Raw genomic sequence first — 72,089 nt, 5'->3', positions numbered from 1 at the left:
AAATAACAAGAGAAGGGTAGCTGGTTTGATTACTTTAGTTAAGTTATGATTTTCTATTTCTGTCTTTAAAATGTACTGGTGGTCTTGTGTAAAAAGAAGAATCCTCAAAAGTCCCAAAAACTGAATTATGTTTCTTTAAGTCACAGTAAGAATGTTGCATTGCAAAATAAAGGCATGTTTGTAGAAATATTTCTCCATCTACTTTTTTGTTTCTCAGTGGGTTCTCTGCACTGCTTACAGCGCTTCACAGGAAAACTCAAAACAACAAGAGGACCACGGTTATTATGCACTCCCATTAGATAATCCAAACGCTGGGACATGTGGAGAGAGCCGGCTGAACTACACAAAGAGGTTAGTCTGGAGAGAAATGTTTACAAAACAGAAATACTTTCTATCATAAAATAACTGAAAAGTACCAAACATCAGAAATTGATGAAAAGGAGCTGTTTCAAAGCTGAGGATTTTGATGTTCAAAGTGAAAAGAAAGTGCCTTTAAGGTGAAAGCGTTCATATTTTCCAATGTAGATGAATTTGTTTTGAAATTCTTCTGACTTCCTTTGATATCAACAAGTTCTGTCTTGGAAAGGCTTGAAATTAGACATTGCCTCATGTGCAGATGCTACCTGCACTTATTTTATTCTTCAAGCTCATTTCTGAAGAGTCTGTCAGTCTAAGTGAATGGATTTCTTTTCTAGTGCTGTGGCAACAAACTGCCATTTATCAGATATGTATTTTTAAATTAACTCACCCTAGTTAGAATCTTCTTTTGCCATGCTTCTTAAAAAAAACTTTGTGCAAAAAAGAAAAGAAAGAAGAAAGAAATTCATTAACCTCCTATACTCCTATAGATGGTGGACACTGGAAGTGAAGGGAGCCATCAAGCTGAAGAAGGAGTCCTATCAAGGTTGGTTTGCCTGTGAGACTCTGGAGGCAGCTGATGGGTACTGGCAGGCCAAGCAGAACACAGTTTGGGAACTGGCTGAAGCAAAAACTCAGGTATGGGTGGAGTTCTGTGAGGTCATGGGAAAAGACTTTCAGACAGCCTCAAAGCAATTCTGGGAAACCGTCAGGCGGCTCAGGAGAGGAAGGCGGCGCTCTACTCACACAGAACATAGTGCGGGTGGGTTGCTGATGACTTAAACAGAGGCTATAAAGTGGTGTAAGGAATACTTCAAGGACCTCCTTAATCCCACAGACATGCCTTCTGTAGCATGCAAGCAAAGTCTGGGGATGAGAGGGATGACTCGCAAATCACTGGGGGTGAGGTCACTGAGATGGTTAAACAACTTCTTGATGGCAGGGCCCCTGGGGTGGACAAGCTTCGTCCTGAGTTCCTGAAAGCTCTGGATGTTGTGAGGCTGTCTTGGTTGACACATCTCTACAATGTTGCATGGAGATCTAGCGCAGTGCCGCTGGATTGGCAGACTGAGGTGGTGGACCCCATCTTTAAGAAGGGGGACTGGAGGGATTCTTCCAACTACCGGAGGATCACACTCCTCAGCCCCAACCACGTCCCTCAAGGTATCCCATGGGAGGTGCTGTAGTATGTGGTGTCTGGCCCGTTGTTGCGGGCCTTTCAGTCCCTGTATAACTGTAGTGAGAGTTTGGTCCGTATTGCCGGCGATAAATCAGACTTGTTTCCTGTGGGTGTTGGACTCTGCCAGGTCTGCCCATTTTTCACCGATTCTGTTCATAATTTTTATGGACAGAATTTCTCGGCGTAGCCAAGTGGCGGAAGGCTTCCACCTCGGTGGCCTCAGAATCTCATCTCTGCTTTTTGCGGGTGATGTGGTCCTATTGGCTTCGTCGGGTGGTGGCCTCCAGCTCGCACTGGAATCGTTTGCAGCCGAGTGTGAATGGAAAATGAGGTGGCTGTAAAACTTGATAGTTTGATACAGATTGATGAGTGAATGCGGCTTGCTTCTGACCAATGCCAGTTATACTGAGGTGAGTTGTTGAGGATATCTTGAACTTTCCTGCCAGTAAGTGCCATTGTTTTGTTAGCTGCTCTTAGCCAGTGTAACTGAAACTTTCTTTGAGGTGGATATTATGTTGCCAACTCTGGCAATGAGTGAATAAACTCTGATATGATGTAAGAATGTAATCAAAATGTTTATAAGAGACTAACTTTAACAGACATAATATCACCAGCTGTTGTTGTTAAAGCCAGCTCATCGTCAGCTGTCTGTAGAGAGGAGGGCTGAGTGTCTAAGTGGCTGATATTAACTAACTGGGACGATATCGAGAATAAATAAGCATGTTTATGCATCTTTTCTTATGTTAGAGCCCTAACTTCAGTTTAGGAGATGGTTTTATGTTTAGGTGAGGAGGAAAAGGGTGAGGTGGAGATGAGGGATGACCGAGCAGAAGAGGAAAAGAAAGAGAAGATGAGAAGGAGATGGACAAAAAAAAAAGAAGAAACCTTAAACAGCTATATATTGAAAGAACTATTTATGATGTGTAAATTAAAAATTTAAGGTGGTGTTTTTAAAGCTAAATTTCGGTGTTTAAATGTTCATCAGATTTTCCTTTTCTTTCAGAATTCTCAGGAATTTTCAATAAATTTCTACTGGGGCATAGATGGTTAACCAATTCAACTAGCCAAGGAATATAAAAAAAAAAAACATGTGCTAAAGTGTTGAATTTCTTGACAGATAACTTGATCCAAAAGTCCTTACAGTAAAATTGAGTTAACACATTTTACTGTGGGGAACTGAAGTGCTTCACATCCATGGACTTGGCAATGTAACTACAGTTTGTATCCAACAAAGCTACTCAGGGAAATCCAGTGTTTAAATCTAACATTTGAACTGTGCACAATTAATTATGTAGGCTGAGTACAACTACACACACAGCAGAGAGAAAAAGCAAGAGAGAGACTTATCAAACTGAGTGTGTGCTAATTTTATGATTTGACCCAGTCTAACATCCATGCACACAAGGTTCTCTTTTTGGTCTATAAACCTACTCTTATCATTTCTGCATGTGTGTATATGCATGCATGTGTATCTATTTATATGTCAGAGTCATCCAGTTTAAATCACTGTAACAAAGAGCAAAGAAAAAGTTCAGTCTGCTGTATAATTCAGTCTTTCTGGTTGTGTTTCATCAGAAAAAAAAACACCATAGATGTTTGGTGGTTGCTGCTTAAACAGCACATGGAACAATGTTTTAAACTTAACTGTAATGTTCTCTGTATAGTGTGTACATAACATTAACTATTTATCTGTGTTAACATGGTATAATAAGCAAACACTTAAATTAAATAACATGAAGGCTTGTGCAATAATTGTGTTTAAAGGGTCTAAAGAGCTTGAAAAAGGGACTTTTTAGGCTTCTCACCTCTCATCCAAGAGGAGAGTCCCAGGTATTTAAACCCTAGTGGGAGTTGTCCCCTTTGGGGTCATTGACCCATTACTGATCATGCGCATTATCACATGAGCCAAGGTGTGAAAAAAGACGTGGGTCATTACCACCAGGCGTTTTGGGCAAAACCACTGTGAGTCTTTGCCTCATCTTATCATGTGACCTACTGAGGTAACCTAACACAAGGTGTGAGTGGAGGCACCTGGAAAGGGCTTCTTTGACTCCTTTTAAGCCATCTGTTTTCCCAGTCCAGTGAACATTGCATCCTCAAAAGAGTGTCCTTTATCCTTCAGGGGCAGATGTACAGCTGACTCTTGTCCTATCGAGACAGCTCTTCTGTTGTGCCATGCGTTTATAGAATGGCTGTTTGGTTTCTCCAATGTAGAGCACTCCTCACTGCACTACACAGCATACACTGTGCTGCTTAGCTTGTGTTTGTGAGTTTTGTGCTTGAGATGAATCAATATTTATCTTAGGGTGTGGCTGGGTCTGAAGTACCGCTGGGATGTCAAGCTTGGAGAAACTTCTCCTGAGTTTCTCTGACAAACATGGTAACATAAGGGAGGCCAGTGCTGTTCCATTTGTGACTCTCTTTCTCCCTCGTTGGTGTCTGACCTTCTTTCCGGTACATCTTCGCTGATTTGATGAAAGCCCAGTTGGGATAACCACATGTGGTTATCCACATGTGGTTATCCCAACTGGATCATCAAATTTTATATGTACCCAGCAGTTGATTGCCAAATGCGAAGCAGGTGTAGGAAGGAGAGAAACATGGGGAAACTCCACCCAGGGGCGAAACCCAGTGAGAGGAGCCAGCCCAGCAACTCTACCTGAGACTAACATCAAAAAGGATTAGAGAGTGATTCCCAAAGTGTGGACCGTGAAGGTACTGCAGGTATCCTAGGTGTCCTCCTACTATGCACTAGCATGCATAGTTACATATTTATACAAATGTATTTATTTATATAAACATTGAAAAACTGGTAATAGGAGGTGGTCAGATTGTGATATTAGTCATTACTCTGACCTAAATTTACTGTTCTTGTATTGCTATAGTGAAGTTCCTGTCCTAGTGACAAGTGGGTCATATATTGGCATTAGCACTTCACCTATAACTGAGCGGTATTAGCAGTTTATAGCCAACAGCCTGTGTTGTTTATGTTTTTTTTTAATCAAATTTATCAAGGAAATCCATCACTTTTTCTTGTATTTTGATAAGAGTGATGACAGGCTTCAAGCCAGGTAAATTTTATAGGCCGGTGCTATCGGCAATATGAATTTGACTGGCCAGAATACAGCAACTTCTTCCTCAACCCATTTAATAAAATCTAAAATAATATTTTCTTCAAAAATAACATCAGGGAAAATGAGAATATTTAAAGCTGATGAAATTTTGCAAAATTTTCAGATAAAAACTTTGATGTGATATCAGCAGAAAGTCCAGAAACAAAAAACAAGTTATTTAGTTTTGCTCTTATTCCATTTCTTACTTACTTTCCATGAACAAACAAATTGCCGGTGATTTAAACCTTTGCCTCTTATAAAGTTCATGTTCTGTCTTCAGGACTTTGCTGTGCAGTTTCCTGGTGTGTGACGCAGTGATGCACTGTCAGCTCACCTGTGCAGGTCTTCCTCTGCATCTTCTCCTGCATCCATCCCACCAATCTGCTCATTTCCCCACCTGCGATGTGCGGGAAAAAGACACAGGTGGGTTTACCTCCGATGTCAGCGAACGGGTCCTTTGCCTGCCACCTGTTTTGAAAATCCCTGTTTTCCAAGTCCAGTTTTCATTTGGCCATTTTTGGGGGTCAGGCTAGCTTAAATGTTGCTGTAAAAACTGCTGACCGATGTTTTTATCTGCTGACTGCCGATCATTGTGTCATTGGCAACACGGAAAACGGGTTAGTGCACAGGTCTTGACCTGCACGGCAGCTGTTGCGGTGTATAGTGGGATTTGTAGTATGAGTGGTCGGGAGCACTATTTACCAGCTGGCCATTAATAATAACTGTATGTAATTATATACCTCGAGTTTGACGCCTGTGCAGTAGTGGAACAGAATTCTTTATTGCAAAAATACTAATAAAAGAATGTAAAAATCCTGTAATGTACATAATATTTGGCAGTACTTACGTAAACATACACATGTATAACCGATAACACGTGACCACAGATAATGAGGACAACCTACTGTATGGAGGTTTGTGGCTGTTCAGACAAGTAAGGAAGTGCAGTTGTAGTTTACAGGCTACAGATGCTATTTCCTGAGCTATGCATCTCTACAGCATATCATTAGGCAGTGCCTGTAACACTTGACACTCTTCTAGTTAGTATACTGCTGCCTGCTATCACAGACCCACTCGCCTACACAGCCACCTCCTCCTCTTAGCAATTTGAATTCATGAATTTTGAATGTTTTCAATGATTTTTAATATGTATTTAATATCATGTATCTCAGGATCATGTGAGCTCAAGGACAGTCAGTGTCATACCTGCACAGATTTATTCCAGAGTATCACAAAGAATCACCACGCCACCAACTGTAATAGATCTTGTTGCTGACTGAACTAACTTTGAAGCCTGTTCCAGTTAATGATCTCATTTAGATGTGTGGAGATACAAAACACAATAAAGAACTGTAGCCTTTAGATTCTACAGCTGCTCATTATCTTAAAAGCTATTAACCTAATTGAGAAACAACTTGTAATAGCCCGATAACAATTATACAAGTACAACGTTCACTGCATTTAATTGTGGTAAAGCTACCACAAGAAGTTAATTCCCTGAAGCTTTCCAAGAAGGGTGTGGATGTGTGGGTGTTCAATTTACAATATTTTTCCTCACCAAAAACAGAAACAAATACACACCACGAAAAGAGCATTTATAACACCTGTGGAAAAATAAATAAATAAATAAAAACAAGGTTTTTAACCACAGCTGCTATTTTGTTCAAATGTAGGATGACTGGTTTCTTTGTTGCATCAAGAGAAAGAAGTTGTTACATAAGAGAGACTTAGGTGATGGAGCTCATTTCCATGTATCTGTTCTCTGCGCTTCAATCCAGGCATTTTAAATGGCAAAGAACTGAGAAAAGAGTGACAGAAGTTAAACTGCAGTGACCTTTATCAGGTCAAAATGTGGTTTCACAGAGAAACCAAATATTTAAAATATTTAGCCTTTTTAAACATTTAACACTAGTTAAACACTCATTTCAACTACCAAGTCAAGCTGAGAAAAGTGCCTTTTTATTTTAAATGAAAATAACTTTGCACACATTCTCACTCTTTTACAGTGACCCACAGAGTTGCCGTCACAGCAGAGCTCTATTTTAACATTATTCTGACCAGTTTAACTTCTTATAAGTTATAAATACTTCCAAATCAATCAGCACAAAGCACATTTCACTTATGAAGCCAAGGGCCTGGCAAAAGAACTCTAGGCAGCAGCATTTTACCCACGCACCATGAAATAAACTTAATGCACACACACACACACACAAAATGCTGTTTCTGTAACAGTTGTTTGCCATTTGTCATTTCAGCACAGTTGGTACATCAGGTGCAATTATTAGATGATCACTAAAAAATGCACAAATGAATCTCTTTATATTTGTGAGATCACCTGACAGATTCATACCACTTTGATCTGTCCACTTTTTACTGTGCATTGTCAGTGTGCACTGTCACCATGCCACAAATTCCTCTGTGGGAACCCATATATGTGTGTCCCAGCTGTCCCTATTTGAATTTTAGTTAATTAGCCACTAGGAGAGTTGTAAACGAGTGGGGACACCATTGATTAAAGTGGTATTTTGATGAAGAGAGCGTCTTCAAAGGGAGTTGCACTTTAAGCATTAGCAGAATAATTAACACCCTGCCTGAGTAATAGGCCCCATGGACAGGCAGAGAGAGGACACACACATAAATTTACCAAGAAATGCAAAAGACACAAACTGCTTACCATACATGAGGAAGAACAACAGATTTTGCGATAATCTTGTTGGATAAACTGATTTTTCATTTGTGTTTTGCAATGTGTGTTGATATATTTAAAAAAAAAAAAAAGATTTTCATCTACAATATCATTATATTGTAATAGCAGCACCTTGATACACAGACCAACACATACTGTAAATATATACAGTGCTAACTCACCGCCGAGGGTGTTGGGTATTGGAAAGTAATCAAGAAAACACTTCTTTATGTGGAGCCTGCAGGGAAAGTTGTCTCTCCCCTTCACTCATCTCTCTTTTAATTTCATCCATCATTTGTCACTGTTTGTCATATAACTGAAAAACAACTGTGAGCCCTAAAATGTCTCATTCATCTTTCTCTCTTCTGTATTTGATCTGAGACTTTTTTTTTTCCTCTTTCTTTTTCATCCACTTTGAATCAGGCTCCTATTTCTACTACCATCATATTTTTTCCTCATTTTTGACTTTCTTTCTTTCATTTCTCTGTTTGTCGGTCCATCCCCACCTCATAAACTCAATATTTCTTAGATAATTTCTGCACTATGCTTCAAGGATAAACTGATTAGCTTCGTGTGTTAATAATCACAAACTTTCATACAACTTTTATTTTCTCCAAAAACACTATCTGTTGAGTGAATAGCATCCTCTGTCCTCACACCCTCGACTGAGATGAGGACCAACTGAGATTAATTAGAAAATGAAGGAAATCTGGGGAAAACTTTTATTTGGTCATTTTATTGTATTTCAACAGTTTTTACTGATGATCTCAGTGACTGACTTTTACCTTCTCTTTTTTCTGACTGTTTTATGTGTTCTCAGATAATAAAAAAATTTACTGCATAATTCAAAACATCTGTACTTGCACTGAAATTCTTCACTTTTCTCTTTTACTACATCACTTTTACAGGAAGCGGTGTACCTCCTCCTTCCTGAAATCACTTTTGGAGGTTTAAATTTAGATTTTAATATGTAAAACTAGAATTTTCTGCAAATTGATCAGTAACTTTTTTTTTTTTTTATTCCATTGATTTCATTGGTTGCATTCTACTTTATTGACAGATGTAATAACCGGTATATTAATGTGTAGTGAACTAACATACGTTTTTACCAGACAGTTTGATGCTTTGTCAGATGTGATGGTAGCCTAGTCACACTGACCACCTCATGGGCGTAATGAACAGCTGTGTAAAACAACAATATCTGCTGCTCTTAATGTTGAGAAAGGCAGATGAGGTCGAAGTAGTGAAGTATGCCTGAAATTGACTTATGAAAATGGTGCCGAGTGCTTGGTCTTAAGGGAATTTCTCTGTAGTCATTGTATGGTCTTTACCTTACAATATAAAGCACCTTGAAGTGACTGTTGTGATTTGGCTCTATATAAATAATATTGAATTGAATTCTTAGCTTTGTTGTTTTGTTTTTTCCAGAGCCACTCATTTCACTGCTTGAAGACTGGGCTGGAATTGGTTTTTACACAGACACACACTGCACCAGGAGCACTAGTGCTTCCCTTTGTTCTCTAATTTGGGTAGGAAGTTTTTTCATACCCATCTTTTAGCTTGATTTTTCTTGCTTTTATTTGGCAGCACTCGTCAGCCTTGTTTGCCTTTGTAGTTCTCAGTCATTTCAGCTTTTTCCTGGTTGTTAACCATATTAGTACATGCTCTCCTAAAACATCTGTTTTTTGTTTGTTTTTCTTTTGTTACTTATTTACAACAGTTTATTCTGAACTTGGATGCTACACAGATTTCTGACATATTTGTTCTGTGCTTCTGTTGTGTAATTTAGTATTAAATTGTTGACGATTCTCACAAGATTTTGTGCAACAAATTTGCTTCAGGTCAAATTATAAGCAGCATATGGCACATTTTTGCTGTTAACTGTAATGTATACAGTGCTCTGAAGTAAAGTAAATAATATTGATTTTCTCAATATAGTGCTGCCTATCAAGGAGTGTATTAGATACTGTGTTGATGAGCAACTTTGAAGAGGGCCAAATTGTGATGACTCTAAAAGCATCTGCACAACAGCAAGGCAGGTCTAATTTTCTCAGTATGCAGTCAAAGAAAGGACAAACAGTGGCATGTGTGAGCAAAGCCTGTCGTCCGTGGTCCCATCTTGGAGGAGTAACTGTAGCACATGTCTGAAAACCTTAATGCTGGCTGTAATAATATGGTGTGAGAGTACAAAGTGCACCACAGTTCGCCACCTGAGCGTCAAAACTGGACAATTCATGAATCATGTTTTTCATCCAGGACGTTACTTTCACACGTACCACCAACCTTTAATATAGCTGCAAACCTTGTGATTCACAAACCTTCCAGCACTCTTACCTCATTATGAGGTATTTGTTATGGCCGGTGCATAAAGGCAGCAATGTTCAAGACACTTCATTATATTCCAAACATGTTTACAAAACAGCAATATATGACAGCCAGCACCTCCATACCTGTAACCTGTCAGTGCCATCGCAATCTTATCGGTAGAAAAGATTTTTCTTACTGGTCAAGGGTAAGATAGTGTTCCTGTATTTAGCCTATTTGTAATGTTTGTAGTTGGCAAGTTGCTCAAAATGCTTTAGTTACATAACAAGAATAATGTTATAAACCTTGCACCCACTGTGCTTCTGTTTTTCTTGTGTAGAGTGACAATAACAACTTGAGCAGGAGAAAAAAACAGCATCCTGTTTGATCACAGGATTACTGAAGTCTCTGCCATCAGAGCTCTACTCTCATCCCAAGGCTTAGCCTACATGAAACTAAAGGACAGAGATAACGTAAATGTGAATTAGGTGCCAGTATTTTCTCACCTTGCTTCCAACGAACTCATGTTCAGCTGGACTCTGGCTATCATATGGGAATTTCTGTTTGTACTGTAGTGTAGTTGAGACTGACAGCAAAGGAGAGCAGGGATGACAAGCAAGGTCACGAGCTAAGTTCCAACCTATTACTTCTAGAGTGTGTGTCTGAGCCCGGTGAGAAGCCAGGGTGCCCAGAGGTAGATAAACAGATTTCTGTGGTTGTTGAAGGAACGTGGTTTGTACTGGAGTCATGTGGGGTTAGAGTTGACTCACCGGGAGACAGGCGAAAATATCACTACCTCCCACACTGTCTTCTACAACAGGTTCAGCTGTCAGCTCTGTGCTCTCTGTCTGCTAACGGGTTTTGGATAAACAAAAAGTGCTCATTTTCAATTGCACTCCCCTATACATGAAATAATTTTAGTTTGTGATTAAAGAAGTTGTGCATTGTTCCTCAGTTCCTCAGTATTTATGCAGTAGGACAGTTGGCACCCCAGAAATAACGCCCATTTGACCTTCACCCTTAGAAGTTTCCCAAAGGACTCCGTGCTATCCTCCTCAACTTACCCAGCTGTCATTTCATTGTCACTTTGGTTGCTGATGCTGACCCTCTGTCTGTCAGCATCTATCAAATGAACGAAGCTAAAACAGCATACTAAGAAATTCACTTGGTAAATAAATAAAATATTGTATGAAAAAATGACAAGTGTCATGACACTGCTCTTTGTCAGTATAAATTTAAACTGCAATATTCAGTGTTTTTTTTTTTTTTTTTACACACTAAAATAACTATGAATAAATAAATATTTATATTTTTCATCAGTCAACTCTGCCTGACCCCTGTGTGAGCTTTGCTGTGTCTTTGAAGGTGAGGCATGCAGTCAGGGTGCTTTAATAAGAACATCCCTACTGCAGATTAGCAAGAAATGAAAAGTAAATTAAAAATATATTCAATTAGAAACAGTGCTTATACTGTTAGAAACCAGATCTGCATTTTTAAAAAGTACTTACAGTGTTTTCTGTCTGCTTTTGTAAGTATGTGTAAGTGAATAGGAATATGTTGAACAGTTATGATTCCCATATTTTCCACCTTAGTTTAGCATGTTGACATGCTAATAAATAATAATAGTTTAAGGCTTAGTAATTTTAGTCAGTATTGAGGATAAGTTTCTGATTATTGAAGACATTGATAAAACTGCCTCAAAAGTCTGAATTATCATCAGGAAAGCAGCACCAAAGGATGGGGCAAACTCATCAAAATTAACCCTGTTTTGACCACAAAAATGCTTATTTTTGGTATGAAAATTCATGACGTTAGCTCTTTGCAAGCATTTCCAAAGACAATAAGCTAGCACAAGCCTAGCAGCAAAGAACCCAGGACTCTAAATGATGTTAAAGCTGAGCATATGCCGACCCCAGCCAAGCAGCCAAAGGCTGATTTTCAACAGCTAAAAAAAATGATGGGCAATCAGGCTTGTAGCACTGCAGCCTCAATTTCTACCCATGACTGTTTCAAGGCCACAAAGTTTTGAGGTGCTCTTTGGACCTTTTTTTAAAGTTGCTGTATACCTTGTGCTAATACCCTAACACTAAAAGAAAGGTTTTGTGTCTGTCCTCAGTTGGGTAGAGATTTGACTTAATCAGTGGGATTGTAGCCTAAAATTATTGTTAACTGGGCATTACGTGACAGTGTATCTCAGACCATAATGTAACAATTAGTGTAACAAATTATTTTCTAAGGTTATTAATGAAGTAAGATAACATATCCCTAAAAAAAAAAAAATAAGAAAGTAACAAGTAATACAACTTCTTTTCTTTTTTCTTCTTTTCAGTAACCCCAAGACCTGGAAACTCACAACTGCAGGGGATTACCAACTGTTTCAATATAAAATTCTTATAAACCAACATATTTAAGTATGGATTAACTGACCTAAGAACCAGCATTGCATGGTGAAAAATTCCTTCTTCACACTTTTGATTAAGTGTGCATTTTATTTCCACCAAACTTTATAATTAAAACATTCTTGATGTAGTTCACTCAAACAAACACAAATAAGTGGTTTGAAAACAAATTTCTGGGAGTTTGTTTCAATGAGTGCAGAAGTTTTCAAATCAGTGCAATCAAGTTGTACAAGTCACTTACAGATGAATTTACCTCACTGAACAAAGAGTAATGCAATGTATTTTTTTTTCATTTAGACAGTGAGTTTTATAATATATATAGCTGGAAGTTATAAAAGAATTGTTTTAAAATATAAGATGTGTGTTTAATCACATGAGCCTGAGTTATTTTTATTATAAATTATAACATGCTGAAATTGTCAGAGAGCTTAAGCGCAGATTCTAGAGAAATTTGCTGTCTGTGATAAAGTCTGAAAGGACCTTACTTTCAAAAGAACCAGCTGTTGACAGAGATTAATTTCCAAAGTTGAAATGTTAGGATGTAAGGTCCAGCTATCATTCTTAATATTAAAGTACATGTTAAGGTTAACTTCTGAATGCACACCGAATGTCTGGTGTACTTAGAGCCTTGTTTGATCAGATATATATATTCCTATCAGGGCACTGCTCATTGTTACCTTTTCCTTAACAGAGCTTGAAAGATAATTCGGTGCACCTCTGTGGACATCCTCTTTCTGTTGCAGGTATAAAATATTCCAACTACGGGGCAAAGTGCTATATGTCAGGTATTTCTATTTCTAACTGTGAAGTGAAAATTGTGAAGCTGCAAACAGAATGTACAAACCCCAAAGAAAGCATGTTGTGTTTGTCTGATTGGTCTGATTTCCAGACGTTAGTTACAGACCATTCTCATTTTACGGGAGACATTGAGCTTGTAAAGATTTCAGCTGGCTTCATATTTCCAATTTATTATCCAAAGAGATTCCAATACACACATTTCTTACAGAGTGTGAGCTTTAACTGCATGAAAGGCACATCAAACTGTACTTCGGTGTCTTGCTCTTGTACATTTGAAACTTTCTTAAGAGAAACTCTAAAGAGAAAAAGAAAAAAAAAACACCTTGGGAAGCAGTGTGAACTGAGATTAAAAACCAAATGCAATGATTTGCAAAACATTTGCAGTTCTATATGTAATTTAAAATAGTACAAAGACAGCCGGTCTTTGTACTATATCACTTGAACTGCCAAAGGGGGCCATTTGCTCTCTTGGCACTTTCAAATCATGTACCTGTAATCTAATCAAACTAAAACCCAAATCTGCTATCACACCCTGATGATTAAAAATGGGTGCCTTTTCTGAAAAGTTTTAATGGTGGGTAGGCATGCAGGGAAATATATATATTGCTTGTGCTTCCTGACCTTGCTGTCTGTGATTGGTGTAAAATGTGTGCAAACCTGTTGATGTCAGAGACAGACAAGGAGATAGTGTGTTTGCTCACATGCTTCCATTTTCAGTTTGAAGATTATACAAAATGAATTTGCATCTCGTGTAAGACACCAAACGCTAAAAGAAAGTTCAATGTCACATCTCAGCTCAGTTACACACAGAAAATTGTCTTTCAGTGTCATAGCAGGATCCAGTATGCCAATTACCAACAAATAGCCCAGTAATGTCTGCTAACAACGGGCATATTCTTAGATGGTAGACTTGCACAAAGCATCACACCTACTTACATTCATGCACACAAAATCAAGCTTGCACTGGTGCACTTTCACATGCATGACTACCATCAATGTGAAATATGCATGCAGACATAGACACACATGCTCTATGCCAAGCACAATGTTTTATAATTCCATTACCCCAGCAGTTGGTTGCAATTAGAAAAGCTCTCGTGTGTAGATGTACACACACACACACACACACATACACACACACACACATACAGAGTTTGTCAAAGGGCTCATCAGGCCAGTTGTTAATATATGCAGAACCAAAAAGACAACAGGGGCCCAGGAGGATTGCAAGGGAAGAAGACTGTTATGGTCCTGGATTAGTCTCCAAGTATTGTTGCGTTTGTTTATATTGTATCATATGCTTTTTGCTTTAGTTTATTAGTATATTTTGTTCCTTAGTTCCAGTGACTTTAGAGTTTAGTTGTGTGTCTTCCTCAGTATGAATGTCCCCTCCCTCTTGTGTCTTGTCTCCCGTGTGATGTTCATTCATGTGTCTGTGTTTCCTCAGTGTGCCTCTCTCCATGTTCAGTGTTTCCTGTTTACAGTCTCTTGTCTCTCGTGCTTTGCTTTTATTTTACTTCCTTTGCCTTGTCCCTTGTGATTCCATTAAGCCTTGTCTCATTCTCCCCAGCTGTTTCCACTTCCCCTAATCACCCTCCTGTCTATGGACTCAGTCTCCCTTTGTTCTTGGTCAGAATCTCTGTGTAGGTTCCGATTTCTATGTTCCCAAGCTCCAGTGTTTCCACCTCCAATTTCTTGGAAGTAGATTTTGTCCCTAGAGAACAACCAAACCATCTGACCTTGAGTGAAATGTGGGGCCGGGGTCCTCCTTTGATCCACCAGACACAGATTTTGCTCCACCTTGCGCTGTAGTGCTACCGTGGTGTCTTCCCATACCCAGTGGCTTCTCTGCAGGCACATGATATTAGACTGAGGAAACGGCAAAGTCCTGCTCCAAAGCAGGCAACGTGGGGGGCTGGTCCCCAAGAAAAGCTTCAAATGGCGAGAGTCTTGTAGTGGAAGAGGTTAGTGCATTATGAGCATATTTAGCCCATGATAGTTGTGTAGTGCTCCAAGTAAAGGGGTTTTGGGACGCAACACAGTGGAGTTTGATTTGATTTGGATTGAGCATAGAACCTGGAACTTTGGCAAACTTTGGCCCCTATAGCTGCACAAAAATGTCTTCCATACCTGAGAGATAAACTGAGGTCCCTGGTCCAAAACAATTTCCACAGCAAGTCCATGAAGTCTGAAGTGGGGGACCAAGCATATGGTTTGATATTTCTGGAGTCTGGACAGTAGAAAATAGTGTTAGTTACCAAAAACAGTGACCAACATGCTTGCCTTGAGTTTAGCCATTTAGCAGTTTGCAAATATGATACATTTTTGAGGTCTATCGAGACAACAAAAACTTTGGCCCCCACCATTCAATATTGGCACTCTTCCAAAGCTAATTTGACTGCTCGCAGCTCTCAGGGCCCAAAATCATAATTCTGCTCAGTGGATATTAGACACCAGGAAAAAGATGTGCAAGGTCAAAGTTTACCTTCAGGGCCAAAATGCTGAGAAGGCACTGTACCCACCCTGGAGCCAGAAGTATCAACTTCTGCAATGAACTGAAGGTCTGGATTGGGCTTGATCAGGACTGGTACAGAGGTGAACCTCTCAACAGCTCAAAGTCTGTGTTAGCTTCTGTGGACCAAACAAAAGGGACCTTGGAAGAGTTGAGTTTAGTGAGTAAGGATGTTACCTGACTGCAATTCTTGATTAAACACAGATAGACCTTCGCGAACCTTAAGAAATGTTGAAGCTGTTTCCAGGTGGTTGGTGTAAGCCATTCAGTGACTGCTTTGATATTCTCAGGATCAGTCTTCACCTGACCGCCCTCAAACACATACCCATGAATGTTACTGAATGTACATGGTGACATGGACACAGTGCTAATCTAGGTTTCTGGAAAGGGTAAACAAACAGAAAGAGTTTCAAAAAAATCCCTCAGGCCATCGTTTACAGAGTCTGGAATACTGCAGGGTTGTTAGTAAGCCCACAGGGCCTCACCAGGTATCTGTCCTAGAGGATTATTGAAGGTGGTCTTCCTCTTATTGCCGTAACAGATTCTGACCAAGTGGTAAGCATTGCAAAGGTCTAGTTTCGTGAATATTGTTACCTCCTTCAGGAGGAACTAGACCTTGGCAATGCTTACCACTTGGTCAGAATCTGTAATGGCGATAAGTGGAAGGTCTAGTTTCATGAATATTGTTACCTCCCGAAGGAGGTTAAAAGCAGAACTGATGAGGAGGAGAGGATATTTATTGTGATCTGGTTTAGGCCTGATAACCAATACATGGTCTTAGAGTTTTGTCTTTTTTGGCCACGAAGAGAAAACCTGCACTCACAGGAGAAGAAGATGGTCTAATTATTGTGGCTGCTAAGGACTCTCTGATATATTTTTCCACTGATTGCCTCTCAGGCCAAAAGAGGTTGTATAGTCTGCTCATGGGGAGTGGAGCACTGGAAAGAAGGTCTATTGAACAATTATAGGGCTGATGCAGGGGAAGACACAGAGGTTTATCTTTGTTAAATGCCTGCTGTAAATCATGTTATTTACAGGGAACAAAGGTGAGGTCAGGTGAGTAAGGAGAAGGTGGTTCAGCATGCTGACTAGCTGGAGAAATGGATGATTGAAGACAATGTAATAGAACAGTCTCCAACTCTCAATATACTTCTCTGATCAGTTGATGTGGGAGCTGTGTTTCTCTAGCCATGAGTAACCAAAGATTAATGGTGTGTTAGGCACTGTAAAGATGCAGGTCACATAGTCACAGTGGTTGCTGGAGACAACTAGGTGGGTTAGGTCTTTTTTGGTAACTGAAGGAGGACTCTGAGGGGACCCAGGAGGGCTGTGAGGGACATGTAGGAAGGTCCGGGAGAGAGGAGATAATGGTTAGTCCAGGTGAGTCAATTAATTCTCATGTTTCTACTCTCAACAAAGAAACCAAACCAGAGTGCTTTATTGGATCTCAGGAGGAACTGTCCGGAGGGGAGTCTGTCCACTGGTTTGTTTCCTGGAGAGGATGAAGTTGACGAAAGTTGAGCAGGCAGGTGGAGAGTGAGGTGTGTTTCAAAGCAGGCTTTCAGTAAAAGCTGACCAGCTCAGTGGAAACAGGAGCTGGTCCTTTTCTACTGTGGCTGATGAGATTGATGGAATCCAGGTGTCCTGACTGAAGAGTGTGAAAATCTGGACACCACCCCAAGGAAGTGGAGAATGCCTGCTCAACCCATCCTGGAATTTGATAAAGTAAACCTCAAACAAACCAGTGCTGGATTATGACACAGTTATGTTTTTATCACTAACTAACCCAGCTAACCTAAACTTAAACTTAGCCTAAACCATCTATTCACTTTAAAGTGTAATGATTTATATTTTGAGGACTATGGTCCTGTAATCCTTATATGACTTCATAAACGGTTTTATGTCCCCACAACATAAGTAATACTGGTGCACAAACACACTCAATTTAGGCTCTCACTCTTGCACACTTTGGCTTCAGTTAACTTCTACTGTAAAGCTCATGCTAGTATGCTAAGTCCCTCCCTATGATCATGCAGTCAGTCCTATTTCCATAACCAGCATGAATCCACATGGCTAATAGAGTTAGCCAGCTGACAATCAGTATTCACTGTGTGTGCTAATACCCCATTCTGAGGAAGCTATGGAAGGGCTACACCAGTCTGTATTGGTTTTCCCCATTAGAAGATAATAGATTTAGTTAGGTTAGTGCAGTCCATTCAGATCCTGCTGTGAACATTGATTTCAGTGTTTACTGTTTGGTGTGTGTGTGTGTGTGTGTACTGTCCACTTCCTGGGATGCAGAACAGTCACTCTGACTGTTCTGCATCCCAGAACAGTCAGAGTGACCTCAAGGATTTTTTTTTTTTTGTCTGTTTGTTTGTTTATTGTTGTTTTAATGAACCATTTTCATTTCTTCTTTTCATTTTCTTCTTTTTGAGAGGCAGGCCTTTCATGTCTGTTGAAAGGGGGGGCTGGAGCCTATTCCAGCTGTCATAGGACAAGAAGCAGGGTACACCCTGTACAAGTCGCCAGCCTGTTGCAGTAGTCTACTCTAAGAGAGTAGAGATAGGAATTAGGCAGGACCCCCCGAGTCTAGGTGCTGGTGGTGAAGATTAAGATGGAGATTTGGAAGGAGCTCTTGGGTGGTGAAGGGGAAGCGGTGGGTTGCATGAATGAATCTGGAAAGGAGAATGACAGATGAGCAGTGATATTTAAAGCATGCTGAGTGGAGGCTGACTGGCTCAAGGAAGGCAGGCAGAAAGATGATTGAACTGGAAGAGATGAGATCAGCACTGAGTTTGACAGCGTGGGAAAGTGAAAGTGATGTCAAATAGAGAAATGCTGAAACACCTGGGAAAGAACGCAAATGAGTGATTTCAGATCTTCCTTACTGAACTTACACCTAACCTTCATTTCTATAAATAAAGTTATATAATCACTAAATTGTATGCGGAAACATTCAGTTTTAAGATGGGTACAAAAGTTGTGATATGGGACCTTTCTTTATTTTTATTATTATTAATTTATTACTTTATTTTATGACTGGTTAAGGGTTTTTAGTGTAAAGCATGTAAAGTAAAAGTCTGTCACCTTTATTTCTCAGGCTATGACCTCTGGGTCCGTCTGGAGATGTATGGCTGTAAAAGTCCCCTGATGTACGATGGTGTTTGTCCATGCTGGGGTCTGAAAGTCAAAGCCAGAATCTTAAACTGGATACTGAAATTAAAGGGGAGCCAGTACAACAAAGTTAGCAATGGTGATATGTCAGCATTTAGAAGTCAGAAGCCTTGCAGTGGTGTTCCAAGGAGGTTTTGTAGAGACAAGTGAACGGGGAATTACAGCAATCCAAACGTGAGGACATAAAGGTGTGGATAATAATCTCCAATTTGTAGTGTGACACAGTAGGGTTCTTTAAGTGATAAAAAAAAAAAAAGAAAAGATTTAAAATGAGCACAACAAAATAAAAATGTAATCAATAGTCACACCAAGGTTCTGATAGTTGATTTAGCAAAAATGTCAAATGGACTTTTCACTCTAGGCACAAATCTGTTGGGGCCACAAACACTTCTGTGTGTTAAATTTCTGTCTCAAAGGACTGGATACAAAGATCCAACTGAAGTTTTGTAAATATGTTTTGAGTTTACAAAGTAAAGACTACTGAATACTGGATTTAATACACATCAAAACTATAGTTTTACATGATAAACACAAATGAAAATGCTACCCCCCCCCCAAATTCCCTTGGTGACTGTGTTGTGTTTAGAGAGAATGACAGCAGGGGCCAATGATGGTCAGTGTCTCTTTAGTGATGAGGAAGCCATAAAAAAATGGTCTTTATTAAAAGCTTTTTATGCCACTTCTAGCCTGTACATCTAAAGTCACACATACTGTACCCTCGTATTACAACACTCCCTGGACTTCATTACACCAGAGTAGAAATCCTAACCCCTACTGTGTCATTAAGTGGCTTTATGTTTTACCAATAAAAGGAAAGACTGGCCCCATTAGTGAAATAGTGCTATAAGATATTTCTAAACTTCATTCTCTGCATGCACACAAGCATTTTCCAGGACAGATGAGAAATACAAGAAGCCACATCTTACTTTTTTCTTTTTTTTTTTCTCAAACTGACTAATTGAGCTCTCAGCCTTAACATAAAACATTTAATGGCTGCTTTTATCCAAACTACCTCTGCATAGGATGAGTGTGCATCCTTTCACCCCTGTTGCAGTGATTCAGAAACATCTGTGGCTTCTCACATGTTGTCAGTCGGCAACTTAGCGTAGTGTGTCAGTGCTCTTACAAAAATTCTGCCAAATGTTGTCATTTGGCTGCTAACAGCCACTCTGCAAATATGTTATCCATATTACATATACAGTATACAGTTTTTTTTCCTTGTATAACAAAAAAGCATACATAATATTAGGTACATAAATAAGAACTATACTATCTGTTCAATTATACACTCTTTTTATGTAAGTAATCAAATTAGTGACATTGTGCATGATTTCCGTTGAATCAACTTTCATATGACACATTGGAGGACTGATAAAGTACATTCACATGCAGTCCCTGTACAGCTGTTGAACAAAGTATTCGAAATATGAATGCTGTTCATGTTTTCAGCAGAACATTGCTTAGTAAGCACTCTGAAACACTCTGTGGAGACTGGATAGGTTCTATCCACTGTATGATCAGCCAAACCTGAAGTGACCGTACCATCAGAAGATCAATACATCAGCGCAGCTTCATCGGAGACACGGAGTTTGCTTTGCCCTTAGTTCACAAGTGCCTGGGCCCTACAGGCTTCCATAAGTGGGTCAAAAATGACCCTTGTTTGAATCAATGTGTTTTTATGCCACTTTGGTCATTTTGGTTTAGAATAATAATTTGCATTATATTTTAATTAGATTTTGGTCCAAACAAGAATGGTTTGAAATATAGTATGTTTTGTATTTCACTTTTTACATTTTTTTTTTTACAATGTTTTTAAAAATTTTTAATTTGGAAAAGAAAAAAAAATGTACACAACAGCAATAGAGCAATGTCAACATCATATTGTGTGTGTGTGTGTGTGTGTGTGTGTGTGTGTGTGTGTGTGTGTGTGTGTTACTGTCCAGACAGTTCCTCTCTCTTTCCTTGCCTTGTCTTCTCACTGTATGCAGTTGTGATAAACTGCCTGTTTCTGACTGTGATCACTGCACACAGGTGCACTATATTGCCAAGTGTTTGCTCATCTGCCTTCACATGCATATGAACTTGAGTGACATCCCATTCTTCATCCATAGGGTTTAGTATGATCACAGCCCTCCTATAACAGCTGCAGGTCTTCTGGGAATGCTTTCCACAAGGTTCAGGAGTGTGTTTATGAGAATCTTTGACCATTCTTCTAGAAGTGCATTTGTGGGGTCATCTTCGTCCACAACGTTGTTGTGATGCATTGTGCTCAGGACTACAACAGGCATTCCTTTCTTTCTGACATAGCTGACCATGGTAAGGCTGTCGCTAAAAGTCCAGGCTGCCCTAAAATTTAAGAACTGGTTTGCATGTTATTGAGTGAAACAAGTATTTGATCCCCTACAACCCAGCCACACTTCTGACTCCCATAGAACTGCAGATACTCCGGATCTCAACTCATATGTATAAAGCACACCTGTCCACAGAATCAATTTCTTCCATTGAAACCTCTTCACCATGATGGGGGAACACCAAAGAGCTATCAAAGAACATTAGGTTCAAGGTAGTAGACCTGCACAAGGCTGGAATGGGCTACAAGACCATCAGCAAAAAGTCTGAGAAGGTACAATCAGCCTCAGTCTGGAGATCCATGCAAGATCTTACCTCAAGGGGTGAGGACAATCATGAGAAAGGTGGTGGATCAGCCCCAAACTACACAGGAGCAGCTTGTTAATGATCTGAAGGCAGTTAGGACCACAGCCACCAAGAACACCACTGGTAACACACTGCACCGTAATGGATTGAAATCTTGCAGCGCCTGCACCCATGTACAGGCCCATCTTAGATTTGCCATTGAGCATTTAAATGTTTCAGAGAAGGCTTGAGAGAAAGTGCTGTGGTCAGATGAAACCAAAATCAAGCTCTTTGGCATCAACTCGACTCGCCGTGTTTGGAGGAAGAAAACTGCTGCAAGTTTTATTTAACACTTAATTCTTTCAATAAGCCCAAGTCTATATGAGATTGGTCACCAGTGTGTGTGCGTGTGTGTGTTGTGGGTAGTTGTAATTCAAAATTACAGGAACATTAAGTAGGGTGCCTTGGTTTTTTTGTGTGCTGGCGCTCAGTATCCCTTCTGAGAAATCTTAGAGGGCAGCCAGTAAAATGTGCTTTGAGCCCTGGGTTTATTGTCATTTTAAGGAGCTCATTAAATTCTATGGTCTTACTTCTATGACATTATTTAAGTTTGCTAAGAGCTTGACTCATTTAAAAAGATTTACTTTACCCTCTTTTTTCTTGAATACAGTGCTTCATCATCATGCAATGGCAGAAGGTGCTCTGGTACTTTTATTTTTTTTTTAATTTTGACATCAACATATTAAATATAACAAATTTAACCTTTTAGAGATGTACTTGCTGTTAGTTCTGAGCAAGAACACTTGGTGTAGCAATTTTGTAATGATGAAGCTGCAAGTCTCTTCTGCTGAAGGTGCAGTGTGGTGAAAGGAGGCGGGGGCTCAGCGATCTGAACACACCGAGGGAGTTTTTAGATGTCAAAGTTAAGTGCAATTCAGTCTCTGCAGTCTGCCAGGTGTGTAATGTAGAGCATTATGTATAGTCCAACGAACACCATATGAACAGTAGAAGTGGATAATCTAGAAAGGGCCATACACAGATTATGTTAAAGTACCAGATAAAAGCCTGAAAATGAGGCTGTCAAGAGCAAAAAATGTGTGTGCGTTATGTTGTTGTTCTATTTTTGTACCATTTTAATCCGTGACAGATTTTATATTATCAGTTCTGTTTACAATATGTTCCAGATCCCAAAAGTCTGTTTCTTAACCTCACTGATATGAGTTAAGACTAAAAGCTATAATTCTACAGACATTCAGTATGCAGCCTGACATCTAAGAGATACCACAAATTATATTCACTATGGTCCTATGATGTCATAAAAAAATTTAAATCCCAGTATATGATATATTATGATGGATGGATAGATGGATATATGACATATTAGTCAAAGCAAACCACCCTATTCTGTAACATTTCTGTTGAAAAGGTACAATAAAGCGTGACAGGCATAGATAAATATAAAATGAAAGTCATTTTGTGTATTTACCTCTATAAGGAAGTATAAGACATGCTTCTTGCTTCCTGAGGGACAAGCATGGTTAATAATCTCCTACTGAGCCACTTCTTACAGCTCCTCTCAAATTTCAAAAAATATATTAAAAATCAAATAAATAGGAGAAATACTTATATTAAAAGTCTGATGCTCCCCCAACTGAGACTAAGACTTTACTACCTGCTGGGTCTCTCTCTCCAGCTCACAGCCGGAACAAACATTGCAGTCGGTGTTTTTGCTCCAGCGTCTGTGTCCGTATCTGTGTTGGCAGACTTAAAAACCTGTGCTATGCCAATCTGGCACCATCACACTTGGCTCAGTAACATCAAGTTTTATTGCAGACCCTGAGAATACTGACAGAGACCCTGGTAAGAGTCTGTGATAAATGAACCTCCTGGCCTACGAGCTGCTAACTGCCAGCGGAATGTCTCTGAACATTTCCTATGTCATCGGGGCTTTCTAATCACAAAGTATTCACGGCTCGATCAGCGTTTAGCTCACCCTGTGAGCAGCCGACCGGGGTGTGTGGGGGGCATTATTTCCTGACTAGTGCTTTTCTTATGTCTGGCCTTGCCAGTAATCGATTGGCATCTCCTTTGTCTGCCACATTAACAGACTCTGAGGTGTGTGTTTTCCTGTGCGTGTATGAAACCAATATGAACTGACTTGCAGTGCATTCACCTGCCTGTGTATCCATTACCTGTTCACGGTAAGGAGACTGCCAAGGTTAAGGATACTTTTGCAAAGATTTGTGCTGATGTCCGATAACCATCTGGGGAGGAAGAAAGGAATGATGGGTAATGAAGCTGGCTCAGTTTAGCATCAAGGTTTATAAAATATATGTACTGGCCATCCAAATTAGTCAAGCTGCTTAAAATGTTTGCTACTAAAGAAGACAGATAAACTGATTTTTTGTTTTTTCTATGAAGCAAACCTCAATCAGCTTCTTAATGCTTTGGGAACTGAAATGATAAGTGGCTGGTGCTGATATCAGGAAGCAGGACACGAGTGACTGCAGTTACTGTCTCAGTTTTCCTTGTGATAGTATATTTGCTGAGGCTACGTAGTACCTTTAAAGTGTCAAAGTCTTTGATGAGGTTCTGTCTATACTTTCTGTTCTGTCCTTCTGTATTAAATGTGATTATTGTTACACCTCAATTCAATTAAATGTTATTTATATAGCGCCAAATCACAACAAACAGTCACTTCAAGGTGCTTTATATCATAAGGTAAAGACCCTACAATAATTACAATAAAACCCAACAGTCAGAACGACCCCCTGTGAGCAGCACTTGGTGACAGTGGGAAGGAAAAACTCCCTTTTAACAGGAAGAAACGTCCAGCAGAACCAGGCTCAGGGAGGGGCAGTCATCTGCCTCAACTGGTTGGGGCTGAGGGGAGAGAGACAGGAGAAAAGACTTGCTGTGAAAGAGAGCCAGAGATTAATAATAACCAATGATTAAATGCAAAGTCGAGTATAAACAGAGTAAAAAGAGGTGAATGAAAAGAACCAGTAGGAGCCCCCCAGCAGCCTAGGCCTATTGCAGCATAACTAGAGGATGGTTCAGGGTCACCTGTGCTAAAATTCATGTAATAAGCCACTTATTGAAATGTTTAACAGACTAAACTCTGACTCAATTCAGACATTTTTCCACATTCAAGAATTTGTTTGCATCTCATACTTTACGGCCATGCCTTCAAGGACACAAAGATTGACTCACATGGGCAATGCAGATTTCTTTGTGATTTTTTTAATAATTAACTGTCAGTTGAAGGAATGAGTCAGGCATTATGCCAGTAATTACATATAGGAATATGTATGGCTTCTATCAATCATGAATGTAATAAGCACAGGGTATAAAATGCACAAAAAAGAAAGAAAGAAAATATCTTACAAAAAAATAAAACATCAAACACAAAAACTTCCATTTCCTTTTTTCTCTTTGGCTGTGATTTTGTCCTTTTACTACCTGTGAATCTTACTCCTGGTTTTAGACATCAGATAAAACAAACAAATGTGTCCTCAGCAGTAAACGATTGTTTGCATATTTTATTTTATTTTGAATAAAATGTGTTTACACTGATTTGGTTGGCTAGAATAAGGTTTCATCAAAACCATAATCCTGATTTTCATTCTTTATTAAAACTCCATCCTCACACAAAGGGACCAGCAACAATGTGGTGACCGCAGAACGTCAATGACATTCAACCCCATCAAGCGACGACTGCTGTAACTAGAAGTATGCACTTGAATTGGGAGCGGTAAGAAGCCAGAATTCAGCTGATTGCAATCTGGAGCCTACTGACATCTATCCAGTCTTTAAGTCTGATGTCATTTCCGGGTCCAAATGCTCCAAAATAAATAGCAATGGCATAACCCATTACTGTTCACTACATACTTTATCAACTGCCATTTCTTTCTCATCGGTAAAATGACAACTGAGTGTATTTTTTTTCGAGTCGGATCGGTTAAAACAACCAGGGAGACACAGCATTGCGGCATATTGATCACGTGACAGTTTGGACCCGGAAATGGAATTCTACGTCATCACTTAACAGTAGGTGAGATTTTACACACTGCGCCTTTAAAATTGACTGAGGCAAAGTGGAAAACTGTTCTGTGGTCAGACAAATCGAAATTTGAAAAGTGCCTGCTTCTATCAGTGCTCAGTTCAAAAGCCTGAACTGAGCACTGCGTTTCTCATGGCATTAGTGTCTGTGGAACTGACAGCAGCTTGCACGTCTGAAAAAGCACCACCAGAGGAACACATGCACCCATCCAGTCCAATCTTTTTATGTATTTAAGCAAGACAATGCTAAACCACATACTGCATATGACAACAGCATGGCTTATAGCAGTTAACGAGTCCGGGTGCAGAACTGGCCTGGAGCATCATGAAATTCAAAATACAACAAAGGAGACCCAGCACTTTTGTACAGCTAGAATCTTATATCAGCCAAGAATGAGAAAACATTCCTCTCCCAGCAACTGATCTCCTCAGTTCACAGATGTTTACAGACTGATTACAAAAGAAAATGGGACGCTACATAGTAATACACATGGCTCTGTCCCAACCTTTTTAAGGCTTCTTGCTGCCATCAAATTCAAAATAAGATAATACATTTTTATTGATTTTTATCAGTTTGGTTTGTTTTCTTTGTTTTATTGTGAATAAAATATACAGTAGGTTAATAAAATTTGCAAATTATTGAATTTTGTTTTTATTTACATTTTACACAGCGTCCCAGCTTCTTTGGAATTGGGGATTTACATTAGAAGGTTCTTTAGGCAACCAGAGCCTGAACTGTCCACTAGAGACCAATGCAGTATTAAGTATGCAGTCCTGAAGATGTTGCATCAGACTAAAAAGTTGTGTCTTGACCTGCGCTCAGCAGTCTCATACAAAAAATGAAAAAAAAAAGTATCCAACACAATCCAAGCAGAAAATTTATTTACTTCTTAGAATATTTTGGAAAATAAAACAAGCAAAATATAAACATATTTTCAAGGAGACAAATTTGAAGTACATTGCAGCTAAAACTCATTTGGACATAATATGGATATAATGCACATGCTAATGGCTGGTGTAAAGGGAGCCAGTGTGTTTAAGTGACACTGGGTGAGTTGATGATATACTCTTGCAGCAGTGATACAAATATAACATATAAATTATTGTACCATAACTTTTAATTTTCCCAGAGAGGTCATTACTGTATTATCTAGATGTACATTCATCACCCTTTTCCCTTTTCACTCCTGTAGCCAACATCTTCATTACACTTTTAATCTCTTGATCTCCTTTCTGTCATCTAGCTCAGCCTTTTCACCGCTGCACACACTATGTCATTCTTTCAGCATCTCATGCTTTCTTTCCCGCTCCCCTACCCATTTTTATGCACTCCCTTTGTCATCTGTCGGCATCACTCTTTCTTTCGCTTCCTTCCCGCAACAGCAGGTAGTTATGATGTCACTTATCCTATTTATTGTGTTGCCATGGCACCCCAGCCTGTTCCAGGTGCCATAGAGTGAGAGGTGGGATACACCCTGGACAGGAAGGCCAATCTGTCATGGGCCTAACACAGAGACAGACAACCATTCACACTCACATTCACACATACAGCCAATTTAGAATCAGCAGTTGACCTAACCCCACTAACTGTATGTCTTTGGACTGTGGGACAACCCAAAAAAAATCCACGCCAACATGGGCAAACACACAAACACCACACTGAAAGGTCCCGGCCAGATGGTGGATTTGAACCCAGGACCTCCTTGCTGTGATGCAAAAATGCAAACCTTAAAAAAAAAACAAAATGGACATACATAAACATATTTTATTCACTTCTATTTATTTATTCACTGGTAAAAAGAAAATAAGCCCTCTGTCAGTGCAAAGGTTTTATATAATAAATTATCAAAAAATATCTGCCAAAAGGCAGAAAGAGTTTACAAAACTAACTACATCTCATGAGTCACTAGCTTGTAGAACCACCTGTAGCAGCAGTTCATTGATGTTTGCAGTCGTTCATCTATGCACAGCTCTCTTTAGCCTCTGCCACAGCATTTCAATCGCGTTGTGATCTGGACTGCGACTGGGCCATTGCAGCACCCTGATTCTTTTCTTTTTCAGCCATTCTGTTGTAAATGTAATGCTGTGCTTGGGATCATCGTCATGTTGCATGACCCAATTTTGGACTAGCTTTCGCTGTCCGACAGATGGCCTCCCATTTGACTCTAGAATACTTTAGTATACTTAGTAGTGCTGGCATGTTCCTGAATCACCGGGGTTCATGAGTCAAATCTTCCTACTGAAACATGAATCACAAATCTGAGCTTTCCATTAACCCAGATCATATGTGTCCTTTGACTAGCTGCTAGTAGTACAAAATCATTACTAGTACAAAAGGTGAGTGAGTGAGAGTGGGCAGCTGAGAAGCAGACTTAACAGATACACTGCACACCCAGGTGATTCAGCCAAACCACGGCACTGACTTCACTCCAGTCAGTGATTTAAGTGAATAATAAGTTAAACATTCCAATAAATAAATACTTAAATACATTGTTGTTGTTATGTGGCTGCTTTTATGCCATTTGCGCATTTAGCCTTTTTTCACCTTGGTTGTTTTTGTTTATATAGCTATTTAAAATAGCTGTTTATATCTCTGCATTTTATTGTTTTATATTAAAATCATACATTTTGCACATTTGACATTCTTTGTTTTTATTTTGCTGTTCTTCTACATTTAATATTCATTATTATTTCCGTCCATCCATCCATTTTCTTCTACCTATCCAGGGCCGGGTTGCGGGGGCAGCAGCCTAAGCAGAGAAGCCCAGACCTCCCTCTCCCCAGCCAACTCCACCAGCTCATCTAGGGGAAACCCAAGACATTCCCAGGCCAGCTGAGAGATATAATCGCTCCAGCTTGTCCTGAATCTGACAGGCGCCCCTCTTGGGGGGGGGCCTCTCGGGTGAAATGCCCGAACCACCTCAACTGGCTCCTTTCAATGTGGAGCCCCTCCCAAATGTCTGCACCCCTCACCTTATCTCTAAGGGAGATGCCAGCCACCCTTCAGAGGAAGCTCATTTCTGCCGCTTGTATTCGCGATTTCATTCTTTTAGTCACTACCCCAAAGCTCATGATCATAGGTAAGCGGAGGCACATAGATGCATCATTCATCCAAAGGCCATTGTCCCACAGATCTTCTGGTCTCCTCAGATACAGTTTTGCAAGGCTATCCTGCCCAGTTCTTTTTAGAGTTAAGAAGCTTTGTCGTATAGGCTAGTGACAATGCCCCCAAAATGTGGTGACCAGTGACGTGCAGTCAGGGGAGGCAGGTGAGGCACGGCCTCACCTGTCATCGTGGAAATATAAAATTAAAAAATAAATTAAATGGTTATATTCATTCAGTGATTTGTATTTTAAAGTTCTTTTCCATTTAACTACACCATTTTTAGATTAGTTTTTTCAAAATCGCTGAATTTTTGCATTTGCCGGTCAAATACTAAGAGACGAACGGTGAGGCACCAGCCCGGCGAGCCGCACCACGGATTGCGCAATCCGTGGTGCGGCTCAGTACAGTCATTGCCAATGACTACTAACTGTGCTGGCATGCTATGCAGTGAGACCGGATTACTTTCCCTTTGCATGTGGCAATTAAAATGTTCTAACACTTTTACTATATGAACTAAATTTCTATATTTTAGCTGGTGTATATAATGCACAGTTTTTTTTTGTTGTTTTTTTCATTAACAACTGTATGTGTGTGTAATGCATTCTTGTGTTGAGCGATCATGAAACTGCTGCGAAGAGACACTAGGTGAGGCACGCAGTTCTCGTGCCTCATGGTAGGGGGCGCTGGTGATCCCAGGGACTCTACGACTCCTCGGCGGCAAGCTACCATAAACAGTTAGCAAGGCCAGTTAGTTTTTCCTGTTGCTTGGCCTTATGTTCAACATGGAAGATTACATAACTCAACTGAAAGAATTTTCTAAACTGGACTTTCAATCGAAGCAGAAGATAATAATTAAAGGAAGACCAACACCGGAGCTAAAAGGTTTGCTTCAGACTATGTTAATGTTAAACAAAACAACTGTTGCCAATCAAATGGTGAATAAGCTATATGTTTGTAAATCTGATGTGATGACGTCAGTGCCTCACCAGTCACGACCCTCACCGCACGTCACTGATGTTGACATACCCCTAACGGAGGCAGAACTAAACCCAGTCATGTTTTTCCTCATCTCTAAGGTCTCCTCCATATGAAATGAATTCTTGGACAAAAATATTTTACTGCCAAGATGGTTAAATTGATAGATATTGTTATATATGCCTGTCCGCATGGAGGCTAGCACACACAAACTGATATGGATTAATAAAACAAGGCCTGAGAGCTCTCAGAATAGACATGTATGTAGTCAGGACTTTGCTTTATCCACTAGAAAAACTGGATGTGAATAGCTTAAAGTATGGGGTATCTAGAGACCTTGGAACACATACCTAAAATAGGCGGACATGGAAAAAAATATCTATCCAAAATGGTTTAATTTACTTTGTAATTTCTTTGCCAAGGATTGTCATAGAAACACATGTGATAGCTTGTTGGAAAGGTGGGGTTGTGCTGAATCCACCAATACCAAATATGTAAATGTAGCTTGCATTATCAGGATGTTAAGTCACTAATGTATGAAGAGCCCTAACTGAGAGAAAGTGAAGTACTGAGAAAATTAAGTCTCCAGTCCAAAACATTATTATGCTGCATGTATTGTCATATAACACAGTAGGCTTTTTGAATTAATGTGTTTTCTAAATCCAGGAACACCAAATATGTAAAGATACCATGCACAGTCATTCAAAAATGTGTGATCTGTCCCAAATGACCCTTCAAAGGTTTTTGAAAGGAAATTCAATAAGTTTTCAAAACTGAACAACAGACTGATTACTGAGCATTCTGAAATAATAAATAATAATTCCATCAGAATGGAAGAAAAATAATATTTACTGTTGATAGTAAACCATAGTCAAATATGAGTTGTTTGAGTTATGTAATTTATATTTGATACTTGAAAACACCACCATGCTATACTTCAATGTTTGCTCCTCACTGTTAAAAAAACAAACAAAAAAACCATAGCGCCACAGGAGCTACTCATCAGCTGTAATCAGAACTGTCTGAACTATGACAAATGTTATTTTTCCTCAGTCTCAGAACACCCAAAAGATGAACATTGCAGAGATAAAAAAAAGTGTTGTTTCATAATGCATATATAATTTTCCCTGAAGTAAAAGAGATACACTGGATTTCTCCAAGTTAAAAATAATGATGGCATCAGATTGAAGTGATTACTGGTAGCCTGAGGCTATCCAAATTTGATTTGATGTGAGAAATCAATTAGTTCACCAATCTGTAAATCATTTTGGCTGCTTATATGGACAGACCTTATCAGGAATACATTTTAAGTGGTTTGTAAGTGAACTGATCTGTAATTTGGTGATCCATTTTTCATTACTGAATACGACATGACTAAAAATGGATCAACCAAAGAATTTAATCTCTCAGAACAATAACACTTGCTGTAGTGTAATTACATGATAAAAAATGCTAATAGGTAATTTACTTTACAGTGATTAAAAAATATGTGAATAACTATTTTAAGCAGTCTATTAAAAAAGAACTTCTTAAAATGGTTTGGCAACATTCCCTGTATAAATAATGTAAAAAGCTAGATTTTCAGGAAATTGCCTAAAGCGATGTAATTAAAGTATAAAAAGAATTAAAAGGAAGTCCTTTCCCTGAACTTGTGATGTAGCTATTCTATCACTTGTTTTATTAATGCTGGTCTTATCTGTGCCTGTGTGTCTGAATCACTTTGTGACAAGCAGAGTTTGTTCTATGAATAAAATTGACTTTCAGGGGACTTGTGAATCACAAATGAAAACAAGAAAACTTTCTATCAACAGTAGCTTGAGGGTGAGTCAGAGTAGCAGAGGCCCAGTGCACACTTAGGGCTGTTCTCTTATTCCCTGCGTAAGAGGTTATTTGGACACACAAACAAGTCAAAGACCTGACTGCAATGTTATCTGAGTGGAACGTTTTGATTTTTGAATTGGCTCCTTCGACATATTGAAAATCTTCCAACAGGCATTTTACAAAAAATAACAGAGCAAGTTAGTGGGGAGTTACTGACAGAAGAGAATTGGATGTTGGGGGAAAGAGTTAGAAACAAAGTATAAAGGTACAGAAGACAAGTGGCAGAAACAAGAGAGATACTGAAAATACCAAAAGTGGTTTAAGTAAAGCGAACAGAAAATGTTGAATGAGAATGAAAATTACATTTTTTGATTACAAACAATAAATGCAGAATCACTCAGCCATCAAAATCATTGAATTCAGGTGTTCCAATCACTTCCATGGCCACAGGTGTATAAAACCAAGAACCTAAATATGCAGATTGCTTCTACAAACAATTGTGAAAGAATGGGTCACCATAACAGTAGTTGCCAGGAGAACGGTACTGCATTTTGTCAAGTGTAAAGTTTGATGGAGTGGGGATTATGGTGAGGGATTGTATTTCAGGAGCTGGGCTCGGCCTCTTAGTTTCAGTGAAAGGAACTTTGCATACCTAGACCATTTGTATAATTTCATGTTCGCAATTTTGCGGAAGCAGTTTGGGGATGGCCCCTTCATCCTCCAACATGACTGTACACCGTTGCACAAAGCAGGTCCATAAAGACATGGATGAGCGAGTTTGGTGTGGAAGAACTTGACTGACCTGCACAGAGTCCTGACCTCAACCTGAACGAACACCTTTGGGATGAATTAGAGTGAGGAGTGCAAGCCAGATCTCATAAATGTACTGGAAGAATGGTCAAAAATTCCCATGAGCACACTCCTAAATCTTGTGGAAAGCCTTCCCAGGAGAGTTGAAGCTGTTATAGCTGCAAGGGGTGGGCTGACATCATATTAAACCCTATGGATTAAGAATGGGATGTCACTCAAGTTCATATTCATGCAAATATATATATATATATATTATATAAAAAAAATTCCCTACTTGCCCTGTGGGTGGTCTTTGTCCTGTAAGCTTGGGTGCTCTACCAGAGGCCTGGGAGCTTGAGGGTCCTGTGCTGTATCTTAGCTGTTTCTAGGACTGTGCTCTTCTGGACAGAGATCTCAGATGTCGTTCCTGGAATCTGCTGAAGCCACTCTCCCAGTTTCAGGGTCACTGCCCTGAGTGTTCTGATTACCACAGGGACCACTGTTACGTTCACCTTCCACATCCTCTCTAGCTCTTCTCTCAGCTCTAAATTAAATTAGTTTCAAGGAACTAGATTTATAGGAAAGATGTGTGCATTGACAAAACAAATAAATTATTGCACCCTGGTATTGGTAGTGCAAGTTGGGGAATGCGCTTGCCGTCATGGCAATGTGTAAAGTAGAGCATTGATCAGCTGGCAGAATTTCCAGCAACATGCCGTAAATGTTTCAGTGACTTTTTAAAATATTTTTTAAAAAACATTTTCATGATAGTACACAAGGAATAAAACATGCATTAATTAAATAATAATATGCATTGTCCAACAAATAGGCTGAAATCTGTCATGAACACACACATATGCATAGAAAAGAAACACCGGCCAAAATCAGTCAAGTAGTTAAGGATAAATACAGATTATGCCAAGAGAGCTGCTTTCATAGCCAGCCAACTGTCCCAGGATATTTTTGTGTCTGTGTGTGTGAAAACAAGTTTGTATTACATCACACTTCTAAGTCTTTCAGCCCTGAAAATTAATAGTTCATGTGCAAACTCATTTGTATGTGTGTGCCTGTATGGAAATCCCAGTGCTGGGTACATGGTGTCACCCAACACCTTCTGCCAACCCTGAACGGGTTGTATTCCAAAGAAATAGTAACAGATGCACTGTTTATTCATGGAATAGAAAAGAAAGTCTAAATGTAATGGGGACATGAGAGAAAGTGACAGAACCATCACAGAAAATTGAGGAATAACCCTCTATGTGTTTCTTTCAGGTATATGGCCATACAAATTACCAGGATGGCTATATAAACTCTAATGGCTAATGCATAGTTAAGATAGGTGGATAAGTCACATTTATAACTGTTCATCTACCATTTTTTTGTAACACCATGACACTATACAGAGTTACTGTTTTTAAAGTTATGAAAGCACTGTATTGTTTAACCCTGAAAGGAAGGGTGCATGTATTCTGAAAAGGTAAATAATTTTTTTAATTAAATTTAAATAACAAATTAATAACAATGGCCAAATGTCAATGGTTTTCTCTAGGGTAGATAAGTACAAGATGTTGGCTGAATGCATCAGCACTGAGCAGTTTATTGTTTTGTCTGTAATTTGTTCTTAATGGATATTTTAATGGCAAATGGCTGTTTAGTCTTCGCCACTCATTTTTACTATTGTCAAGAGAGAAGTTGAAAAAGAAGTTAAAAAGGAGATGGTGAAACTAAAATAGTAAAGAAGAAAGAAGGGAAATGAATATTTGATTGGGGCAAAGAGAGAAATATGTGAAGAGCAAAAAGAAGTTTACCATGTGTTCTCTTTCCAAGGGTGGCCATTTGGAGAATGGATTGGAATGGTTTCAGGATCAATGGTTTATTGTGAAATGTAATCATCAGTGGTGCAAACTGAGAGCTGGTTTATTTGACCACAGCTGACCAGGTCTGCATTATTTAAGAATCCTCTCATTTGAAATGATAGTCTGCTAATTGGGTTTCTCCAGACCCCACTACCCCCTACTACCAATCTCTCTAAAGCAATCTCGGTACTGGTGTGTACGTATTGCTCTTGGATGACATATTATCTCTTTAGCCTAATTATTTAGGTTAACTTTCTCTTTCTCAAATTTTCTCTTTATTCTTGGAGGAAGTTGAAATTGCTCACTTTTCTGGAGGACCTCTCAGTTCTGCAGTCACTGTTTCAAATCTATCACCTAATCATCTTTATTCTTTCAAACCATTCAGTACTGGCCTCTTCTGTCCCTCACTTACTCTTACTCACTCTATCAATATGTGCATTTGTTTGCACTATCATCCTCATTTACTTAAGTTACAGTTACTTTTGAATGAGAAACCTGTGGTTGAGTTCAGCATATTTAGATCCTGTACTGATCGCACTTTACATGTAATCCCTCCTGTGTGCACACTTTTTTCTTTAGGGCTCAGGGAAGAGCAGCCATCTGCTGACACCGGTAAAGGTGAGGGGAGGGAGACAGGACAAAAGACACACTGTGGAAGAGATGCAAAAATGAATAATAACTAATGACTAAAAGGCAGAGTGGTGCATAGAAACAGAGAGTGAAAAGTGGTGAGTGAAGAAGAAAAAGTGCATCATGGAAAGGCCCAGCAGCCTAGACCTATTGCAGCATAATTTAGGGAGGGTTCAAGTTCACCTGATCCAGCCCCAACTATAAGCTTGATCAAAAAGGACAGTTTCAAGCCTAATCTTAAGAATAAAGAGGGTCTCTCTCTCTCCCAAATCCAAACTGGGTGCCAGTTCTACAGTAGAGTGACCTGAAAGCTATAGCCTCAATGTGTTCAATATGTGCATTGAAGGACATATCTTGGTCAAAAATAACAACAAGATTTCTCACAGTGTTATGGAGGCCAAGGCAATGCCATCCAGGGTAAGTATCTGGCTTGATACTATGTTTCTAAGATTTGTAGTACAAGAAGTACAAGAATACAAGAACTTCAGTTTGATCTGAATTTAGAAGCAGGAAAGTAGAGGTCAATTGATGTGCGTCATCTGGCTTCATGGATAGATAAAGCTGAGTATCATCTGCATAACAATGAAAATGTATGCAATGCTTTCTAATAATACTGCCCAAGGAAAGCATGTATAATGTAAATAAAATTGGTCCTAGTATAGAACCCTGTGGAACTCAATTAACTTTAGTGTGTGACAAAGTTTCCCCATTTACATGAACAAATTGGAGTCTATTAGATAAATATGCTTGAAAAAAATCATTGCAGTGCAGTACCTTTAATACCTATAGTGTGCTCTAATCTCTGTAATAAAATGTTACGGTCAACAGTATCAAAAGCTGCACTGAGGTCCAACAGGACAAGCACAGAGATGAGTCCACTGTCAGAGGCTGTAAGAAGATCATTTGTAATCTTCACTAATGCTGTTTCTGTACTGTGATGAATTCTGAAACCTGATTGAAACTCTTAAAATAAACCGTTCCTCTGCAGATGATCAGTTAGCTGTTTTACAACTACTCTTTCAAAAATTTTAGAGAGAAAAGAAAGGCTGGAGATTGGCCTATAATCAGGTAAGACAGCTGGGTCAAGTAGGTAATGGTTTAATTACTGCTACCTTGAAGGCCTGTGGTGCGTAGCCCATTAATAGAGATAGACTGATCATGTTTAAGATTGAATGTTTAATTAATGGTAGATCAATCAGAGAGAAATAGTCTAAATAAATATCAGTATTATTGAAAGTAGCTGAAAACAATGATAGGACTGTGGGATCTCCAGCTTACAGGTTTTCTGCTTTAAGTCGCACATTTGTGAGTTATATCAGGGAGTCAAGGACTTCTGATTTGAGACTGTGGCTCCTTTTTTCAGAGGAGCCACAGTATTCAGAGTCATACAAAGCGAGGATTTAAAACTATTTTTGAGATAATAAATCTCCATAGGAGTAGAGTTTAAGTAGGTGCTCTGCATTGTGTTGGCACATGACATTGAAGATAGCAGTGGAGGAATTATATCCTTAAACTTAGTTACAGCACTTTCAGAAACACTAAACTCTACTGTAATGAAATTTATTCCTCACAGCTATGTAATCCATTATTGTAAGTTTAAAAATTATCAGACAAAACAGGGATTTCAGGGAATACTGTTAGATGTTCAGTTTCTATGCCATATGTGGGCTCACTGAGTCTAATAATAGATTAAATGCAGTGTTGGGGCTGGGGTTTTCAGCATCTACACGGATGGAAATTTTAGTGCAGTACATTACCATCAATTAGAAAAGGAGCCATCTTACATCCAAGCTTATTTTTCAACAGCACCAACAGAGGGTGTTATGAAAGGCTTTTTCAAAGGCCAAAAGTTCCTTTTATTGAAAACCATTTGTTTGGTGAAATTTATTCAAAAAAACCTGCCACAGTCTCTCCTGTGTGCTATGAGCGATGCATTCTAATAGATGGTCGTAAATGAGAGAATTAATAATTGACATCCTGCATGAAAAAGCTTTAATGAGTGTTGGTCTGAGCCAGTAGGCCTTAGGGGAACACAAACAAAGTATTTATTAAATAAAATGGAACATGACGAAGGTTGTTATGCTCAGTCGAGTTCCTTTTTTTAGGGTCCTTTTTTTTAATTGCTAAAGCAGATCATGTGTGACATAACAACTTAGAGGAGACGCAAATGATCTGTCTACATAATGCAAAACCACTGAGGGTGTTGTAATCTTTTATAGATGGATCCATCAATTTATCCATGAATAATAACCTGGATGCAGATTAAGGCTATTTAAAGTCAAAACCTGACTTGTACAGTATGTATGTGTCTGAGTGTTTATATTCTATATGCCTGAAAGCGTAGGTAGGTAGGTATAGACTGAGGACACAGAAGCAGCTGCAAGGTCCCTCAATAACAGTCACACTAAAATGTAGCTGCCATGCAGAAGTGACACAATTAATACTGCAGGATGTCAGAAACTGACAGATGCCTTTTTTTCCACAGCAATGCCAGGTATAGGACAAAGAAGAGGATCATCTAGATTAATAAAGGGATCATTCCCAGTGTGTGTGATCTTCAGCACATATTGAAATGCTAGGCAGAAGGCCAGTCCATTTATATATATAAAACACTCTCATATGAATGAATGAATGAATGAATGAAGCTTGATTTAGCAGAACTGTCTTTTTTATTCTATTATATAATAGTAGTTATGGTGTTCAAGTTCTCACAATTCTTAGTGATTAGTAATGAATGTAGGATAGTCTGCTGCTTTTATTAGGAAATCTATTAGCTGAATGTGACATGTGAGATTAGTACAATTAGATCATTCATCTGCCTGCATATCGTTTAGCGATATCTACTTTTTCCACTAATTTCCACTCATTTATTTGCTTATTATGTCACTATGTCACTTTTAGTATATACTTGTCACAAATGGCCATAGTTATTTAAAATGGCTGTACATTCAATTCAGTTCAATTTTATTTATATAGCTCCAAATCACAACAAACAGTCGCCTCAAGGCGTTTTATATTGTAAGGTAAAGACCCTACAATAGTAGTACATGAGGTGAATGGAACTAAAACAGTGAGTTAGCTGTCGTTTGGTGTTATGCATCAATGAATTAATAGAGTTTGTGTTTCCTTGGGTTTGTAATAAAGAAGTATTAGACATAAACTGTATATTACCATTTCAGCAACCCAGGTGAAAACATCAAAAGTGTCCAAAGATCGCAGTGGACATGTAATAGGACATGTAATTGCAGAAAATATTAGAAGACTCTCGGTTATAACCAGGTGCAAACAATCAGTGCAGAATGCTAGAATTGGGCGAACCCCTCAGTAGGATCTGGCTGCACATCTCATTTCCCAAACATGATCTGTGTAGACTGAAAGTAAATAAGAAAATACATTTTTCCATTAAAAGAAGATCATTTTTAGCTCCATTTTGAAGCATCGCAGTGTTCTGGAGCATAGTAAATATAGGAAGTACACTTTGACTTAATTTTTCAGACCCACAGGTTGTTACTTTGGTTTGTTTGCTAGAAATATGGCAGGGTGCATGGAAGAAAATTCAGTCCCTAAGCAAATATGAAGCCACCAAAACACAACATAATGTGTTTTTCAATGCGTTCAACTGAGTTATTCACCACTGAAATCATCATCATAAATACTATACACTCTTAACCCAGATATTAATTGTAATTAAACGTTTTAGTAATCATTACTTATTCTTTCGTGTTTGGTAAAAATGTTGTCCCATTACTAAATCAAATTAGTTAACTGTACTTTTCTACACAAATATAGAGTGTAATGAACTTGTTAAGCAGAGATTACTAAAGATATTATGTTTTTGAAGTGAAGGGGCGGGGCATATTCAAACTCAGTCCTGCTGCAACATGCACCGTGGCAAGTTCAACGACTCCTGACTGGTAAGTGTGAAGAATAACTATTTTAAATAATTCTAGCTATTTCTTTGCTTAAAAGATAGCTGAGTTCCATGTGCAGATATAACTGAAAATTATAGTTACAGCCTACCGCCACCATTATCGACACTTTGGTAAAGTGAGGGGTTTTGGAATCGAAGTTAAATATCGCGAGTGGAGTGGCGAGCGCGAATGTTAGCATTGGCTTAGTGTTAGCATACTGACGAGTCTCAGTTTATAACGGACAGTTACTTTAGGAGAGATGTACTTTGCTGAAATAAACCTTTATTACACCAAGTTTAAGCCGAGTGTATCCTGTCTCTGAGGGTAATTTTTTTTAATCGAAAAAGCCGCTCCAGTAGTGTCAAGACAGCTAAATGCTATCGTTAGCTTAGCGTTTCACATCGTTCGTAACAGCATGTGCTTGTGTTAACCTAGTCCACGTTTTTTTTCTATACGGTTTCGTATGTACTGAAATGTAATGGTCGGACACAAAGGTTGAAATCTTGTATGACTAAAGAGCTGAAGCTGAGGTTATCGCCAGTTCTTCTTCTCCACCTCTGATCTCCAGACTCTTAAAATACAGAACTGACAACAAGTTAGAAACGTTATTAAACCTGTCAATTGTCTGCAGACAGAAGGGTAAGCCTAACTCATTTGGCAATATTTTAACTCTAATGTGAAATGGGAAAACAAAATTTTCAGGCTGAGAACAGAAATTTCAAAGGGAGACAGTATTTCAAAGTACCATATTTCCTTGATCACTGATGACATGGTTGTGGACAAGTGTGCTAAAATTTTTATTATTTTTTGTTCTTACAGGTCCGTGTGAAGATGCAGTGGAAGTGCAAATACTGTGAGTTTACATCAGAGAAAAGGGGTTACCTCTTAAAACATTACAGGCTAAAACATGGAAGCTACACCAGAACTGTACCATTTCCTTGCTTACACCAAGAGTGTTTATGCACATTTAAGTCCATCAGTGCACTTAGGGTCCACTTATCCAAAATTCACCAGAAAGACCAAGATGCACAACTGTGTGAAACACTGACCTTTCACTGTCAGTCCTGTGATTTTTCTGCTGCTTGCACAGAGGCAGTTTTTATCACTCACTTGCGGAGTACACATTTAAAAGTTAATCACAGAGTCCACTGTCCATATAATGGGTGTAACTTTCATACTACTGTGTACTCCACATTCAATGCACACAGAAGTAAACAGCACAGAACAGGCAATTGGAAGATGTTCAAACCAGAAATAGTGTCTGGTAGTGAAACCAATGAAGTGGCAGAAGAGGAACATGGGCCCCCAAACAACACTGTTGATTTAGAAGGCAGCGAAGAGTCCAGCAATGAAGAGCATCATGATCTTGGGAAACAGTTGGAGCACAACCTAGCTGCTCTTTTTTTAAAGATGCAAACCATCCTCCACATTCCACAAAGTTCTATCGATGAAGTTATACAACAGCTCCTACATTTAAGTGAACTGTCCCAACCACTGCTGCACAATTCAGTCAAGGACATTTTGAAGCTACACACAGATGTAGATGATTCAACTGTGAAACAGGTAGTCAGGGCTGCCTCAGAGAGCAATATCATACTAAAGTATTGTGGCAAGGGTGGCTCCTTATCAACCTCTAAAAGGAGAGCAGCATATGTAAACAAAAACTTTGATGTGGTTATGCCAGTTGAGTACTTTATTGCCAGGGAAAAGAAATCTAGTGCTGTATATGTTCCTATAAATGCCATGTTACAGAAAATGTTGAACAGGGCAGACATTTTAGATAAAGCTCTTCCAGTACAAAAACATGTGCCACATGAGTACAGTACATACAGAGATGGTTTGTACTGTAAAGGAAATGGCCTCCTTAACAGCGAGGAATTCAGAATCGCTGTTGGACTTTACACAGATGATTTTGAAGTGTCCAATCCATTAGGGACATCTAAGAAGAAACATAAAATGAGTGCAGTGTATTGGGTGCTTGCCAATGTGCCATCAAAATATAGGTCCACACTCCAGTCCATTCAACTTGCTCTTTTATGTAAAGCCTCTGATGTAAAAGAATATGGCTATGCTAAATTTCTTCATCCTCTGATCCAGGATCTGGTTTCTTTGGAGCAAGATGGCCTATATGTTGAGAAGTTGGGAGCATGTGTCAAAGGCACAGTGTTGTATGTGGCTGCTGATAACTTGGCTGCTCATTCTTTTGCAGGATTCTTTGAGAGCTTTGGAGTGGACAAGTTCTGCAGGTTCTGCATGGCAACGAGGAGTGAGATCCAAGACAAGGAGGTAAGCTCGGGCTCTTTTGAACCCCGAACTGCAGACATTCACAACAAACAGGTACAGGAGGTACAGCAGGATCCCACTTTGGCAAAACAGTATGGTGTAAAGGGACGATGTGTACTAACTGACAGTCTGGAGCACTTTCATGTTGCTCGTGGCTATCCCCCTGACATCCTACACGACCTTTTTGAAGGGGTTGTTCCTGTTGAGTTATCACTCTGCATTTCAGAACTGATTTCTAAGAAATATTTCACATTAGAAACACTGAACCATGCTATCAAATCTTTTGCATATGCTTTTCATGACAAAACTGACCAGCCTCAGCCTATTGCCCAAGGCTTCTCTACCAAAGGGACCATAGGTGGAAATGGCCATGAGAACTGGGCTCTAATCAGGTTGCTCCCACTTCTCATTGGCCATAAAGTGCCTGAAGGGGACGATGCCTGGAACGTTCTGATGCTCCTTAAAGATATTGTTGAATTGGCTGTAGCAACAAGGCACACTGAAGAGTCTATACATTTCTTTGACTGCAAAGTGTCAGAACACAGAGAACTGTTGCAAACTACATTCCCAAATTTCAAATTGCGTCCAAAACACCACTTCATTGAGCATTATCCTGAGATGATTAAGGCATTTGGCCCACTGTCAGATGTCTGGACAATGCGTTTCGAGGGAAAACATAAATTCTTCAAGCGGGTCATTCGTAATGCACACAACTTCAGACATGTGGCACTTACACTGGCTGTAAAGCATCAGAAAATGATGGCTTACTGTTTGGACACAAGTTCGTTTTTCAAGCCCTCAGTTGAGCTGGACAAAGTTACCACAGCACTGATCACATCTTTCCCCGAGAATGTCCAACAAGTTTTCTGCAAGAGAGTACCCCAGCTTACAAAGGTTCTGGTTGCATCATCAGTCTCTGTAGATGGAATTAGATATTGTGCTGATATGATACTCTCTGTCGGTTCATGTTCAGGCCTCCCAAATTTCAAACAGATCAAGCAGATTGTGGCAATAAACACAGAGATCTTGTTTGTGTGCAATACAATGACGGCATGGTACCATGAACATTTCAGATCATTTGAACTCTGTGGCAGCGCAAATCCCTCTTTGTGTGTGGTGGAACTAAAAGAGCTGAATGATGTTTTCCCTCTGTCAGCATACAGATTTGGAGAAAATTCAGCAGTGACACTCACTCGCTATATTCTGTGTTGAGAAACCACAAGTGTTGTCAGTACTAGCATTGCTCTGGATAGAGTCTAAATGTAAGCCTAATTGGTAATTTTGTATCTTTTTTGATAAGCCATATGTTAAACTGAATATCTATGTCTTTGTGTATATATTTCTAATAAGCTATTTTTTTTATTTCCAAGATGGCAGCACACCAGAAGATGACCTTGAGAGTAATTTTCACAGAGACAGATATAAGAAAGGTTGTTCTGAATACAAGACCTACTACAGTGGAGGATTTGATAGGCAAGCTTAAAGAATCACTGGGACTTAATTTCAACTTCAGTCTCCAGTACCAAGATCCTGAATTCAATTATGAAGTGTGCAATCTGACAGATATCGAAGATCTTCCTGAAAAACCAACAGTCAAGGTCATCCCTCTACTTGAGTTGGTATCTGTCTCAACATCTGAAGAAATTTTGAGTGGCACACCCAGTGTAGCAGATACAGAGATCCTCTCTACATCCTCGCAGGAGCGACAGAAACAGTGGCCAGATTGTTTTGATATCCCAGATTTTTCTGTTGATGTAGCATATAGACTTAGGCAAGCAGATCTTCAGTTTCTTCGTGATGGTACGCACCTGAAAGTAACAAAAGAGCTGAAACATGAGATTCTTGAAAGATTGGCAGAGAGCATGTATAGTTACACAGCATACCCAAATAATGCTCAGTTCGAAAGTGTTGCACAAGCCCTCATAAGCAAGCACCCCTCTCTCCAGGAGCGAGGCTCAACCAGTCGCTGTAGCGGCTGGAAAAATAGTCTAAAATTTAAAATGGCTAATTACAGAACAAAGCGCAGAAGATCAGGGTGCCTTGATGTAGCAGTAAATGCAGGGAAACGAGGAGGGCATTCAACTGAAGGAGAACCAGCCAACAAGAACATCAAGAAGGCAAAGAAAGGCGAGATCAACTTCTTACCCAACTTTCCAGACGGATTTAATCAGGTAGCCCTTGAGGGTGCCCGCAAAGACTTGGTTAATGAAATGCAGAAGAGAACACCAAATGGACAGCTTGTAAAAGAGAAGATGGATCTGACGTTTGCATTGAGAAGAAAAGAGGTGGTGGAGTCAGAACCTGCCGTATGTGAGATGGTGGAACGTTGGCCTGCTTTTTTCACAGAAGATCAGGTTAGTTCATTCATGAATAAAATAATGAGAACTTTTTTTTTTAAATATGTGTCTGTGTTTCTCTTAGGAAACTGCCTTTATAAAACCTAAAAATATTTATCTGTTAGCCATTCCCACTGTCAGCAAAAAAAAAAGTAATTTTACCATGCAGGACATGGTAGTTGCTATCTACAGCTGCCTTTATCTTTTTTTGGTAAGGAATATTGTATATTGAGTTGGTCGTTATTGTGAAATCAACACCCTGATGCAGAACTCTGATTTCAGATTATTCTGAAGAGGTTTATCATCTATTAATTCCCTATTCACGGTACGCTATCCTGCTTATTAAAAGGTTACTTGCCAACAAAAATATATAATTTGACACAAAATATTAATAGTCTGTTTATATGTAGCAATGGTCTGCTACACAAAAGTAACACAATACTACAAACAATCAGGGCAGTAGAAAAGCAACTCCTGTGTTGTGTGCGGTACAAAGTTTTTGTTAAAGAAGTTTGACTAGAATAACTGAAATATCCCCAAATTTAAAGTGTTAAGTGAGTGAGTTGAAGGGGGCTTTGTGTTTTACAGCTGACCATGTCCACACCTGTGCAATTTTTATTGCTGTCCTCACTCTGGTGCTTCCACCTTCAGTTATTAGCTGTAAAGATGTAATATTGGAGCATTTTCTGTATTTTGCAGGTATGCATGGAGTTCAACAGGATTGTTGGCAAGAATCTCAAACAGGAATTCTATGAGAGCATTGATCGGCACAGTCCTCGTCTTATCGAGATTTTTCGATCCAAGAGAGGGAACATTGGCCAAATGTTGACACAGCTTTCCCAACAAACAAAGGTTGGTCCTATTAATCACTTGCATTGTGTGCAACAGCTCATGTAATGACTTGGCTTTAAGTCCAACTGTATTTATTTTCATGCTTCACATAGATTGTTGAAATGATTAAAAGATTTTGAATTTAGGGATGGAAAAACAAGGCTGAGTTTCTGAACTTCACTTAAACTTTCAGAGAACTTCAGTAAAACCTGCTAGTTCTTCTCAGTGTTAAGGGTGTTACTGTCTCAGTGGGTTAATTAACCATGAGCCATGTATTTCTTAAATTTTAGGGAATGTGCCTTCAAAAGTCCTTGATTACCATTAGGGATGCACTGATATTAAAATGTGGGATGATATCGATACCCGATATTAATATTGCTGTTATGGCAGATAACTGATAATGTATACAATATATATATTTCACTACCCTTTCGACACCTTGGAAAAAACAAAACAATCCCACAGCTGACATTGATTCTCTGCTTCAGATGAACTCCTCACAATCTTGCGCTGCATTGCTGTCACATGACCAAACAAATACCACATGACCAACCTCCTCCCCTGCCCGTCCGGAATCAAATGACAAGAAGATGGAAATAGATATGGGTTGTTAATATTGGCCCAGTTTTGTTTATCGGACCAATACTCACATGTTAACAAATGACTAATATTGGCTGATACCGATGTTAATGCCGATATATTGTACATTCGTAATAACGATGCTTAAGAAGATGTGGGGACTTTATATTTTTTGATACAATCAATTGTGCTTAGTTACTTGCTTATTTTTGTCATTTTACTGCCCAAAAGACTGCAGAGCCAACTGATATTCGAACACTGGTGCTCAGAGGACTTCCTGTTATCCTTGGTGACAACCCCACAGACTTCTACAAACCAGCCTTTGTAAGTAATTTTACTTAAAGACTACCTAAAGGAACAATAACAACTCAATCTTGAATTTTCACTCTTATACACGGTTCTCATGGGTCTTTGAAATACTTTAAATTCTTTAATATTTACTTTGCAATAATGTTTTGCAGCTGTGTTGTATGACCTATTTATCCAAAGTCAGTGTATTACTTGAATTAAGTGCCATTTGACACGGCCCCGGTTTGGAGAAGCAGCAGAGGTACTGGTGTAGGAAACTAAGCAATATACTGCTGTGATCAGTGTTTATAACAACATTATTTTAGCCACCTAAAAAATCTAGATCAGTGAAATGTACACTATACACAGAATATTTTCACTGCATTACCTTACTGTCAGTCAGACTTCTGACATAAAATTACTTTTATATAAGTTGTATATAGATTTCTCCTGCCAAACTTCATAGACAAAATCTGTTTACTTTGCTGAACAGAGGAACGGCTCTTCTACTGCTGCCTCAGTCTGTTCGATTGTGTTATTATTTGATTGGTTTGGATTCACTAAAATCACACAGTAGCACACATTTAAGGATCAAGGACATGCTAGACTAACAACTCTTGTGTTCTGTGAGGTAAAATTACTAATTTTTCCTATGGCATTTGGTTGGCATGAAGAGAGTGCTGTAACTTAATTTTCTAGTCAGATAGGTCCGTTGGACAGCAGTTTGAGATGCTGAAAATAGTATGCGTCCACTAAAACTGATATAAATTTTTTGACTTATCTAAAAATACAAGTTGCAGCAGTACATTGCTTATCTACCTACACTGATCCACCTGCTGCTTCTCCAAAGTGGGGAAAGGCTGACCACCATCTACTGTAGGTAAGTATGCTGACCATCTGTAAGCACCTCATGCAACCCACTTTAAAGGGATAGTTTTTTTTTTTTTTTTTTATATATATATCTTAATTTATATCTTATGCTATGCTGTGTTGGGTTCATGTCAGGATTTGGGCATAGACAGACAGGCGTGGGAAAACAGATGGCAGTTCCAGTGATTGAAGAAAACTTGTGAGCATAGTTTTAAACAATTCAAAGGATAAGGTATTGTTCCACTTAGCACTAGCACATGAAGATGCTGGATAGATGTTCTTTTGTGGAGCTCCAACTCATTCAACATTTACACTAGGAAACTAGGGCTGCATAGCATGATAAAACAGATATGACAGAAATTTCAATTTGATTGTGGAAGTTATTTTTTTTTATCAATTATTGATGGTCACTGAAATATCACTGTTGTGCTCTTGTCATTTATAAAGGACTCAGATGATGATGACTCTTTCCGCAACATTGACATTGGGATCCTCCTTGTTGAACCTGAAGGTGCTGTGCCCTCATCCTCCCTGCATCTCAGTCCAGCCTCACTAAAAATTGTCATTGAGGGAGAAGTGGTGATGGACAACATTCAAGACCTGCCAAAAGCTATGTGTCTTCTCTTTGGACTTGCATATGCAATGCATCTCAGTTACCCCATTTCTATGAAGTTCACGTTCCAGTTCATCCAACAGGTATTTCTTGAGCTGGGCCACGTTGAACTAAAACCAAAGTTACAAACATTGAAAAACCAGCTTGCGATGTAACGAAATGTCTTGTGTGTTGTCAGTGAACAGTCAGGGGGTTGAAAATATACTCAATGCAGATGGAGTTGATAAAGTTGCTCTTATCTAATGCAGTTCAGTGCAGCAGTACTGCCACAACTTTTATTTCTTAAGAAAGTTTGTAATGTTCAGCTTACAGTGTTATAAGAGACATCAGTGTCCAGCCACTTGTACTCTAAAAAACAGGATTTAGAAGTGTATGCTCAGGGCTCCATAGTAATATTTAGTTGATACAGTTAAAGGAAAATTCAGCACTTTTCATGTAAACGTCCAGTTTGTGTTGATGGTAAATGTAGTCATTTGAAGCAGTAAATTCAAAATAATGTAATTCTTCCTCAACAGCAACATTACTGCTTATTTTACAGGTTTTTTCAGTCAATAGCAGCACAGGAATTTATTGCTTCAGTTGATTACATTTACTAACAACACAGACTGTACATTTACATAAAACATGCAAAATCTTCCCTTAAACATAGTTGATCTGTTCATTTTCCAAGTTGGAGATTGTGTCCTATTTTAAGGTGTCCAGTTTTTTCAAAAGGATGCAAATATTTTTGTTGAATGCTGCTGCATTTGTATTCCTTCTCTAAACATGTTAGAATTGAGTTCAAGCACATATGCCTATTTTTACTTGCCTTTTGTATGGCAAACTTTTTTTTGAATGGCTACTGTTTTGATACTTTTTTATACTTCTGAAAAACATGACAAACTACAGTTAAAATTGTCTTTTGCGTAAGTATTCTGCAAAAAATAAAATATTGGAATGTTGAAATGTATTTGATTTATTCTCTTTACAATTTAGTGTTACATTCAATACAACTTGAACATAAAAAGGGTAATAGGAAGAGGGTAAGAGGAAATGTTATTAATTATATTAACAAAATATAAATAGCTTTAAATGTTAAATTGCTTATTTGCTTTACAGTTTAGCTTAAAAGTAATTTTCAATCAAACATGTTTAGTAGTATTTACTAAAATTGATTAGCTCACATAAATGGGAAGAAATTTATATGAGGTAATCAATTTTAGTAAAGACTACTAAACATATTTAGTTTCATCTTTGTGTAAAAACTAGAATGGTTTAAGGCAACGAGTTTCCACGCGATTTTCTAGTAAACTCAACTAATTTGGGTTAAGAGTGTACTTACTGTGTTAGTATAGACCTGCTGACTGTTCCCTATAGATTTTAGACACCTCTCTGTTTAAGGTATGTGTGAGCTTCTGTTTACATCTTATCTTAAAATATAAATGTATTCATTATAGTAACAATAAACACAAATAATCACCCTTACTCCTTCCTGCCTTTATGAGGATAATTTTCTGCATTAACATAAAAAATAGATCAAAAATGCACACCTTGCTTCTCTGTTTGAAAAATTGAACAATATTGGATTGAAATGTGCTGCAGTTTTCTAATCATCTCCTCATGGAGACATGAGTTTGTGTGGACACACAAAACCGTGGCGATATTTTGGAGTATTCAGTTTCCATTCAAATTCTGTTCACACTCAAAGACATCTGCCATGTAAAATAACACCTCCAAAATGGTCTTAAATAGCTGCACTATTGCATAAAAGCAAGTGCTGCCTGCTGTTTCACTGACAACTCTGCACTGAATTGTTTTTCCTCCTTTGCAGATTTCACTTGCACTTTTTTTTTTCAGCATCTTGGTTTAATAATGATGCATTGTGACGACTATGATTTCCCCCAACACACATTCTCTGTGCTTCTCTTGGTGACAACATTGTGGTGTGACAGTTTCTTGTTGTCATGATGTCTGTTTTCCCTCAGCTTTCACTCTCGACTTGTAAGAGCTTAACCAGCGTCTCCCTGTGAGCTCAGTTGTAATTACAACAGCAATAACATCAGCTCAGCTGTTTTGTCTGACAAGAAAACTGCTTTGCAAACACAGACGTTCTTGTTATACTTAATTGAGGTTTGGATTTGTGTGCATCAGTGAGCTTTTGCAATCTACACCAGTGTATGTATATATGTATGTAAAGGTATACGTCATGGGTCGGGGCAGGCCGTGTGGTTGGTGGGAATGTTTTTTTGTCTTCCAGGTGATCCGTTGGGGCAGGCAGCTGTTTCCTGTTGCTCATCAAGGTCGGGAGTATTTAGGAGGGGCTGAGACGCTGACTCGCCGCCAGATTGTTCTACCCTACCTGTGGTAAATCTAGCAGCTTGCGTCAAGGAATTACAGTCTTGTGTTCTTTTTATTCACTCTATTGATCCTGTAGCTCTCCATCTCCATTCAATTGCATCACCTTCCCTCAGAGCGGCGATTCCAGCCACCACCACTCCGGAACCCATCCACTCGGCCACCTGCTCCCCTGCCTTCATCTGCTTCTGCCTGCCCGCCCCTCGGACCACCTCGCCCCGACTCACTCGCCAGCCTCATCCCCGACCAGACTGTAAAACCTGAGTTCAGAGTAAGCCACCTTACACCCCCCCCCCCCCGACCATCACCTTTTTGTAGTTAGTTAATTCCTACCTGACCCTGTTTGCTTTTTTTCTTTTCAGATTCTCCGTGCTCACCAGAAAATTTCCACTCTCCCCTGATTTCCCTGTTTACATTTATTTTTGGAATAAAGACTCTGTTTTCTGTGAACTGTTGCCTCTGCATCTGGGTCCGTTTTCCGCCAGCCACCATGACAGTATATATGTGTGGTTAAGTTTATTGCCACTGGCGTCTCCTGTCTGAATGTCATTTGACTGTTTCTCTGTTTACTTGAAATCTCACACAATAATTCAGCAACCACACAAGAGGCACGCATGGCTGCTGTAATTTTGATTAGAATAAATCACTGAATGAGGACTAGTGAAACTAGGTTTTGTCTTTTTGTTTTGTTTGGTTGGACAAACACACAAACATTCACTTCTGAAAGTAAAAGCAATGCCTGCATGCTAGTTCAGGCAAGCACTGCATTGTCCACACTGACCTGACATGTCCCAAACACACCCTCCCAATTTGGCAGTCTATTGAAACCGCAAAACATTACTTTCTAACATCACTTTCAGTGCAGATCTGCTCTTTCAACCCCTCAACTACCCCAGCATCCACCTGTGGACTCCTGGGGTATTTTACTCATTGCTCCCAATTTTTTATTAGCATCATATTACAGGGAGAGATAAGCTCAGAGTCTAGATGCCAAACTCTAACTGTATTCTGTGGCTGTAATAAACCAATCATGTCATGATTTGAACTGCAGTGACTTTTGTGAAAACCCTGTTAAAAAATTTAACTACAAAATTGTTTGAGATTGTAGGGGAAAGCCACTTCAACATCAAATATGTCTTAATGTGACCTCTTTTTGAGCACCACCTGATTTATTTTATATACATGATACAGATTTTGCCCTTTACTTTCAGTTGTTTCATAGAATGGACAGAATAGATGTGTCATATGTAGGCTGTGTGGCAGGCAGAGTGTGGACTCAAATGCAGGACTCAAGAGGCAAACATGAACTCAAAGAACTCAACTTTATTGCTGTTAACTGCAAATAATGAACCAAAATCCACAGACCCAGGAAGGAACAAGCTGGAAACACAGAACTGAAGAACACACAACCATGAGGGAATAAGGAAGGATGCACAAAGAATGGAGGAAAACTCAGGGCTTAAATACATGCTGGGGTAATTTGGGAAAACGAAAAACACAAGGGTACACAGCTGTACGAAATCTGGAGAAGACAAGACAGAGGAAGCAAAACTGAACACAATGCACAAGAGACAGGGGACTGGCAAAATGAAACAGGAAATGACTAAACACAACAAAAATGCACACTTGACACAGGGAAACCAGAAATTAGATACAAATAAACTTTAAACAAGAACTCTCTGGAGCTTGAAAAAGGCGACTGGACTTCTTTTTGTTTCTTGAAGACGTTTCACCTCTCATCCGAAAGGCTTCTTCAGTTCTCAACCAAAAGGTGGAGAGACCCAGGTATTTAAACCCCTGTGGGCGTAGTCCCCTGGAGGTGGTTATGACCCTCTATTGATCATGTGCGTGAACACATGTGCCCAGGTGTGAAGAGGGCGTGGGTCATATTTAATCAGTGGTTTCAGTTGAAACCAATTTAGGACTCCGCTCCATTGTTTCCTGTGGCCTATTGAGGTCACTGGAACAAAGGTGTGAATGGGGGTTGAGACGTCTGGGAAGGGCGCTCAGGACAGCACTGTAAGCGGGGGAAAGTTGGTGACGTAATCCACCTCCTCTGTTCAATGATGGTTGTTCACAGTGGACATAGATGGCTTCTTTCACTCCTCTTTCAAACCATCTGTTTTCCCTGTCCAAAATGTGAACATTGGCATCCTCAAAAGAGTGCCCTTTTTCCTTCAGATGCAGATGTACTGCTGAATCTTGTCCTGTCGAGGTGGCTCTTCTATGTTGTGCCATTCGTTTGTGAAGAGGCTGTTTGGTTTCACCAATGTAGAGGTCCGAGCACTCTTCACTGCACTGAACAGCATACACTACATCGCTGATCTTGTGTTTGGCGGGTTTGTCCTTGGGATGAACCAGTTTTTGTCTTAGGGTGTGACTTGGTTTGAAGTATACTGAGATGTCATGCTTGGAGAAAATTCTTCTGAGTTTCTCTGACAAGCCCGACACATATGGGATGACAATGTTGTTCCTCTTAGCAGAACAGATCAGGATGAAAGTTTCAGCCACTCTCTCCAGTGCAAGACTTCCTCCATCCAACCTCACCATTCAGGAGAAGAAGGCCATCACAGCCCTAAGCAAGGATCAAAACATCACCATACTGCCAGCCGACAAGGGGAGGTGCACGGTTGTGCTGAATTCATCGGATTACCACAACAAAATTACTACACTCCTCAGTGACAACAATACTTATGAGGTCTTGAGACGTGATCCCACAAGCAACTACAAGAAAAAAGTTGTTTGCTGCCTGCAACAACTTGAAAAGGAAAAAGCCATTGACCGCCCCACTTACTACCGCCTGTACCCTGGAGAAGCCACTCCATGCATTTATGGACTCCCAAAGATCCACAAAGAAGGAGTCCCACTTCGACCCATTATCAGCAGTATAAACTCGGTCACCTACAACATTTCCAAACACCTCGCCACCATCTTATCACCGCTTGTTGGCATCACACCCCACCACATTGAAAACTCTACAGATTTTACTAACAAGGTCCAGAATCTTGTACTGGATCCAGATGAAACCATGGTGTCCTTTGATGTGGTTTCACTTTTCACTTGCATACCCACAACTGAGGCAGTGGAGACCGTCAGAAGACGACTACAGGAAGACGATTCCTTACTGAACAGAACCAGCCTCACCCCAGATCAGATTTGTGCACTTTTAGATCTCTGCCTTACCACAACATATTTTAAATACAATGATGGATTCTACAGACAGAAGCATGGATGTGCCATGGGCTCCCCAGTGTCTCCCATTGTAGCCAACCTTTACATGGAGGAAGTGGAAAGTAAAGCTCTTGGTTCTTTCAAAGGGATGGCACCTAGCCACTGGTACAGATATGTAGATGACACCTGGGTCAAAATCAAAACCCATGAAGTAGAAGCCTTCACTCGTCACATCAACTCAGTGGATAAATACATACGTTTTACCAGGGAGGACACCAGAGATAACAAGTTACCATTCCTGGACTGTGCGGTGCTTATCGAGGAAGATGGAAGCCTCAACATTGAAGTTTACCGGAAGCCCACACACACAGACCAGTATCTCCTCTTTGACTCCCACCACCCTCTGGAACACAAACTTGGGGTGATCAGGACCCTACAACCCCGTGCGGAAAGTGTTCCCTCTAAGGCAGAAGGGAAGCATAAGGAACACACACACATTAAGAAAGCCCTCAAAACATGCGGTTACCCCAACTGGGCCTTCATCAAATCAGCTAAGATGCACAGGAATGAAGGCCAAACACAAACTACAGAGAATAGGAAGGACAAGAGGAACAACATTGTCATCCCATATGTGTCGGGCTTGTCAGAGAAACTCAGAAGAATTTTCTCCAAGCATGACATCTCAGTATACTTCAAACCAAGTCACACCCTAAGACAAAAACTGGTTCATCCCAAGGACAAACCCGCCAAACACAAGATCAGCGATGTAGTGTATGCTGTTCAGTGCAGTGAAGAGTGCTCGGACCTCTACATTGGTGAAACCAAACAGCCTCTTCACAAACGAATGGCACAACATAGAAGAGCCACCTCGACAGGACAAGATTCAGCAGTACATCTGCATCTGAAGGAAAAAGGGCACTCTTTTGAGGATGCCAATGTTCACATTTTGGACAGGGAAAACAGATGGTTTGAAAGAGGAGTGAAAGAAGCCATCTATGTCCACTGTGAACAACCATCATTGAACAGAGGAGGTGGATTACGTCACCAACTTTCCCCCGCTTACAGTGCTGTCCTGAGCGCCCTTCCCAGACGTCTCAACCCCCATTCACACCTTTGTTCCAGTGACCTCAATAGGCCACAGGAAACAATGGAGCGGAGTCCTAAATTGGTTTCAACTGAAACCACTGATTAAATATGACCCACGCCCTCTTCACACCTGGGCACATGTGTTCACGCACATGATCAATAGAGGGTCATAACCACCTCCAGGGGACTACGCCCACAGGGGTTTAAATACCTGGGTCTCTCCACCTTTTGGTTGAGAACTGAAGAAGCCTTTCGGATGAGAGGTGAAACGTCTTCAAGAAACAAAAAGAAGTCCAGTCGCCTTTTTCAAGCTCCAGAGACTACTATGACCTGGATGACTGAGAATCTACACAGACTTTAAACAAGAACATAGCTCAGAAAACTGCAACAAAACCTAAGAATGTAACTATAAAGAACCCATCCAGGAAGTCTCTAAAAGGACACAAAACTCAAAACTGCAAAGCTACAATAAACTGAGAACCAAACAGTGATTTTTCATAAGAAATCAAATACCAGCTATTCATTTAGTTCAATTGTTAGTGTTGTAATGATGGTTCTTTCTCTGCAAGTGCTCTTTAACTGCCATCAAAGATGTAGACGTATAAGGACCCCTCCAACAGTATTCTAGTGCTATATATATATATATATATATATATATATATATATATATATATATATATATAAGCAACCATGAAAGATGGCTTGGTTGAAAGCAAGTCCTTTCAGATAATCACATACCATTTTTATGGATTTCATGAAAATGCAAGCATTGACAAAAATACTCAAAGGCAGGAAGGAAGCTTAGAAGTGTATATAAATATTCAAATAAAAAGGTGGAAAGGGTAATAAAAAAGAGAAATAAATGGAAATAAGCAAAAGAGAAGGAAGTGAGTTGTGATGAAAATATGGGGGAAGAAATACTCTTACAAAAAGAGCAAACCATCAAATTTTCCCAGAAGGCCCTTTGAGTATGGAAATTTCATTAGTAATTGATCCAAGTGCACCGAAGCGCGTATGATAAAATGCTAAAAAGATGACTACATTCATTTTCATTGCAGACATTGTGGAGCCTCAATGGTTTCAGACTGAAATTATTTCAAAGCTGCATGCTTCCAGATATTAGTGTAGCTGGGAGGTTAAAACCTATAACTTTTTTCATAATGGAGTTTTTCTCTTGGGGTGTTAGGCTTCCATTAAGCATGTCAGCTTGTCAGTTGCTTTTGAATGTGACATTTGTTGTTAATTTGTGGTTGGAAGGTACATTGTAAATGTACTGGCAGAGGCTCGCCTAATTTTACAAACCTCTGTCACAAGGTGGCAGCATCGCAAAGAACAGTGGTGACCCCTACAAGATTCTGCCAAGTGCATCTTAGTCTATGGGTCGTATCGCGTTTGTTTTCTGTTAGGGTTGCGTTTGGTCTACATTAGTATCAAGTTTGGTTTTACTTTTCAACTTTTAAGACAAAAGACATCTCAAAGAGTACTTGAACAACAATAACGACAAAAATAAGAAAGGTTAGCCAGAGGTTGCTGTGAAATCTAATCATTGATATCAAACCTGTCAAATCGAAATGTGAAATAAATGAATAAATTATAAGCTGCTACTGCCATTCTGCCAGTAAGTGCCTAACAATGATTTATCAATCTGACACCTGTGCAGTTTGGAGATGATTTGTGATTGGCTTTTAGAAGTATTTACACTTTTTTCAACCATCTGCTCAGCGAGTTTTAGAGAAAACAGATGAGAAATTTGATATTTAACTTAAAGCTTTCGGGAGTTCTAGTTCATTAAAAAAAGAGATTGCAGGATCTCAAACTGACCCAAATACAAAACAAACAATTATATGTCAACCAGGCTAGAGTTTTAGGACTTTTCTAGCGACTACAACAGAGGCTTACAGATGGAGAAGTCAGTCAGGGCAGAAAAACAGATATGACTATTGAAGGGAAGGAGGAAAGTAAGTAAGAGACAAGGACAAGGTCTAAACATAGGTGACAGATTACAGGCAGGTTAACTGGACCAAGAAACACAACGGCAGCAAAGCAATGCTGATGGCAAAGCAAACTGGAGTGGCTGGTACATATACACTGAGGGACAGGTGTGACCTGTTGTGGGAATGAAGGACAGAAAGCAGGGTCAGGCAACGGGCAATGGAGGGAAATTTTCAAGCACAGACTGATGAAGAGACGGGTACAACCCCAATGTGAATGGGGTGGCTTCATTTACCATGTAAAATCTCTACCATAATTTCAGGGAAGATGGCGAGGGCGGGCAAATGTCCACTTACAAATATATCTGAAGCTGCTTTGTTATGAAGGCATGAAAAATATTCTCTGTTTGATCATCTACAAGAATGAGATGTGCACGCCAGCTGTCACAATCTGCTGTAAATATTTGTCTGAACGGTCTGCCTCAGTTGGTCGTTCTATCAGATTGGGGTGGCTGTGACTCAGGAGGTACAGTAGAGCAGGTCAACTACATCGGTAGATTGGTGGTTCAATTCCTGTCTGCTCCGGTCTGCATGCCAAAGCATCCTTGGGCAAGCTACTGAACCCCAAGTTGCTCTCCGATGCAACCGTCGGGAGTACCAATGTGTGTGAATGTTAGATAGTAAGCACTTAGCTGTAGAAGTGTGACTGGGTAAAGAGCTTTGAGTGCTCAGCTAGAGAAGAATAAGTGCTCTATAGGAACTAGTCCATTTACCATTCTATTGCATGACCAATCCATTAAAGCTCCAAACAAAAAGTTATTAGAATTTTCAGATTGTGTTTGTAATTACAAGCACAATGCTGTTTTTACTTAGTCTAATTAGACAATAAGGTTTGAAGATATTTTATTCGCTTCTAAACTCAAACTCTGGCATTTTTACACAAACAAACTAAATCCGCAGCTAGAAACCTGTTTGTACCCGTTCAGTTTCAATTATGTGTATCAACTGTGTATTAGATAGGCACATTAAGTATATTTCAGATTGTATAATAAGAACAGATATAAAAGATGAGCGAGTTAGAGGCAGGAATTAATAAGCACTCACTTCCTCCTACTCCTTTCCAAACAGGAAATTGCCCCCCCCCCCCCCCCCCCCCCCCGAAAAAAAAAATCTCACAGATTGCATGTGAATTTGATTATCTGTATTAACACATTACTTATATGTTTGAAATAAAGATTTGAAATGAAATGAAATTATTGTGTGAAATAATGATGAAGATTATCAAAATTATCTCTTTTTATTAAATCCCAGGACTGATGAAAATCACAATAACAAGGTCTGGTTAAGGGTCTCAGGTAGCACCATTACTTTTTACAAAAGAGCCTAGAATTAAAATATGCTGCTTAAAAATTCAGCCTGTACCTCCATTAAAAAAAAAAAAGCTCGGAGCTGCCAGCGGCTCTCGGTGTGAAGAGAACAACCTGGTAATGAACTGTCAATTAGCCTGGATAACAAAGCTAACAAGATGAGACATAGTGTGGCAGACAGTGTGGACGTGTGTATGTATGTCAGCTAGGGACAGGGATTATATGTTTGATGTTTTGTCATTGTATGTATTAATGTGTGTTATGAATAGTAGTGGGCAGGTGTGCATTTGTATGTGTCTTTGTGTCTGTTGACAGCCTCAGAAGCTGACCCAGTAAGTGTCAGACCTGATTTATCAGCATATTGTACAGTGTGAGCATATTTGTGTGTCAGTATGAGGAGAAAGAAAAAAAAAAAAGACAGACTTAACTTGGCTAATGAAGTTAACAAGACACAGCCTCCTGTATGTGTGACCAGAAAAGAATAGAGAAACATCATGTTTATCTGCATTGCATGTTACACATTAAAATGTATGTTAATCTGACTAAAGACAAATGTCAGCTTGCAGCTCTCTCATCAGCATGTCTGTATCTCAGTCTCCTGTCTTTTCTCATCTGTCTTCCTCTGTCTTCTTCTTGCACACTTTTAAACAGTGATCCTTCTTCATTTGTGTATAAAAACTTCAGACTATGATATGATTGTTTTTGATGGAGGGGGACAAGCATGAGTCTCTTGAGCCTAATCAAAAACAAATTCTAACTTTAACAGGGAGCCAATGAAGAGAAGCTAAGATGGGAGAAATGTGGTCTCTCTTTCGAAACCCAGTCAGTACTCTCTGCAGAGTTTTCAATCAACTAAAGGCTTTTCAGGGAGCCTGCCCAGCTCTAGCCACATCAGGTCAGATGAACCAAGGTAATTTTTCTATATGGTGAAAAAAAATTAATCCATAACTAACCACTGTGTGAGCGAGTTGATAGGTACATGACAGACATATCTTTTGTTACTTGTGACTGTGGTTAACATCTGTAAAATGGGTACAGTTAGGTGAGGAGCACCACACACAGCCTACAAAAATACAAATGTTGCATTGTTTTCTTTCTGGAAGGTTTTTCTTCAGTCTAACTCAGACATAATTTACCTTCAATGCTTAGAGTGTTACATTTCTCTTTCTTTACTTAGCTTCGTGTTTTGCTTCCTCTAAATTCATTATTTACTTATGTCAGCATTATCTCTTCTTTACCTTGTCTTTTCATGTCCCTCAATTGTCTGTCATTTGTGTGTGTGTGTGTGTGTGTGTGTGTCAGAGGTGCTATTAAGGTTAATGAAGGGAGACTGCATCAGGATCCAGATCCCTTTAATAAACCTCGTCAGCTCCACCAGCCTGGTGAATGCCAATGACTTACTCAAATGTATCGCTGCACCTGTGTCAGGCAGACAGAAAATAAAGTCTGTATGAGGGGAAATAAGGTTTGGGTCTAAAAAAGAACTACGAATCACTTGAAAAGGATCTTTGATGAGTTAGAGCGAACAGACAGGTAGGTCACTCTGTTATCAGCAGCAGACAATAAAGCTCAGCAACAGAATTTATTCAAATGGAACTGAGCATAAGCAATAAGATAAAAGTTCAACTGTCCAAGGATAGATTTAAAAATTAAAGACAATACAAGTTGTGACATTAGTAAACAGTTGGGTCATGCCTGTTATTTAATGTCTACTAATACTAAAATCATATTATAATTGCTCAAGTTCTTAAGGTATCCTCGTCTCTCTATATATGAATATTTTAATATGCCAAGCTAAGTACTGTGACCATTCTACTGCATGTTTGGCAGAATAGGGTACTGCTGAGTACCCTATCAAGTACTGAAGGGTACTTTTGAGTTACATCTCATTCAAGGGAAAGTGTAACATCCTTGTTGCTTCACATATTTCTGTCAAAGCGGGGTGATGTCTGAATCTCACTAAATGTTCAGCTGTGGTATTCTGTCTCAGCAACATCTCAGATGGGAATGCTGGCATTCAGAGGCAACTGCAACAGGCTGCCGTGTCACATTAATTACTTGTGCAACAGATCATATTTGAGTTCTTGAATACTCTTGGTATACTGCCACATTTTTCTGAGGGCAGGCAGGATGGTGATAGCTTTGAGAGGGAAATTGCAACATACTCATTTAAAAAATTTTCAGGATGAATGATTGTTCCCTTGAAAGTGCTGCAGAGGGGCTGAGGATGATCCAAGCATGGACGTTTACACCTGGCAAAGCTCATAACTTAGGAACAAAAGGGGCAGATGGGTTTATATTTCAGATTAGATTAGAGGCTAAATAGTTGACTCCAATCATTATATTATGACTCTTGACAGACATGGGTGTAAACTGTAGCTTGAGTGTTTGGAAGAAGCGTATGTTCTTTACTTGCAGACCACCTCTAAATGTGGGGATCACATTTAGGTGTCTTCATCACACTAGTACTTGAATCAGTTTGTGACTGAATCACAGGAATCCCACTTTTTGTGAATCAACAAAGCATTTTTATCCCTTGTCCCACATACTGAGACAGCAAAATACTACTAGAAAATAAAACTACTGAACATTTAGTGCCAGTATATTAATACATGTATCAAATTTAACTAGAAAAACATTTTTTATAAAAAAAAAAAAAAAAAAGAAAGAAAAATGTACATAAATTATCAATGAAATTCAAACATCTTACAATTTGCTTTCAATCCTGCAATGGCGCACCATTTAGGCACTTACAAAATAATTGCAGTCTTTTTGACGTGAGCGCCGATGAAGTGATATTAAGTCTCTTGAAGAACGTACTGCAACAGGCAACGCTTCATATTCTGCTATATGAATAAATGATCTTTCACAATTGCTTAGGAAAAAGATAAACAACAAGTTCTGAAAATATTACAATTTTCTAATGTCTACCACAGTAAATGCAACTGTGGTGCAAGTGCGTTAGCTAAATAAGGAGTTACTGTTACTCGTTAACTCACTTTTAACAGTGTTGCATTTATTTTTACTGCAATGGGATTGAATCACTATAATGTGCTTGGATATTTGAGGGTTTTTTTAGTAACTGACTTATTTCAGTAAACTTGTATGTAAAATGTCTCCAGTCATTTTTAAAGCTTTTTTTACATATTTTCAGACTAGAAGTGTGGAAAAATCAGCAACACAGGAACAAAAAGAATTAAAGAGCAGGGAAAGGACAATGATCTCAAGCACAGCAGCAAATCTACCACAGAATGGGTGAAAAATGAAATGTCGATCGTCCCTGTCACCATTTTCAACCCCATAACATTGAGTTCAACCCTGTTACTTGATAGACTTTTATTAATGTTTTAATAACAGGAAATATGAGATCAATGTTAAACTTTGGATACAGTTTACAGAGGGATTAAAGTCTTATCAAATCCTAACATTCCTGCATATTTTTGAGAAAACATGAAGGCCAAGGTTCTTTTGACCTGCTCTGCCAGTGAAGTACAGTAGTGAGTATTTTTGAATAAAAACTATATGTTTAATAACTGATCTTCAACATTAGTAAGTTTCTCTGAGAATTTACTTCAGTAGTTTTCTCAAATCATGATCACATGGGGTTCAAATGATCTGTCACAGGGTTGGACTCAAAAGGATTTTAGTGAGAAATAAGCGCTTAATAATGACTGTGATTTCATGCCTGAGGTGGTTAGCTGTATTTTCTGAAATACTTAATTATTCCACTTTCAGATTAAATGATTAGACATAGACAATTATTATGTTTTTTTTTTTTCTTCTTCAAAAAAGGTATGATCCAAAGGACACCCGACAGAGAATCGTCCAGGCAGTCTGGAGTTGCCATTTAACCAAACGTTCATATTTCTGAACTGCAGGGAGAAGAAGCCGGACCCTGGACAACAAACTGATGTTTTTAATGCCAACTACAATTACAATTGTTTGTGTTGGTCCCTGCCAATATGCATTATCAAAAAAACCTATCATGTCGTTTTGCATCATATGCGATATAATGGTTACTTCATAGCACATGGTGCACAAGCACATGGTGCACAAGCACGCTATTCATATAAGAATATGAATAGCATCATTTAATGCAACACAATAACATAATTATCCTTTTTTTGCGCTATTATGCTAAATTGTGGAAAATCTTTGAAAAAGTTTGCACAACACAACAATGACATATTAGATGTATAAACACTGTTGTTTCTTTATCAGCTGACATGAATTATCAGGCCCTGAGTGCATGCTTTATAATCTTGTTGATGTCTAGTACACACTTTAATTCTGCAGACTTCTTCTGTTTTCAATATTTCCATCTGCCAGCTCCTTACACAGACAGGAGTGACCAATCTGCAGGACTGCTGCCCTGCATTCTCCTCACTGTGATTCTGCCCAACATGGAAGTATAATTTCAGAACTTCTTTTGGTGATGTGCTCCAGAGCCTGAAACAGATGAACAGAGGGGAAAATAAAAGTTGACAGCCTTGGTGGCAGACTGAACTACACATAGTATAGTGGTCATAATAAAAAAAAAAAGAATCATCTGTCCCTGTGTGTATTTATGTTCTTGAGTTTGGAGTTAGACTGTATTCAGCTGTCTGTCATGTCCAGAAAGAGAAACAGACATTTGGTGGTTGCAAATGATTACAGAGGGTCATGCAGGAATTCTTTTTTTTTTTTTTAATACTGTCATGATATTTGCTTCTGTCTTATAAGGGCATTCTATATACCCAACCTCTGCGCGCGCACACACGCACACACACAAACACACACACACACACTTGGTGCAAGTTCCCCAATGAAATTTCTTCCTTGTACTTGAAGAAAAACTTTAAAGTAGCTCGTATTTCTCTCTAGCTTGTATTCATGTGAGTATAGATCTCTGCAGAGTCATACATCTAAATATGTACAGCAGACAGACAAAGAGAGAAAATAATACAAAGAAGGAGGAAGTGTGAGAGAAATGGAGGGGGAGGAAGGGAAGGAGGAAATTGTGATTGCATTCATTTTGTAGTCAGATCTTTTGTTCTATGTCTCTAAAAGGAGGGAAGGAACCATCTCCATTTAGATTGCTTTCTCTGGTAACAAAGCGAACACACACACACACACACACACAAATAGACATATGCTAAGCTTCAGTCTTTTACCTGTGTTAGTTAGACTGATATAATGAAATGCCAGAATACCTGAACTGTGTGCTGTGTTGTGGCCACGTTCATTTTTTTCTTCAGACATATTTCTTGTCTTAAACAGAAAAAAATAAATCAATGACAAACTAGATGATCATTTTTTTCACACTTTTATGTTAACTCCAAAATGGTTACTTTCAGGAACTGCAGTAAAAGCTCCTCACAGATTACAGAAAGAGATAATTAGATAATAGCAAATTTCTTATCTAAAAATTTCTTTCTTTCTTTCTTCTGAATGACAGTTCCCCCCACAAGTGGTTTCCTGTCTTGCCATGCCTATTTTGAGCATTTGAAATAGATGGAAATATATCCTTACATTACGTTCCCCATATGTTTGTGTGTCATGTTCATAACAGAAAATTTGGGACAGATTTCCAGGTTGTGACCAATTTGTCTGGCCACAGGAACACTGATCAATTGAGGCTGGTCATGTGACGTCATGTGCACATTGCTTAAGATTTGACCACCATATTGGATTTGATGCAACCACTGACTGCTAGGAAAAAATATGTATTCCCAAACTGGTTGGCAGTGGTTTCTAGAGGTTGCTGGCTGAAATTGGTTGCTAACTATTCGCCGAGCAGTAAAACTTGAAAAAGGGCACTCAGGTTGTTCAGGACTGGAGCAGGTGACCACACGCATATGCCGCTTTGCGGTGCGGTGCGGGCGGCGTGAGTTCGAGTCTCAGTTTGTCGCCAATTTGCCCGCATATCTTTCCCCCATTTCCTGTCTCTCTCTCTATACTGCCAATAAAGTCGCTGTGGCCAAAAAAAAAAAAACACTTGAAAAATTGCAACACAAACCAGAAAGATCAAAAAGTTTGACCTTCACAGTAAAAGTTGTGCTGCAGCCAACATGTTCTAAAAAAAGAGCAGCTTTTATTTTGAAGACAAACATTTGCCATTTCTGGTTTTTGTCACACTTTTCACTGCAGCTCAGAGTTGCTGGGAAATATGCTAGCAACCAGAGCAAACATAAGAAGGTTTTTGACAAATAGGTAGGCAATGACAGGTGATTTCCAGCAGGTAACTGACTGGTCTGTAGATCTGTGTGACTGGGGTTTTAGTAATCAGTCAGAGAAGACTCACTTTACCCGGACTGGTGGTTGCCAGATGCTCATTCTGTTATGGTCCTGGGCCTGTGACCCAGTGTTCTGAGTTCTTTTAGTGATGTTCTGTTTCTGTTGTATATTTCTGGTTGTGTTTTTAGGTTTTAGTGTTCACTGGATCTTACATTGCCACTATGATTGCCACAAGTCCAAAGTGGTCACATGTTTGCAAAACCTCAATAGATCTCATGAACTGTAGCATGCAATAATCTCTGAAAGACTAAATATTATCATCACATAACTCTGTTTTCAAGTTCAAATAATATATTTTCAGTGCAAACCAATACCCTCCTAAACCTATGACCTTGCACTTGAAATGCACTCCTACAAGATGTAAAATCATAAAATTTATGAATGATTCTAACCAATGTGAAGTTGCTGCTAAAGTGAACAAAATAATACCCAAAAGCATAATGGTCAATCTGCTTGTATTGTGTGGCATACTCTCTACCATGTGTGAAAAAAAAATACAAAAATAAAGAATTTGGCCCAAAAATTTACCCAAAGCAAACCAGGCTGATCTAAATCTATGTGCAGTGGAAAATAATGAGCCTCAAACTTATAATATATGTTCTCAATAAACACATACACAAAAGGAAATAATCGATAGAATACTCAATCACTGAAATAATCAATAGCTGCAGCCCATTTACTTGCATTATAGCTATCTCACTCACACACACACACACCCCTATGGTCTATGTTGCCATGTTAAATTCATAGACAAGCTACCTATTAATATGTTAATTATAATCTAAGTGGTAAACTTTGGGGAATGTAGAATACATTTTACTTGGAACTCGTAAAAATTTTCCTTCTTTTTCCCTCTTTCCATCTTTATCTTCAGTCCGCCCTTTGTTCATAATAGCTACTATACTGTGATGCTTCAAAAGAAATATTTCAAAAGTTTAATTTGCCCTTCTTCCACATAAATAAAATAGACTAGGTTACCAAAGCTTTTTTTTCCCCTTCATTATTGTCATTCCCCCACAGTGAAGCTCTCTTTTATTCAAGGTTTCATTAAAATAGTAAAATTGAGTTGTCAGTTGTCAGAACAGTAAAAAGCTGTCCAGTGTAACATCATTTAGCTGAAGAATTAATTAACTCTCAGTGGCAGTATTTAAAATATGTGAGGGCAGAGGGTTGTTCTGTAGTTTTATAGTATCACAGAGCTGGTCTGCAGAATAATTCAGCTGTTGAATCTTTTTTTTTTTCTTCTTTTTTGATCAATGCCAATCTATGTTCAGGCTACAGAGTGAAAAAATGACATGAAAATGAAAGATATGAAAACCCGATCCAAAAACTTTCTTACCCACATTGCAAGATCACATTGCAAATTATAATGCCACAACATGAATTAATGACTTTACAATCTTTTTCAAAATCCATCCATCCATTTTCTTAAATTTATTCTTTTCAGGGTCCCCGGGGGGCTAGAGCCTATCCCAGCTGTCATAGGGCAAGAGGCAGGGTACACCCAGTACAGGTCACCAGTCTGTCGCAGGGCTAACACAGAGAGACAGACAACCATTCCTTCAAGTTAGGTATAAAACTATGACTCAAGGGACATTTTTTTACTGACACTCACTGGCTGAAATCTTATGACTTTGGGGGCATATCAAGGTTCTAGCCAGAAAAAAAATTCAGCCTAAGAGCTTGCTAACACTAATTAGCTTGCTAATGTTAAATGCTAAATGCTGTGATGGTGAACAGATCAGTAATTCTTTTTGCATATAAACCAGAAGAGTTACACTTACATATTATGCATTCAAAGTGTCCCAGACGACCGTTTCCTTCCACTAATGGGTTTGTAGAAATCACATAAAAAAGTGTGCACAACAAAAACTTTCTAATCGGATGTTTTATCATCAGCTGCTAAAAGCACTTCCTATATTGGAATAGCCGTCATCCTGTTGTCAGCATGAACTATTACATTTTTAATGCAAGCCACTAACTACGACAACAGGATGTATCATTTTGCTGGAAACTGTAGTTTTTTCTGCAAGGCACAGCTCCTGGGATTTTAAGTTCAATAGGAAGCCCAAAATTGTCCTTTGAGCTCCCTTTTTCCTCTTCTTCCCCCTTGGTTTCACTTTGCCCTGTGAAATCAAACATGAACAAGACCACTGCAAAATCGCGCGTGCACATTGTGAACAAAACTGAACAAAATCAGACTTGTATTGGTGACAGGGCGGTGTGCACGGGGTGCGCCCCAACTTGCTAATTTTAGTGATAGCGAAGAAATCTGATAACAAACCGATGACATTTTCATCCCGGTACAAGACCTCAACATGGCACGGCGCCAGGGGATCAAGTATATCTGTTTTTGTGTGACATTTCTTAACAGTTTTTAGAGGATGGGGTTGAATCTGAATTACACAAATTTTTGAAAGCTGTACTATTTGCAAAACTCACTTTGTTAAAACAAACATTTTCGCTAAATAAGTTTTCTTCACCTATTTTCCGCTTTATATTTTTGAATCTTGCAGCATTTTATGAGGTCAAGCCTTGAGAATTAAAATCACAAATATTCTGATCATATGTTTCAAGTCTTTACAGCTTTACTTTTTCACTGATGGGTTCAGTCTGCTCAGTTCGGCAATCTGGATGCAGTTCTTTTAAGGCAGATATCACTGAGAAAAGTATTAGCTAATTTAGCTGCAGTGTAATAGGATAGGCTATTGTTGGATAATGGAATATTATACCAACTGGATTATTCGGGGCAACAAATATCTTCAGTTACAGGATTTTATCCAGTCCATGTAAACAGATTCACCATTTAAAAGCCTTTGCTGACATACAGAGCTTCAAAATTATGAATTACTCTGTGTTAACACAACCAATAGGACATCGTAGAGAGGAAAGAGTGGAGAGGTGATGAGACGATGAGAGAAGAAAAAGATGAGCATGCAGAGGAGGGGATGAGAGAGGAGATGTAATGATGCAAGTACCCGAGATAAGTGACTCCCATCTGAGGTTGGCAGGCCCTGAACGCACACACTGGCACACAAACCTACAAACCATCCCACTGTGTAGAGCCCCTGTGCCACATGATAAATGCTCGCTCTTTTCTCAGCTTGTTTACAACACTGGCACTTTTCAATTAGCTGGGCAAATGGACACACACACACAAATATACACACACATAATAACATGCTGACAAAGAGTCAGGGCACACAATAGCACCACAAACACAGTGGAAGTCTATTTTTTAGAAGAGAAAGCTATCAGCTGAGGATACAAACAACAGAGGCAATAGAGCAAATGAGCTGCTGGAAACAAATGAACACACAAATTCACCAAAAATCAGCCAAGTAAGGCCCACACAGAAATCTGTGTGTGTGTGTGTGTGTGTGTGTGTGTGTGTGTGTGTGTGTGTGTGTGTGTGTGTGTGTGTGTGTGTGTGTGTGTGTGTGTAAATTCAATTCAATTCCACTTATATAGCACCAAATCACAAGTGTTGCCTCAAGGGCCTTCATATTGGAGGGTAAAGACCCGGCAATATTAGAGAGAAAATCCCAACAATCAGATAATCCCCTATGAGCAAGTTCTTGGTGACAGAGGGAAGAAAAAACTCCCTTTTAACAAGAAAAAAAACCTCCAGCAGAACAAGGCTCAGGGTGGGGCAGCAATCTGCCGTGACCAGTTAAGCTGAGGGGAAAGAGAAACAATCTCACAAATTCAAACTCATATGCACAAACGCTCCCGGGTCCTTCTGTTAGTCTTTGTCAAAAGATTCTTGTCTGGAGAATAAAAAGTCACACCATCCTGCAAATCTCTGAATCTCAGATTACTTTTTAATATCCTGAAATTGCATATAAATATAATTCAACATTTGCATATCATTCTTATATAAACATTTATTTGTTTATGTGCACGTATGCATGCATGTATGTGTGTGTCATTTATGGCCAAACGGTGACTTGAAAAAGTTAAACATATGTAGACATATTGATGATTGAGACAGTTAGGCATAGGATATAAAGAAAGAGCTTGGTTGCCACAGCACATGGCGTGACATGATGCACAAAAAGAAAAAAAAAAAGCTTTGTAATGATTTAAGGAAATTGGCTTGTTATCCAGCTGCCATTTTTTGGTACTGGGCCGTTCTTTCCTTTGTGCCTTTGTCATTGTCATTGAACAGAACACAGGGCACTCCACACAAAGCCACTGGTATGCATCAGTGTGTACACAATGCTGTGAGCAAAATGCACTGAACAAAGACACAAAATTAGACACATTTAATTGCTTGAAAGTGAATCTTGCACAGTGGGATCAAAGACTCCCTGCTAAGTGTCATCGTCAGGTAATACGAGATTCCTGCAACTCTCCCAATGAAGAGTGCAGGCTGCCCTAAAAGGAAAAAATGAGTGGACCCTAAAACTGGACGTGCTGCATAGCTGTACAGTGTTTTATTTGTTATGCCAATTTTAACATAGGCACGTAATGTTATTATCTGAATGATCCTACTACAGTTCACTTGTTCTTAACTTCCTAATATTATGGACTAAGATTTGAATTACAGAAATTTTAGAGAAGACATACCAAGGACTTTTATTAGAATGTGCTTTTCTACCCCGGAACATCATGAATATAAATGTAGATATGATCCTAACAATAAAACAGTAATTAATGAAAGAGCAATTCATTCTCTCAAATCATGATTCTTTTTTTTTTTAGTCTTTTGTGATAACACACTACGTTTGTTTTTGGGTAGCAGAGCCGTGCAAAGTGGTTCTCACAAAAGGCATCAGACATACACCATTCATTTTTATTTCTTTTCCGCTCCTCTCAGTTCCATTCCTCTCCTGCTGCGTCTCTAATCTAGTGCAACCACCACCCCCACCACCCATTTCCTTTCTCCCTGCTCTTCTTGCATTCTCATCCATTTAAAAATGTATGTTTGTACAGCTGTGGTGATGCTGGCTGGTTACCAATTTTAAATTTACATTGACCTGGTTTTAAAATTGCATTTCCTTACCTATTTATTAAGAATAAATAGTGGATGTTTTTGCAATATTAAATTGAGTTTAAAAAAAAACTAACAAAAAAATAATTTTCATATTGGTACAGTATCAATATTAATTACAGCACTGTGCAAAAGCCTTCAGCCAGCCTTTGTTTCTTTATATTTTGCTTTGAAAGAGTCGGGAAGGGGGGGGGGGGGGGGGGGGGGGTCACAACAGCTGTCTAGGCTTTCTGTTGTAGTTTTTCTTAGGACAATGACTGCTTTTTAGCTCATTTTCATCCAATGCTTTGTTTATTTATTGATTGATGAGACATTTTGGTGGGTATAAAACAGTATTTTTGCACCAACAAGGTGATTCCCAAAGAGCTACTAACCAATAAAGAAGTCACATGCCTAAAAAATCTACAGCAGATGAACAGTATCTGAAAGTTTGAATGTCCTTATGTAATAGTAAGAAATCCAATTTGCCAATATCTATGGAGGAGGTCGGTAGAGAGGTGCAACAGTGAGAGTCTGCAGCCATCTTTGAAACAAAGTGGAGGCTCTGTCAGGGTTTGGGGCGGCATTTCGGCCAGTGTTGTTGGGGATCTTGTCAAAATTGACGGAATCCTGAATGCAGAAAAGTACCATCAGATATTGATCCAATGTGTAATACCATCTGGAAACGGTCTGATTGCCAACAGCTTCATTGTTCAGCATGACAATGATCTCAAACACAATGTCATTGCAGTAAAAGCGTATCTGAATAGAAACACACAAACACACGCACACACTATTCCTAAAGACCACACACACACACACACACACACACACACACACACACACACACACACACACTTGAACACTATCAGTCATGGATTGGCCTCCCTGAAGCCTGGAACTCATCATTACTAAAGCAGTGTAGAATCATCTTGACCAACACAACAAAACATAACAAAAGACAGCCAACGTCCAAATAACACCATTGAATATCTTTCAAGGAGCCTGGTGAACGATTCCTGAAGACTACTTCAAGAAATTAAGAAATCTCGTCTAAGATAATTCAGGCTGTTTTAAAGAATAAAGGTGGTCATAGCAAATACTGACTTTCAGCCTTGTTAGAATTGTAAATACTCTGTTTTTACCTTATATGCTGTATTTCCATGCACATACTTCAGAACTATACTGCTACTTCTATCAGCAGTCAGATCATCACTAACACTAAACACCATTTCTATTGGCACCCATACATGACAATGCCATAACATTGCCTCTACCTTGTTTGACAGATAATGTGGTATGCCTTGGTATGCGGTATGAACTGTTCTTTTTCTTCTCTATATATTTCTCTTCCCCACACTCTGGTACAATCTGTCCAACAAAAAAAAAAAAAAAAAGAGAGGTAAAATGGCGGTAAAGCCAAACAGCTTTATTAAACTGCTTGAATTGAAGTTAAAAGTCTGCACTTCAACAGCATCTTGACTGTTTGATTTACAGTCCACTGTGGTGGTGTACAGAGGCATTGTACGAATACTAATGGGCCTGACTACAACCATGGAAGGAGGTTGTACCTTTGCTGTAATATTCTCAGGAATTAAATATACCCTCAGCTCCTTCTATGAATGCATGAATGCACATGCACAAACATAAATGCATACAATAATGGACAGAAAGCAATCAAGTGAGCCAAGCACATAAGAGAGAAGGAGGGACCAAGAGAAATGTTGTTCTTGGCAGCTACTCGAAGCTTCCATTCATGACACAGTAAAATATTAAATGTGGTGAAGCTTTTTTGATAATAATCTGAGTTTATATATTGTAGCATAGTAGCATACAGAGACAGCAATGATATCTGAATGTCACTTGGAGTGGAGAAGTTAGTCAGAAAAAAAGAGGACAAGTAGTCAGAACTGAGGAGATTGCACTACCGGAAGGCAGCATTGCAGACCTTAACCATTCCCACTCAGAGTCACACTAATGGGCAATTTAGAATCACCAATTAACCTAACCCCACGAGCTGCAAGGCTTTGGACTGTGGGAGGAAGCCAGAGTACCTGGAAAGAACCCACGCAGACACAGGGAGAACATGCAAACTCCACCCAGAAAGGTCCCAGCCAGATGGTGGATTCAAACCCAGGACCTTCTTGCTGTCAGGCGACAGTGCTAACTACTGTGCCACCATGGTGCCCCCGGCCTGGAAGTCCCAAGGTCAAAATGGGATACGCTCCCAAGGGTGGTCGAGAATGACCAAGATAAGATCATGTGAGACAATATGGCGGACGTTAGCTGGGGTGGGGGCGTCACAGGCCTAGTAATCTTGTCTCAGAAAATGCTGAAAACACTGGCTTTATTTTCATAATTCACCTTTGGAATATTGAATGTGTAAAAAAAAAAAAAAACCCTTAAAAAAAAATCAATAAATGTCATCTTCCTATCACATTTATTTTTTGATCAGAAACACACATTACTCAGTGATAGAAGAACTAATTTCATCCTGAAAAACTCACTTTGGACTTTGACCCTACCTGTAACATTTCTTGTCATTTAATAAGGTTGCTCTGTTAAAAAAAAACGATGGCAACGGCCCCAAAATCTGACAGGGTGTATTATTTATATTAACTGATGTCTCCTTCATCTGCCCAGAAACCAACATCATATTCTATGTCAGTCACCTGTGTGATATTTACAGCAGGTAATATTTATTTAGACAGCATAAAACTCCAATGTGATGCTGTGTGTATACTGGACTAGAATGTTGTTATAATTATTTTTGCCAGATTCAACAAAACACATTCCTGTTTTGCTGCTTCTTTGTGATTGTTCTTAAAAATATCTAGCACCCAACTAAATCCGCGTACCTCAGCCTTTAAAATGATGTGAATCTGCTCATATTTATGCTTATTCTTTCCTCTTTTTTTTTTCAGCTGGAGTGGTGGATGTACTCACAGAAACAAAAGTGTGTTTTAATAATTCAGTCACCACATTCCAAAGTAAGAATGAATTTTCTGCATATTATGTGCACTCAAACATGAATTTTGGCCAGTAAACATCAAAGCACCGTGTCTTAGAAAGACATAAACCTTAAAATCACAGATTTTAATTAAGATTTTGGGACTTATAATTTGTATTAGGGTGCGATTTTCAAGAAAAGAGAGCATATATATATATTTTTTTCATAAAACGTACCTTTTTGCATCGCGAGTCTGATTTTAAAATTAAATGTCTAACTGATTCAACCCACTAATAACTTGCATTAAAGTTAAATTAATTGCACGCTCCTTTTCTTCAACAGTACTCCTTCAAAGTCATTAGCTTTTTTTCTGCCCTCCTGTGTGCCCGCCTGTGATTGGGCTTAAGTAAAAGTGTAAATTCAAACATGAGGATCAGAGAGTCATGACTGATAATGAGAAGGGCAAATGCTGTATATTCCTGCTGTAATCTCCTTTTCCTGCTGTATCCACATGTCATATTCTGTGTGTATATATAATGCCTTTGTACACACTTCCCTCCTACTCCTCATATTTGTATGATGAAGCCAATCCTGCTCTGATACAGTGACCTACATTCATGATCCTTTGGGAAAGTTATTTTTTTCCCACTTCATGAATAGAAGAAAAAATAAAAACTCAAAGACAGACAGTCTCACCGACTCACTTAAACAAATATATGAATGCTGAAACTGAGAATGAGAGCTTTGTTTGAACCTGAACTCTCTCTCATCATGTGAGGACATATATCTCTTCCACCCGTTATTATCCCAGGGTATCGAATACTGCCATTCTGTGACATACTACTAGCTTCAGAGAGATGTGCAAAAAGGTGCCCTTTGGTATTGATGCCATCATCCACTGGCCACTGTATTATTTGACACAGAGAAATAATGGTTCCCCTTTTCAACAAACTCCAAATGTGGACTGCCTTTTATAGAGCCAGTCCACATTTGGAAGCCGGCGAGATGGCCGTGGAGTACGGGTTTGTCAGCTAGGAGACTGAGATTCATGTTTCACCTACTTATTAGTTTTGTTTGTACTTGTTGAGCTTTAGGCAGCAAAAACTACTTGGATCAAAAAGAAAGTGTTTAGTGTAACATTTTGCAGTAAAGCAGTAATGGAACACATTGCTGTACTAAATTCAGTAATCACATAACAATTACAAGTACATCATTACTTACATTGTAAAGGTTCTTCAGTTGTCTGAATGACAGGCTCTTCAACTTCTGAGTAAAGACGTGGACTTTAACTTTTATTGCAAAAAAAGTACAAGAATATGATTATGAAGTGCAAGGTGTGCACATGCTAGAAACAGCCACTGATAACATGACAGACTTTTTGCAAGCATCTGCAAAGACAATGTGCTAACACAGAGCTACAATAAAGAAAGATATTGTGTGTCGTCATTAGGATAGGGATTTGTGTTAGTGAGGGCCTTTAGCTTTTAACTGGTAAGTAGGCCATGTCACAGAGTAATGTAAAATAATGTAATGAGTAGTGTAACACATTACTTCTCTATGGAGTAAAATACATAACGTAATGCTTTACTTTTTTTTTTTTTTTAGGAAAGTAATGAGTGATATGCAATACATTGCTTATTTTTTAGTAACAACCCAGACAGTGTTCCCTGCAAACATCCATTTATGACAAGCTGGGAGATACTGACTCTTTTCGCTATTGCCATAACCAAGGGTTATGGTCCAGACAATGAAAGAACACCACCTGAATATTTGAGAAATGCCAGTGGCTTTGACAAAACAGGAGTATTTGGTGACCTGGGTGTGAGCTGTCCACACAGTCACATTGTGCGGTGACTTTGGCTTATAGGGACAAAAACCAAGTTATTAGT

General features: G+C 39.1%; 1 protein-coding gene across 4 annotated transcripts; it reads left to right on the top strand.

Annotated features, from left to right (window-relative positions):
- The first annotated feature begins 38,151 nt into the window (after positions 1-38,151).
- On the top strand, positions 38,152-47,032 carry LOC115793678 (uncharacterized). 4 transcript variants are annotated; one of them, XM_030748764.1, is made up of 8 exons: positions 38,154-38,313; positions 39,130-39,163; positions 40,520-40,596; positions 41,750-41,855; positions 41,964-42,947; positions 43,629-43,781; positions 44,571-44,663; positions 45,945-47,032. In XM_030748764.1, the coding sequence occupies exons 5-8, from the start codon at positions 41,964-41,966 to the stop codon at positions 46,263-46,265; spliced, it is 1,551 nt and encodes a 516-aa protein (XP_030604624.1). In that variant the 5' UTR covers positions 38,154-38,313; positions 39,130-39,163; positions 40,520-40,596; positions 41,750-41,855; the 3' UTR covers positions 46,266-47,032. The 4 variants fall into 4 exon arrangements, with proteins under 4 accessions (XP_030604621.1, XP_030604624.1, XP_030604623.1 ...); XM_030748761.1 differs by lacking the exon at positions 41,750-41,855 and having other exon boundaries at positions 38,152-38,313; XM_030748763.1 differs by lacking the exons at positions 38,154-38,313; positions 41,750-41,855 and adding an exon at positions 38,333-38,634.
- The last annotated feature ends 25,057 nt before the right edge of the window (positions 47,033-72,089 follow it).

This window comes from Archocentrus centrarchus, chromosome 15 (assembly GCF_007364275.1).
Source record: "Archocentrus centrarchus isolate MPI-CPG fArcCen1 chromosome 15, fArcCen1, whole genome shotgun sequence".
In the NCBI taxonomy this organism is placed as follows: domain Eukaryota; kingdom Metazoa; phylum Chordata; class Actinopteri; order Cichliformes; family Cichlidae; genus Archocentrus; species Archocentrus centrarchus.
Note: the sequence above shows the minus strand (reverse complement) of the source record. Positions and strands in the feature narration are given on the sequence as shown.

Excerpts from the sequence above, each read along its gene's own strand:
- LOC115793678 (XM_030748761.1), top strand. The coding sequence starts at position 40,564 with ATGGCAACGAGGAGTGAGATCCAAGACAAGGAG. Across the intron at positions 40,597-41,963 it reads GTGAGATCCAAGACAAGGAG|ATGGCAGCACACCAGAAGAT; the intron begins GTAAGCTCGGGC and ends TTTATTTCCAAG. Across the intron at positions 43,782-44,570 it reads AGCTTTCCCAACAAACAAAG|ACTGCAGAGCCAACTGATAT; the intron begins GTTGGTCCTATT and ends ACTGCCCAAAAG.